The sequence below is a fragment of the Pinus tabuliformis genome, chromosome 8 (assembly GCF_031772625.1).
Source record: "Pinus tabuliformis cultivar Carrire ecotype Pingquan chromosome 8, CPIR1, whole genome shotgun sequence".
Classification (NCBI taxonomy): domain Eukaryota; kingdom Viridiplantae; phylum Streptophyta; class Pinopsida; order Pinales; family Pinaceae; genus Pinus; species Pinus tabuliformis.
This window is the reverse complement of record NC_142294.1, coordinates 752439844-752511932: the sequence shown is the minus strand read 5'-3', so window position 1 is coordinate 752511932 and position 72089 is coordinate 752439844. Positions and strand designations below refer to the sequence as shown.

Sequence of the window (72089 nt, the reverse complement as noted above, 5' to 3'; positions counted from 1 at the left end):
TTCCTTCCATTGATGAATTATTAAATTAATTGTTTGGATTAATTTTATTTACTAAGTTGGATTTTTAAGGCAATATTATCAAATCAGAATGAGGTCAAAAGACATTCCCAAAATAGCCTATTGAACACATAAAGGTCAATATTAGTTCTAGGTTATGCCATTTGGACTTACCAATGCACCTTCAACATTTCAAAGCTTAATAAATTTTAATTTTAAACCCTTCCTTAGAAATTTTCTGTTAGTTTTTTTTTTTTATGAAAACTAATCTATATAAAATATTAGGAAGAACATGTACAACTTGTTGACAAAGACTTAAAACTATTGGAAAAACAAAAATTATATGCAAAGTCTTCCAAGCGTACCTTTAGGGTTCAAGAAGTGGACTAGGCCATATTGTTTCTCATGAAGGTTTCAAAGTGGAACCTAACAAAATTAAGTCTATGATGGAATGGAAAATCCCAAAAATGTTGAAGAAACTTAAGGAATTCTTAGGATTGATAGTTTACGACCACAAGTTTGTGAAGAATTGCGGTCCCAGACCTGGTTGCATTTTGCATATGTTAATAAGAGCTTCTTCTCTTTGGTATTTCACGTGTAAATGTACTTGTTCATATGTGGTTTTTATGGTTGTTCTATCCTTGTTATTTCTATTGGTTATATGTTGGCTATGAGTATGTTTTATGACAAAGTTGATGTATGTCCCTTATAATGTTTTGATTAGCAAATGAATGAACAATTAATATATGACCTAATAGATGATAATGTAGTTGTTGTGATGAGGCGTCAATGATTCCTTAAGAATATGAGATAAGTATGAGACCCCTTTGCTCAAATTTGTTGTTATGAGGTGGCAGATTGCATATTTTTGACATGTTTTATGAAATGCTTGTCATGGCTAGTAGGGGTCAGATCAAGTACTTGTACCAATGATTGCATTAGTAAACTTATTTAATTGTTGTTTATCATTTCTTAAAGCTTCATGAAGTTCTAGGAAGTTGCCTGATACCTAGCCCTGAAAAAGTGGCTTAGAATCTGGGGTCACTGGCTCAGAACTGCCTAAAAAAGTCCACAATTGCTAGCATGCCTTGCTGTGGGAGCGATTGGAAGGCCTTAGTTGCATGCATGGCTTGTTATGGAAGCAACTAAGGGTCCAAATCAACAAAATGATAAGTTGGTTGCCACCTAAAGGGTATGAAGCTCTTAAGGAAGGTCAGATTGGTTTGGTTTTGTCGGTTCCACTTCCTTAACTATGCATGGGGAGTTGATTCACATCATAGTAGCCTCTCATTACATGTTTACCCAAACAGACCGATTAACTTGGCTAAATTTGGGAGGAGGGTGTTACAGAGTGGTATCAAAGCATGGTTTCATTCTCCCAAGAGGGTGTTACGTAGGTTTGTTTATATTTTGGTTTAGCTGACATGATATACCTTGCAGGAAGAGAAGATCAAAGATGACTAACAAGATGGTAGACTACAACTCACAAGATTCTCCCTATAGATTAGATGAGCAACATGGTGAGGGATATTCTCCTGACATAATAGACACTCTGAGAAGTTTGAAGGCAGAAATAAGGAGTTGCAAAGAAGATAATGACTGAATCATTCAATCACAAGAGAGACTTGCTAGGGCACAAGAGAAACAAGCAGAAGTCAATGCAATGATTCTTCAGAGCTTGTCAGACTTGCAAAGACAAGGATCGCTTAGAATCAGTCATGGATAGGAGGATAGGACTAATGGAGCATATGGTAGTAGGTCACATGGTGGGCACAAGTTGGATAGAGATGACACGGTCAAAGATGGCATATTCTTGGATACACCTGATAGATGAGGTAGTGGACATGGGCTTTACTCTAGTTCTAGTTCAGACATGTATCATGGTCATCATCATTATCATCCTTATAGGAGGAGTGATAGGGGATATTTGTTGGATGAGTTCAAGAAAGCAAAGAAACCTACATTTGATGGGGAAATGAAGAAGTCACAAGATGTCAAAGCATGGTCGCTTGGGATGAATAAGTTCTTGAGGTTGCATGATTACTCAGTGAACATGAAGGCCATAATAGCTACATTCAATCCTAAAGGCAAAGCAAATATCTGGAGGGAAGATGTAAAGAATGCCACAGGAATTCGGGAAGAGGAGTTGACTTGGAGTGAGTTTGACAAACTATTCAGGAAGCAATATCTATCAGAGAGATACTATAATGACCGGGAAAAAGAATTCTATGAGCTGAAGATGGGATCTATGATTGATGGGAAGTACACTAGAAGATTCTTAGAGCTATTGAGATATGTGCCTTACCTCAAGGAGGAGAAGGACAAGATTAAGAGATTCATCAATGATTTTCTGGTAACATTCAAGGGCATGATTGAGTTTGATGAGCCTAGGTCATTGGAGGAGGCCCCCTGAAAGCTAAAGCATTGTTATGAGCAATTAAAGCGTAGATCTAAGACTAAGAAGGACTGGAAAGGCAATGATAAGAATAAAGGGAAATGGGATAAGAAGTGATCAAGACCTCAGGACACGGATAACAAAGAGAATGCAACACTGCTTAAGAAGTTCAATGCAACTGATAGAGGATAGGGATTTCAGTCTGAGGAGCAGATTAAGGGTGATGACAGGAAACCTTTACAATGTTGGACTTATGGTGGAGATTATCGTATGAGATATTTTCCACAACATAAGGGTGGTAGACCACAAATCTACAGTGCACTCGAAGCGCAGATAGTGGGGGATGTTGGACAAAGTATTCCATGTATCTATGCAACATTGGAGAACAAGTAGGCATATCACTAGACATTTATTATCGAGATGGACGATAAGCTTTGTGACCAAGTTGTTTCTATTTTGATTGAACCTCGATCTAATTATAGTTATGTTAGTCTTGACCTGGTGGATAAGTGTGGTTTGAATAAAGAAGTGCACGCAAAATCCTTATTAATGCAATTGGCTACAGGTATAAAGAAGAGAGTGTATCATTGGGTAAGAGCTTGTGCATTCAAGTTGAATGGTATGCCTACCTCAACACATTTGAATGTATTGTCATTGGGATCATATAGTATGCTTTTGGGTATGGACTGGTTGTATCTTCACATGACTAAGGTGGAATATTATGACAAAGCTATTAAGTGTTTGGATGAAAATGGAGAACAAAGGATTTCACAGGGTAAGAAGAAGGCAACATCAGTTAGAATGGTGACAGCTATGCAGGCAAAGCGCAGTCGTAGAAAATGGTGTGTGTTATTTATAGTGATAAAGGTAAGGAAGTTGAGGATGCAAATGCCTTGAGGAGGTACCCATCTTTACAACAATTTTAGGATGTGTTTTCGACAAAGATTTCAAAGTTGTCGCCTCACATGGAAGTAGAATTTTCTATTCAGTTGGTACCAGGGGCAACACCAACATCAAAGGAACCATACATGATGAGTTTGTTGTAGTTACTTTTAGTTCAACTAATGCTCCAACTACTTTTATGTGCTTGATGAATAGTGTATTCTGTCCCTATATGGACAAGTTTGTTATTGTATTCATTGATGATTTCTAAGAATAAGGAAGAACATGTTGAACATTTAACAACAATATTGAGATTGTTTTGAGAGCGTCAGTTGTATGCTAAGCTCAATAAATGTAGTTTCTTTCAGACAAAGGTACATTACTTGGGACATGTTGTTTCCAAGGAAGGTATAATAGTGGATCTAGAGAAGATACATGCTATCATGGAGTGGGCAGCTCCTAGGAATGTGGATGAGGTAGGATCATTTATGGGGCTAGGAGGTTATTATCGGAGGTTCGTCAAGAAATTCTCATAGATTGATTATCCTATTACATCGTTACAAAGGACATGTAAGAAATTTGAATGGACAAAGGAATGTGCAACCAATTTTGAGCAGTCGAAGCAGTTGTTGACAAATGCTCCAGTTCTAAAGGTTGCAAACTCGGACAAAGAGTTTGTGGTATGTATAAATGCTTGGAAGAGAGGACTTGGTGGAGTCCTTATGCAGGAAGGACAAGTACTATTCTATGAATCAAGGAAACTTAATGAGAATAAGCAGAATTATCTGACACATGAGCTTGAGTTGGCAACGATCATCCATGCTTAGAATATGTGGAGACACTATCTTCCTAGTAGGTGGTTCATCTTGATGAGTGATCACAGTAAATTGAGGTATCTATTTGACCAACCGAATCTAAATTCCAGGAAAGCTAGATGGTCGGCCATGATTAATGAGTTCAACTTTGAGATCAAGTACATCAAGGGGAAAGAGAACAATGTTGCAGATGCTCTTAGCAGGAGAGTACAAGTAAATCACATAACAACTATGAGCTCCTATGGGATAGATTTACAGGATTAGATCTTGCACATAGGACGACAGGATGGAAGGTATAGGAGCTTATGCACATGTTATAGTAGGGTACAGGTGATCAGATGTGGACTATCATCTCACAACAGATGGTTTGGTCAGATTTAGGGACATGATATATGTACTAGAAACAATGAGCTCAAAAATCTTATCTCAAGGGAATTTCATACTAAGCCATATTCATGTCACCCATGATATCAAAAGACATTGATAACAGTGAAGAGGTTTTATTATTGGCCGAATTTGAAGAAGGAAGTGGAAGAGTTTGTGGCTAGGTGCTTGGATTGTCAATAGATAAAGGCATAATGTAAGCATCCAGGTGGTCTACTACAACCCATTCTGATTCCAGAGTGGAAATGGGAGGTCATTTCCATGGATTTCATTACAGGTCTGCCGAGGACATCCAGACAACATGATTCTATCATGGTTGTCGTTGACAGGTTGACTAAGGTAGCACACTTTATTCCAATGAAGTCTACATATTCAGTTAATGATGTAGCACAAGTTTTCATAAGAGATGTAGTGAGGATGCATGTTGTCCCAAGGAAGATTGTGTCAGAAAGGATGCTAAGTTCACTTATAGATTTTGGAAAGTGTTATTTGTAGGTTTGGGTACAAAGTTGGAATTCAATACAACTTATCAACCGCAGACAGTTGGACAGAGGGAGAGGGTCAACAGGATATTGGAGGACATGTTGAGGATGTATGTGATGCATCAACAATGAAAGTGGGAAGATTATCTTCCACTGGTTGAGTTTGCTTATAACAATGTGTATCAGGAGTCTTTAAGGATGAGTCCATTCAAGGCACTCTATGGGTGGAGTTGTAATACTCCCATAAGTTGGAGTGATCTAGTTAACAGGGTGTTGATAGGACCAAACATGTTGGCAGAGATGGAACATGAAATGCAGGTAATCATGAAGAATTTGAAGGCAATACATGATAGACAAAAAAGTTATGCAGAACAGAACATGATATTTAATGAGTTTTAAGTCGGGGAATAAGTGTACTTGCGCATTAAGCCCAAGAAGAGCTCCTTGATGATTGGATCATGTGCCAAGCTGGAACCTCAGTTTTGTGGACCTTTCAAGATTCTTGAAAGGATTGGACTAGTAGCCTATCAACTTGCACTGCCTCCAACAGTGAAAGTCCATGATGTTTTCCATGTGTCATTGCTTAAGAAGTATGTTAAAGATGTTGATTATGAGATTTACTGGTCTGTATTGTAGGTGGAACCAGAAGGAGAATTCCAACTGGAAATTCAGTGCATTTTGCATAGAAATATGGTCATGCTCCGAAACCGAGCAATTGAGTAGGTTAAAGTGCAATGGAAGCACTTTGGGCCCAATGAAGCTACACGGGAGATGGCTGATTAGATGCGGGCTATGTATCCTTCTCTATTAGTTGGTTGAGCGAATGTTTTGGCATATGTTTTGGTGTGATATTTTGGTACATGTGTATATATGCATATGGATGTAAATATCACGATGAGTTGTGTTATAAAGCTCCAATAGGCGGTATGGTTGTCATATTGTTATGTTGGTTTGCTTTCCAGCAGGTTGTTCATTGTAAATACTGCAATGAGCTAAGTTATAAAGCTCCATGGGCAGTGCGTTTTTCTTTTCAACAGTCTTGTTAGTTGTAGGTGTCATTGAACACCAATGGCAGTGTTCCCCCAAGGGGGAGGGTTCTGTAACAACCCTGGTTAAAAATCCATGTAATAAAGTTAATAAAGGCAAAAATAAGACCAAGGTCATGGGACACGTATTTGAAGTTGAATGTTGGGCAAAAACATAGTGATGGGGATCACTGGTGATTAATTAATGGCTAAGGAAATTGGAAAATGGCAAGGGATTTGGAAAGGCATGAGACATTTATTGGCATTTTATTTATGAAAATAATGGAAAATAGGAGAAAAGGGAGGTGAAAGGTCACAGGTTGCATGTGAGGAGGAAAATGAAGGAAAATAATGGAAAATTGAAGAAAATAAAGGCCTCATTAATAAAAAGGTTTCTGAGGATCAGTTTGTAGCTTTTTGTTAGTTTAGTTTTGGAGCTCTCATTTTCTATTCTCTCTCTCACACTCTGGCACACTTAGAGTTTCTTGGAGCACTCTTGGAGGATTTTGAGGATACTTGGGAATTGGAGCAAAAACACATAGGAAGAGTAGGAAAGCGCAAGAGGACATCAGGATTAGCAACTACAACGGTTTTTCTTGTAGGTACCGAGTTGCATGTATGATTTCCTTGCTAGTTTTGGCATGCATGACACATGCATGTGGTTTCTTGGTTATGATTTGTCATTGGCATGGATGATTGTCTAGATTACAGTGGTTTTTCCTAGCCTTGCCATTTCCTTGATAGTCATGTTGTTGTGGGCTTCTTTCCTTTTGTTTTCTGGTTGGTTCTCATGTTCCTTATGGCTGTTGGTTGAGTTACTAGTTCCTAGAGCCTTCGTTGGACAAACGCTCTGGAAGCCCTGTAATAACTTGCATTAAGTTACTAGTACTGGAAGCCTTGGTTGGACAAACGCTCTGTAGCACTTGGTAGGTTGGGTTACTAGTCCTGGAAGCCCTAGTTGGACAAACGCTCTGGGTCCCGACACCAACTGTGGGTTGAATTACTAGTCTTGGAAGCCTTGGTTGGAACAAACGGTCTGGAGCTTTGGATAACTTTGGTAGAGACTGATCTGGTGATGGTTAGTGATGTTTGACTGTGAGGTGGAATCACTGGTTGAGGTGGTTTAGCCTCTAGAATCCTTGGTTTGGTTTTGTTTGATTTGTTTCATGAGATCCCACATTCATGCTTGGAATATGGCGCGGGGGTGATTGACTGAAAGAGAGATTTGGTTCAGCCCAATCTATGGTCGAGTGGTACATGGAAGTCCCAAACCTGGTTGCATTTTGCATAGGTTAATAATATATTCTTCTCCTTGGTATTTCATGTGTAAATGTACTTGTTCATATGTGTTTTTTATGGTTGTTATATCCTTGTTATTTTTGTTCGTTATATGCTGGCTATGAGTATGTTTTATGACAAACTTGATGTATGGATCTTATCATCTTTTGATTAGCAAATGAATGAACAATGAATATATGACCTAATAGATGATAATAAAGCTGTTGTGATGAGGCATCAGTGCTTCCTTACAATTATGAGATAAGTATGCGACCCCTTTGCTGAGATCTATTGTTATGACCTGTAGATTGCATATTTGTGACATGTTTGACGAAATGTCTGTCATGGCTAGTAGGAGACAAATCAAGTACTTGTACCAATGATTACATTAGTAACCTTATTTCATTTTTTTTTTATCATTTCTGAAAGTCTCATGAAGTTCTAGGCAGTGGCCTAAGACCTAGCCTTGAAAAAGTGGCTTAGAATTCAAGTTCATTGGCTTAGAACTACTTGAAAAAGTCTACAGTCGCGAGCATGCCTTGCTGTTGGAGCGACTGGAAGGCCTCAGTCACATGCATGGCTTGTTATGGGAGTAGCTGGGGGTCCAAATAAGCAAAATGACAAGTTGTCTCAAGGGTTAAGCACCTAGAAGGGTTGGTTGCCACCTAAAGGGTCTGTAGCTCTTAAGGAAGGTCAAATTGGTTTGGTTTTGTCGGTTCCACTTCCTTAACTATACATGGGGAGTTATGAAACCTAGATTTTTTTGTTTGTTTAGTTGTTTTATTTGTTTTTTTTTTCTTGAGAAAGATAGCCTCTCACTTGCTTGCATATTGTGTTCCATAGGAGGATACTAATATCTTGTCAACAATCCATTGATTTTCCCATTTCCTTTGGTTTTCTAGATGGAGGAAAGTAGTAACCATTGATGAGTAACCTCAAGGAACTTAATGAGATTTGATCCCAAGGCCACTAGAACTTTCACACAGGAGCATGTACTAATTGAACTAACCCTTGGGGTTTATTATGAAATCCATGTCACATTAACATGGTAGCAATTACATCTTATTAGTGTTATTGCTTGAAGATTACCTTTATGGAGTTTTAACATGGATCACTCTAGAGAGAATTCATAATGTTTACTAATTCACTTTACCCATGTATTCAAACTCTCGACGGGACATTTGGTTCCTTGTGATAAGGTAGAATCCCCCTAGGAGTGGGACCCCCCCAAGGCAGGTGTGTATCTCAACGTCTCAACATTTGCTAAATCATATATTATTTATGTATCTAGTTTGTAGATTGTTTGAAATACTCTTGGATTATGGTGATAATGAATTGGTTTGATCCCCATTTTAACAATATTAATCTCAAAAGAAGTACATAAGAATATTTTTTATAAAAAAAGACATCATACATTCAAAACTATTTTCAATATTTAATTCTTGTCAACCCATACATTGAAAATAGAGTTCACTTATTTGCTAAACTTATCAACTAAACACATTTATAATACCAAGCCAATTCATCCATGACACACAAATAAAAGTTGAGCATCTGACTAATTTGCTTGTGCTTTGTAAGGGGACAAACTTCTACTCCTATTTGATGCTTCTAAATCTTGGACTATTAACCTATTATTTTTTCACATATGAGGAAAACAAATTGTTAACCAATCAAACATAAATTTAATCAAACTCCAAAATTAAATATATAATTTAATCTAAATAATTAAAAAAACAAGTTTTTTAGGATGATAATCACCAATACCACCTTCAATAAATTCATATATTTTATATAATATTATTCACTTCCTTCTATTAAAGTCATTTTTTTTTTTTTTCCTTCTTGAAAGACAAGTTGCTATGGCAAGGACAAATATACCAAGCATGGAGGGTGGGTAAGTTTAACAAGGAGAGAGCCAGGCCCATAAAAGTCATTATGCCTAGCTCACGTGATAAATATATTATTCTAAGCAAGAAGCATCTCTTGAGGGGTTCTCGTTTTTTCCTAGAAGAAGATTTAACTGTAAAACAACAGGAGGAAAGAAGAGAGGAAATTTTAAAGGTTAGGGCAGCAAGAGATGAAGGAAAAAGAGCATGGATTTATAAAGGCAAAGCTGTGATAGCGCAATTTGGACCTCCTTCCAAAACAGAGCAGCAAGTTGGTAATAAAGAAGAGGCAACAAACTCTTCAACAGGAAATCAGAAAGCAAGGTCAGTATGGGAAAACAGGGACAAAGACTCAAATGTGAGTCTTGCACGTCAAAATAAATAGCAATCAAGTCATACCCAGGTTTCCTTGAGATTAGTTTGTTGGAACTGCAGAGGTTACCCATGGAGACGAGGACCTGGGTTAGGGCCTATTGCGGAAAATAGAGACATAATTTGCCTCATAGAAACACATGAGCATGAAGGGTGCAAGACACCTTTGTTTGAAGGATACTGGAAGATGGCAGTGTGGAACAAGGCAGCAGGGAATGGCAAAGGGCACGGGGGTATCATGGTTTTAGTAAGGGAGAAAGAAGGTCGTCTCATTCAGTTAGAAAAAGAAGACTCAAATAAGCAATTCATTTGGTTCAAAATATCAGAAAATGGAAACCACATCAGAATTGCAGCATGCTATTTTGCGCCACAGGTCTCAAAAATCTACAAAGGCAGAGGGCTTGACCACAAAGATCCATTTGCAGCTTTAAAAGCGGATATTGCAACATATTCTCAGCTAGGTGAAGTCCTTATAGTGGGTGATTTCAATGCTAGGACTGCAAGTGAGCAAGCTAGCATTCTTTGTTGTAAAGATGATTGTGACCCTATTTGGCTTACAGAAGAAAGCAATCATCAGTGGGAAAGAATTTCAGAGGACAAGGGCTGCAATCTCTTTGGTGAACAATTGCTTACTCTATGTGGGGCCTTTGATTTAGTCATTTGTAATGGCTTGACTAGATGGGCAAAGTCCGGTAATTTCACGTGCAATACTTATAATGGAGCAAGTGTGGTAGATTATGTAATTTGCTCGCATGGTTTGTGTGAGAAAATGGACGAAGTTCTGGTTGGAGATCAGCTGTGGGATTTGAAATCAGATCACAAGCCAATTTATTTATGTTTCTCTTGGATTGGAAAGAAACAATTAGAGTCAAAAATTCAGCGTGTCCAACAAAATCTTCCACAGGGCAGAATTCTTTTGACCCCAGAAAATTGTAATACCTTCAAAATGACGTTAGAGAGGCTCTTTGAGAAGGAGAAAATTACAATTCACAACCTTCATAGTCATGAATTAACACATTTAATTCAATGCGCACTTGCAAAGTGCAAAAGAACAAAAATTAAGAAGTCTGAAACAAATTGCTTTCCGGTTAATGCTTGGTTTGACGAGGAATGCAAAAAGGCAAGGAGAATCTGGAAAGAGTCAAACAAGGACAACATAACGCTCAAATCTTACAAGCATTTATTAAGCAAGAAAAAGGCTGATTTCATGGTTTCAAGGAGGGAAGAACTAATCTTCCTAGGGAAAAATAATCCCAAATTATTTTGGAAAGAGCTCCAACCGAAAAAGATACAAATTGGAAATAATATTTCAGCTTCTAGATGGTTTGACTATGCAAGACAACTCTATGAGCAGGTTCCCAAGGTTGACCCTCCCCCCTTGGTCAACACGGATACTAAACTCTTCACGGTACAAGAGGTAGAGATGGGTATCAAGAAGTTGGGTGTTGGAAAAGCAAAAGACTTAGCTGAACTCCAAGCAGAATATCTAAAGTGGGGCTCAAAGATCCTTGCACCTCACATTACAAAAATCTTCAACAACATCATACAACAAGGGCTCCCCACAGATTGGACAACTAGTCTGGCAATACCTCTTTTCAAGAGCGGTGACATCAATAATCCCTCCAATTATAGGACCATCATGATAAACCCTTTGTTTGCAAAGCTATTTGGAAGCATGCTAGAAAACAAAATTAGCAAGTGGGCAGAAGAAAGAAATAAGCGTGCTAAAGGGCAAGCAGGTTTTAGACCTAAGCATTCAACAGTTGATCATTGCATAACTCTAAGGCACATCATTGAAAAAGTTTGGGAGAATAAGGAAGAAGTCTTTTGTTGCTTTGTTGATTTCAGAAAAGCGTTTGACTCGGTTCCTAGGGATAAACTTTGGCAAAGAATGGAGGAACTTGGGGTTCCTAAACATTTGAGAGCAGCTGTGCATAGACTGTATGAAGAGGTGAAAGTCAAAATTAGAACTTCAGCAGGCATTTCTGAAAGTTTTAGAAGCGATATCGGGGTCAAGCAAGGTTGCCCACTGTCTCCGACCCTTTTTGGTTTATATATCGACAAGCTTGAGGAGTGGTTAAATTCGCAAGGAGGTGATGGTATCTATTTGTGCAAGTTTGTTATAAGGCTTCTTTTGTATGCAGATGACCTTATTCTGATTGCTAAATCGGCGCTTGGTTTGCAAGAGCACTTACTATCCCTTGAGCATTTTTGTAGAAGTGTGGGGATGCAAGTCAATATCAGCAAAACGAAAGTAGTGGTCTTCTCTAAGAAAAGAAAACATAATCAACATAAGTTCTACTTTGAAGGCAACATTCTGGAAGAAGTTGCGGAATACAAATACCTCGGAGTTGACTTCAACAAAAATCTAAGCTGGAATGGTTGTAGAAAGAAAAGAACTTTGGGGGGTTGGAAAGCATTTTATGCTTTTCAAAATAGGTGTAGAGAGGCAGAGTTATGGGACTGGAAGACCACTCAAACTCTTTTTGGGCTTCTAGTGATTCCAGTGATTCTATATGGTTGTGAACTGTGGGCTAGTAGTACTTCCGACATGCAGTGGAGACAAATTGAGAAAATTCAGAAGCGTTTGATTACAAACAAATTTAAGATCAAAAGTGCAGTGCCTTATGATATCTTGTTAAGTGAAACAGGGGCTGCTCCTATTGAAGCAATTGCTATGGTGCGAGTCATAAGTTATTTAAAAAAAATTGAGCAAATGGAAGATGGTAGATGGCCTAAGGTTGTCTTTAATGATAGATTGTGCAAGAGCAAAAAAACTTGGATGCAACAAAATAACAAATGGTTTAGTAAATGGGATATTTGCTTGAACGCGTGCCCCATAAACAACAAAGAGATAAAAGCTTTTGTTATGGAAAAGTTCCACAAACGTACTTGGGAGAAGGAGCTAGGAAGAAAGAAAAATTACTATATTGAAGTGTTTAATCCCACTCATAATCATCAACCAAAAGCATACATAGAGGCCAATATCTCTTGGAAAGCCAAAATTCTTATTGCTCAGTTAAGGACTAATTCTCATCAACTCCGTTGTGAAACAGGGCGCTGGAAAAGGCCAAAGGAAGTGTGGGAGGAAAGGGTATGCATTTTTTGTTCTTCCGGAAAAGTGGAAACAGAAAAACATTTTATTTTAGAATGTGAGGCCTTCAAAGACAACAGGGAAAGTTACGCAGATACGCTGGCAGCTAACTCTTGGGATAATCTATTTAACGAGGGGTTTGTCGAGAAGACGGGAGCATTTATTGTGAAGCTTCACAAAAAAAGGGCCGAATACATCAAGCAGATGAAAAAGCAATCTGTCCCATAGGCTATCTTTAGCCTCGTGGACGTTAAAATAATTTCTTCTTCTTCTTCTTCTTCCTAACTTGAATCTAATCTAAGATAAATTGGATAGAAAAACACTTCAAAATACTATCACCATAATTATGCAAATTTAGTCCACCACTCATTTGACTTCCCCTCTCAACTTCTTTTATAAAAATTTAAATAAATAACTCAACTTAACACGAGTCAACTAATTTATTAAAATTTAAAATTATTAAAAAATATTGATTCATAAAATCCCTAAAAACACAACACTTCCACCTTTTTTTCATCTTTCTTTGTTTCTGTTTTAAGTAAATGAGAGAAGCGACGGAAACTTCAAATTTTCGGAGCGACAGACGAAAAGGGACAAGGCTGAACGCATTGATTGCCCCCGGAATCATTTAGGCGGTGGGAGGTTTCAGAGATGGAGAGACAGCGAGGCTCTACGTCCTCTTCGCTGAAGTACAGCATATTGATCCCCACTTACAACGAGCGTCTCAATATTGCTCTGGTGACCTACCTCATCTTTAAACACCTCAGGTATTTATGCATGGCTCTATCTTTTCCACACCCATCAACAGATCAGAGAAGTAAGAATTCTGTTTTATTTTTCTGCATGTTTCCATCATATGACCCAAATATATAGGATCCCCGCAGAACATGGAGCACTTTCAAAATGATAGGTCTGGTTACGAGACTACTATTTCATCATCGAAATACAATGGAAACCTCATATTCTCAAATCAAAATACCTAGACAAATCTAATTTGATTATATGTCTTTTCCACATTCGATTTCCATGAACTCAATGGTCAATAACCATTAAACGGAACAAGAGAGTGTTGACTTTACATGTTTCCGGGCATATATGACTAATAGATCACTTGAAACTGTGGATAACCGGATCCCAATTATACCCAGATAAGCATGAAGTTACCTTTTGAGTACTGAGTTCTGCCGGTACAATATAAAAAATATAAACCCTGGGCTATAGATCAGTCTCTGCCTATATCTGCTTGCTACGAATGCTGATGCCTTTCCTGTATCAACTGCTGTTTCAAAACTGCCCTTATTCAAATATTTTGCAAACCCTAAGGAAATGCACACCTCAACTGTCAAATCACAAATCTGATTAGGCTACACCACCGGAAATTCAAGGATCATTCAAACATGCGTCAGATTGGAATCAAAAGATGCCACTATAGATGATACTTCTTCTCTGACATAGTACAGGACAATTATTGCAGTAGATTACAGTCTTCTTTAACTTAGAAACCCTTGTTTATTCATGACATATATCAGTGTGATCAACCTTTGAGGATATCTTGCTCAGAATCATCAAAACTTGTTGCACAGGGGCACTTAGTTTATCACCTAAGGACTGTAATTATAGATCCACTGTCAACTTCAAACCTTGCACAAACATGCCAAAAGATATACCAGATTTTCAATAGGACGGTTGTTCACACATTCACAGTATTAGCAATGCTTCCAAGGTGCTCATAAATTCATCATTAGATTAATGCCAGGAGAGATCTCAAAGTTACAGGTTCATGACCATTGCCAGTCCTTATGACCTTCAAACACAGTCATTGTCTTTTCAAGTGAAAGAGCCACAAACAATTGTCATCAAGACTTCCACAGATGTTTAACAAATTTTGCCACAGGTTAAGCTTGAACTGTGTGCAGAGATATGACTGTATTGGCCAGCGAATACCCTGTGGACAAAGCTAATGAGATTTGCAACAGATCCAAGCAGACGAAACAAAGCTTCTTCCTCAAGAATTAGGGTTGCCACAACGAGTAGTCATGATTGTTTAAAGACTGCAAGAGTGATCAAGTTACTTCAGGATCAGCTTCAGTATACCGAATTTAGCCCTTCAAACATGGTGCGAAGTCCACCTGCAAAGCTTGAACTGTGCACACAAAATTAACTTAGATCTTAGGTTAGTTGAAGGCTTAGACAATGCCAAGTTTTGTCATAGAAACTGCCTCAGACCTGGTCTTCAAAAGGGCCGAAAGCTCATGAAATGCCCAACGACTATTGCAGACAATGCTTCTAGTGAGCTGCTTCAAATCAATGTTTTAAAACTCCGACTCGGGTTCGGAACTGGCCGAGGGTCAACTCCAACTCCGACTTTGACTCCGTATCGACTCGGCCGCTTTGATTTCAATGACTTGGTCGTTGTAAAAAATACATTAACTATTAATTCTATTTTGAAAAAACATAATTTTAAAGATTTTCATTCATGTTTCCAAACACAAAGCATTAGAATATAGAGAGAAGACAACATATGATCAAAGTAGGCTCATGAATATATCCATTATATCAAAATGACACCTAGTGCACTGTCCAATACATACATGATATAGAGATCAAAACAAAAACACATAACCAAGGAGGCTCTAAATGGCCTCTACAACAAAAGTAAACTGTGAAACATCACTAGTCACTAGTACTATTGGCTACTGCTAGAGAAGCCAACATCATCTGGCTCAGACTCTAAATCATAGTCAGGCAGTGAAACCCATGGCTCCTCCTCCTCCTCATCACCATCTCCAACTGCAACTGTAGAAGTAGTAGCACTAGCAGGTGCAACAACTGCACGTTGAGATAGACGAGATATGTGCTTCTGTCGTCGTTGAGTAGAGGATGTGCTTGCAACTGGAGGACTTGGGGCTGGGCTTGGTACAAGTGAATCTGCATTCAACTGAACATTATGTTCAACTAATGCCTTCGTTTGTAAATCCAAATCAATACCAATATCCTCATCAGAATCAAACTCTACTGGATGACTCTCCACTACCCAATCTGATGTTGGATCAATATCTTCCAACACAGTGGGATCTGTATTAGTTCTTTTGTTCAGCAATTGGTTGCGTCTTATCCGAAGGCTGTATTGGACATAGGTTAGATCATTTAACTGTTTTTGTTCCAAACAGTTTCTCTTCTTCGTCTGAATCCTCTCAAAGACAGACCAATTTCGCTCACACCCAGTAGCATTTCAAGTTTGACTCAAAATACGGATTGTAAACTTCTGTAATTCAGGACAATGGCTACCAAATACCTCCCACCATTGTGCTACAAAAAACATAGTTGTGTAATGAGTTAGCTCAATAAACTATATCCAACTTTCAAATTATAACAATTTAACAAAATAAGAATTTGAAAATTGAAATTGTTTGTTTACTTCACTCATCTGCTTCCCTTGCAATCCTTGCTAGGTTTTTGCCAAAGGTACATGTGGCTCTACTGAAACAAGTGATTTGTCGGTGTACCTCCTGTTAGTGTCAGCCTTCTCATACTTCGATCAGGGATCAAAATTTTCTCTTTTGCATTTTCATAGTAGGAGTCCCATAATGTAAATTTTTCATCACTCCATTAGGTCATGATATATGGATCTACTGATGGTTGTTTTCTCTTCAGCTCCTCCCTCATAGACCATACTTGTTAATTCCCCTTCATATTGCCTTCAGTCTTGGTTCATAAACAATCTGCGGTCCATTTCATTAGGTCCTAGGGTTTGATTTCATTAGGTCCAGGGTTTCATTACCAAGGTCAAGAAACTGATTTTCAAATGTAAATAAAGGTCAGCAAGGGTATGAGGATGATAAATAAATCAAGCATGATAGCTTGAAAGTCATAGCTACTGAAATTTTTATTTTTGTAACCTAATGTAATTTTCACCTCAAAAACATGTTTTTGAGATGAAAACAAAGTATTTTGAATTTATTGTATTTCTTATGTAATTTTAAGTTTCTATATGTAATAATGGATCTCAATTGCATCAGAAGAGTTCTCCTTGCTGCAAGACACATCAACACTGCAAAAAATCAAGTTAAGTTGAGCATATTTGTCCACCTGCAAAAGCACAAAGAAGAAATAGCATCAAAACATAGTTTAAAAGGGTAAAAGTGAAAAAGGCAAAAAACATTAGAAAAAGGGGTTTGAGGAGCTAAAGATTAAATTCAAGGGCCTATAAATATCTTCTTGCCCTCATTTTATGTTTATTTACCTCCTACCACGCATTGAGCAAACTACAACAGCGTTTTAGGCGATTTCAAGGCAAAATTGGTGAAAACAGAGCAGGCGTTGCACGTTCGCTTCAGGCGCTGCGCGTTCCCTTAAGGCATTACGCACTCCATGCATTGCGCACTTGACCAGTTTTGCACTCCTTAAGTCTTCAAGCTTTCAAAAGATCTCCTAAGCCCTAAATCAAGTAAGTATTGCCATTCCCCTTTCATTAAGCTTATTTCCCTCATGTTTAAAGAATGAAAATCACATGGTCTTAGTTTTTAACTTCAAACCCTAGCCTTTATCCTAAACCCTAGTTTTCACAAGCAAATTCTCCATTTCCCCCAAAAACACCTAATCTACACCCTACATTCTCCCTCAGAAGTTTCTATCCCTACCCCATCAGATCTTCATTTACTCCCATCTGCCCTTTCCTTTTTCTTCCCCCCCTACACTCTTACATTCCCATATCATCTACCTAGGGTTTCATTTCAAAACACCATGGCTGAGGAGGAATATAGACCACAGAGTGAGGAAGAAGGATCAGACAGAGAGGGAAACATTGAGTAGAGAAGACCACATAAAGGAGGAAATATTCACAGATTTGAGCCCATAGACCTCAAAGAGCTTCTAGCCTCTCCCATGACAGTCACATCCTTCAAATGGTTAGGGTGTTTTGAGTTTTGTGAACAGGTCCATGCAGTCCACTACCACCCTGAGTTGACCAGACTTTTCATCACTGGGCTTCAAGACAATCAGGTCACTCTTGTAGGCATAACCTTCACATTGTCTGCTGCCACCATATCAGCTACCACCGGTATTCCAGAAGCTGGGGAAAAATGGTTCAAATAGGGAGAAATTGAAGCACATTTCTATGAGCCATACATCAAACCAAGATACAGACATGAAAGAAAGGGCTATTTTCCTTTCTCCTACCTTCTTGACAGATATGCACCGATGATGAAGATCATAATGAAATATTTTTCATGTGAGGGAAGATTTTCTAGGGTCTATTCCTATCACATCAGATTGCTCATGCATTTCACTAGGGTCAAAATGCTTAACATACCCTATTATCTTTTCAGGAGTGTGGAGAAAATGTCTTACATTGCCCAAAAGAGAGAACCCAAAGATCAAATGAAAAGCCTATTTCATCATGCCCTCATAAAGATCATAGTTCTTTATCACCTTAAAGAAATTAACATTGCATGGAGTACATTCATTGCCAACCCCATTTTCGTTCATGCTTCAACTCAGAATGTTCAAAACATGCCATCATCATCACATCCACCCTCACCTCCACCCTCACCTTCACATGCACTTTTTCCTTCACCTAACAGGAAACAAGACAATGGCATAGAAAATCAAGGTAATTTGGGCTAAAGCAGCAAGTTTGGAAAGACCAGTACAGGTGCCATGATGCATACTTATCAGAGAGGACATAGGCAAGTGTTTGCCCCACATATTGTGGGAGGGCCCTTGCCTGTATCAACAACAAAGCAGGTACACAAAGGGAAGGAAAAGATGGTTGAAACAGAGATGCAACAACAGAAAGAACACCTCCAGGAAACTGAGCAAGATTTTAACCTAGTGGACTGAGATGAGGAGGGTGAATAGACAAATACTAGAACGCTCATCAAAGAGCACAAGGCGCGGATAGGTGAGTTGCAGGTGAACCTGCAAAGAGCCAAATGGATCATCTCTTATTACAAACAGGAAAACAGGCAGTTGGAGACTAAGCATGAGCTTATGGCAGTTCAGCTCATCAAGGCCAAAAGAGAGGCAGAAAAGGCTAAGGTGCAACTTGAGGAAGCTTATGGTGAATATGGTGAGCCCATGGAGGAAGATATGCCCAGGAGAAGGCCTAGGACTAGAGGCCTAAAGAGAGCTTTGGAGCTTGAGAAGGAAAAAGAAGCCCAACTTGCAAATCAGCTTACCTTGAATGAACAACTTGTCCAGATGATAAATGAGAACTGGGAATATTGGCTTGAGATGGTTAATACTCACTTGGAGGGCTTGTTGGCCAAAGTCACTAGAGATGTGGAGGTGCAAAGGAGGATGGCCAAACACTATGCCATGAGAGACAAGATTGCTAGAGCCAAACTCAAAAGGGCTCAAGCAAGAATTGAAACCCTAACTCACCAAAAAGAGAAGGACAAGCTTGACCTACTAGTGGAGGCTTCGCTGCAGGCTTAGTCACCCTTAGCATCAGCCATCATAACCATTTTTGAGGGTCCTTGACTCAGTTTTGATTTTATAGCTGAGCTTGTTATTTTTAGGCAGATTTTCTATCAGTCCACTGGCCAAACGCGCAGCGCCCTACCTTTTTGGGGCACTTTTTGGAGAAATGGCCACCACCATTGGATTTAGAAGGCCATGTACATTCAGAAAAACCATGTTTCCAGGTGAGAAAGTTAGTTTTGCTAGGTGAAAAGGCCAAAAAACCACCAAAATTTCATGTTTCTGCCTGTTTTTGGAGCCTGGCGCTGCGCATTTGAGCAGTCTTGGGAGATTGCAATTTTGGAGGGGCAAATGAAGGTCAAATTGGAAACTAAGGGCAGATTTGGAAAGTAGACAAGACAAGCTTTCCAATGAGCTATCATGAGCCAGATTTGGAGGTCAGGAAGGCAGTCAAAATTCAGCTGGAAGTTGGCGCTGCGCACTCCCTTCAGGCGCTGCGCGTTTGACACTGGCGCTGCGCACTTGACAGATTGCTCAATTTTTCACTGTTTCTTCTAGAATTTGCTTTCATCTTTGGGATTTTGATCTTTTTACTGATGTAATGTAAAATCATGTTGTAATTAATGTATATTTTGGTTATTTAGGATAGATACATCAGGTAAATGGCCAAGGTGGCATGTAATGAATCAGTTTCCTTCACCTTAGGGATGAGTCAGTTTGACCTCCCTAGTCTTTAGCTTTTAGTTCAGTTTGTTGTGTAACTGCTCCTCCTCTCATGGATTCGACCCCTGAGGCTAGGATGAGTGGTTTTGATGCCTATATTATGTATTTTCTTAGACATTTGTTGAGGTTGGACTCACTTGGATGCTCAAAGCTTGATTGTACATCATTGTAAGCAGTTTGGCAAGGAAATTAATAGGATTTGTAGTCATTTTTATGAGATCCTTGTGGTATGGAGTTTTAGCACAGTGTCTTCTTTTGTAATCATTTGTTTACATGTTTTATGTATGCCATCATCCATTTCATTGCTTCTTATTGAATGTTATCAAGTTTGATAGGTAGAATCCATTGTAACAGTGCTCTGCCTTGGGAAATCATTCAATATTTCATGTTTTCTACTGTTTGAGAAGGATCCATGATTGTCACATGTTCTCCTCAGCTCCTCATCAGTCTTAAACACCTCACACCATTAAGCCTAGAGTGCTAAAGCCTATGCCTACCTTGCCCCATAGAACACCCTGCATCTATGACTTAATTTCCTAGACCTAAACTGCCCAACTCCATTTGATTCAGCGAAACACCAACAAATTGAATCAAAACGTTTCAAGTTACTATACCTAGCCTAAAATCCTTTACCTGATCCAATCATCTTGACTGAGATCCTTATGGAGAGAGCCCTCTTCGGGCCTAGTAGGCTAGCTACTAGGCTAAGCTTGGTTTGTGGTTACCCTGGAATTGCCTCCCTTCAGCCTGAGGTCAATCTAGGTGATAACATAGTGGCGACCATACTGGGGAACGAAAGACTAATCACCCCGGTAATATCTTTCATATAAATTCTTGAACTTTGGATGATGAGTTTTAGAATTTGCTAGGCTGAAATAGAAAGTTGTAAAGCAATATAAAAACTTCGAAATTTGAGCACACTGGCTTCGAGAAAGTACACTAGGGCCAATCCTGATCCCAATCCCGCCCCAGTAGTGGATAACCCTAACTTGATTTCAAGAAAACTTAAAAGACAAGAAAGTTTAGTTAGCTTGACTCCTTCGATAAAAGTAGATTCTTGCCCAGATGAATGGTTGTTCTTAGAAGATCTCTCTTTTGATTTGTCGTTTGACCTTTCTCTGTTTAGGACCAAATCTGAAATTGCACTTGATGATATAGTTCTAGACCCGAAATTTGTTGCAGATCTCGAAATTCAAAAGGCAAACAGATCAATTGACGAGTATATCTTAAATTCCCCTCAATCATCCATCACTGCTGCTAATATCCCTGAGCTTTCAGAATCGGCATCCACTACCCTCAGTTCATCATTATTCCCATCAATCTCTGAAGTTTATTCCCAACTTCAGTTTATGCCTACCTTACCCCTTCAACCTATCATATCTTATCAAACACCTATCACCCCTACTTCTCCATCAACCACTCCATTAAACCCTAATGATCCAACCGTTGTTTCAAATCCGCCTCAAGTCATGGTTGCCTGGTATGCACCCCTGGTTTTACCTCAGAATCTTGATGATATGCCTGCTGATTACCAAAGTAAAATACCTCTTTTTGATGCCACTCAAAGCATTATAGCGCAACAACATGTTGACAGAATGAATGACTTCTTTGACCTTCATGAGGTAGAGGAAGAAAATGTGACTATGAGATTGTTTGTGCAAAGCTTTGGAGGTGAAGTTCGAAAATGGTTCAGAGCTTTACCAACAACCTCTATCAACACTTTGCCGATTTTGCATAGACAATTCCTGGACAGGTGGGAGGTAAAGAAGAACCCACTCCAAATTTTGTCTGAGTATGAAAATATCAAAAGGAATGCTGGTGAAAGTGTGCAAGATTATTGTGTGAGGTTTAATGCAGTATATAATGCTATTCTGGCCAACATTAAACCACCAATGGGGTTAGCCTTGCTTAAGTTTCTAGACGGTTTCGATGCTGATATGGCATATCAGTTACGGGAACGTGATCCCACCACACTAGAAGACATGCAGAAGAACGATGTAAGTGTAAAAGCAAATTTGCTGGCCAAAAGAGCAAGGATGAGATCTGAAAAGAGTGACCATAAAAGAGGAAGCATCTTCTTCAGATGCTAAGATGGATACCTTGATCCGAACAGTGGAGAAGATGGTTGACCGAATGACCATTTCAGATAGACCTGAAACACCAATTAGGAATCCAAATTTTAGAGGACAGCAGCAATCCCAATTCCGGATTAAGCAGAGAGAACAAAGGCCCCGGAACAACAAGCACAACAGTTGCAGATCAGAACTCCTTTACAGCAGAATTATGTTCAGGGAATGGAAGAAGAAGATGACGATGATCCGGTAGTTGAAGCAAACCATTTTTTCACTGCTGATGGTATGCCCATTTTTCTGACGGAAGATGAAGAATATGCAGAGGTTCCAGACATCCAAAGAGATGAAGATTACATATTAGCAAATGATGCAGTTTTGGAGGCTGACTCTGATGATTATCAGCGAGGTTATATGAACGCTTTGATAGCACAATGGAAGCAGTATTCTTTGAGGAGCAGAGATGTGCCAATCAATCCCATTCAGAAAATAAAAGAGCTGCAAACAAAGAATGACTCCTCAAACATTCAGAAGAAAGGGAAAGAGCCTGCTGATCCAACTTCCAGCAAAGTACCATCAACAAATAACATTGCAAACAAGAAGAATAATCAGCAAAGTGCAACGAAAGAGCAAGTAGAAAAGAAGAACCTTACTGTCAAAGAGGTAGAAAAAGTTTCATCTTTTAATATAGAAAATGGAATTGCTAAATTAAAAGTGTCCATTCCTTTGACCGAGCTGGTAAAGAATAGCAATTATAAACACCAGGTGTCTAGAGTTTTGCAAATAGACCCTTTGTCAGATATGGTAAATGTTGAAGATGATCATCCTGAATTCATTTTTGGTCCAGCCATAGAAGGTTAGTCTGAAGATAGTGAAGTTCCTCCCTTTTATCTGAGTCTTAGATTGCATGAGTACATTCTCCATAATGCCATGTTTGATTCTGGAGCTTCTCATAATTTGATGCCTAAAGCCATTATGGAGAAGTTGGGCCTGGATATTACCCGAAAATACCATGATTTGTACTCCTTTGACTTCGGTAGAGTTCGTTGCATTGATCTTATCAAAGATTTAGTAGTATCTTTAGATCAGATCCCAGCCAAAAATGTTTTGATGGATGTAGTTGTTGCTGATATTCCACCACAATTTAGTATGCTCTTGTCTAGATCGTGGGGTGCTAAACTCAAGGGCACTATACAACTTGACATCTCTTATGCTACCATTCTCGTTTTTGGTCAATTGAGAAATTTATATCAGGAGAAGAAAATGAAATACATGATCACCAGCAAAGAGAAGCCACTCAATCATCCAATAAACGCTGTTCATACTGATTTAGAATAATTTGTTTTGTACTCTGATAGCAGATTAAATGATGTAGATATTCAGATTGTAGAATTAGATAGTGTGCCAGAAATTTCAGAGAATTTTAAGGATGTCCTTAATAAGGAAAAAGAAAAAATAGCAAGTTCTTCTGAGCAGTCCACATACCAGCAACAAAAAGGTCAGTGAAGAGCAGAAAAATGAAGTGATTAGTCAAAGTAAGGTAGAGAGGGAAGCAGAATTTCAGCATTTATAAGACAAAGAAGGCCTTTGGAGCATGGATTTTGATGGTGCCGTGGGTAAGGACAGTGCCGATATAGGAATTTGGATTCGTAGCCCTGCTTTTCAGCCCTCCAAAGTCCCAAGTAATGTTAGAGTATGTTCTTACAAGTTGGCTTTTGATTGCTCTAACAATGAAGCGGAGTACGAGGCTTTGATTACAGGTCTTAAAATTTTGAAGAAATTGACTGCAAAAAGGATTTGTCTATGGTGATTCAGAGTTGGTAATCAAACAGGTAAAGGGAGAGTATCAAGCAAAGCATCCGCGGATGAGAGCTTATAGAAATGCAGTTCTAGATATTTTGAGAATGTTTCCTAAATATACCTTGACGGCGGTACCCCAGACTCAAAACATTATTGCAGATTCACTTGCCATTGCTGCAAGCAATTTGAAGATCCCAATGAACTCTAGCAACAAGTTTGAAATTCATGTCAAACACCGGCCTGCTGTTTCGGATAATTTAAGGTATTGGCAAGTGTTTTGGGATGATAATGAAATCAATGCCTTTTTGCAGAATGAAGGAAAGTTCAAGGATGCTTCCATTGATGATGATTGTGATACCGATGAACAAGAGATTGAGGTGAATCAGATGGAGGTATTACAGCTGAAGGATAACATTATTCCTAGAGGTCTCATACCTTTAGAGGAGCTTTTTGATCAAGATGATGTTGCAAGAAAGCCGAGCTTGGTGCCTACCGATAAAGGAGTTGAGGATGTCAATCTTGGAACAGCTGACAAGCCCAAGCTTGTAAAGTTATCAAAAGCATTGTCTCCTGAGGTAAAGGCCCAGTATGTTAAATTACTTTCTGAATTTTCTGATGTGTTTGCGTGGGATTATTCAGATTTGAAGGTGTATGACAAAGATATAATTCAGCATACTATTCCTATCAAGCCGGATCAGAAGCCTTTCAGACAGAAGTTGAGAAGGATCAATCCAAAGCTGCTTCCATCCATCGAAAAAGAGGTAAATAGATTGTTCAAAGCTGGCATCATTGTTCCAATCAGATTTTCTGATTGGATTTCGAATTTGGTCCCGGTACGAAAGAAGACTGGAGAAATAAGGTTGTGCATAGATTTCCGGAACCTCAACAAAGTATCCTTAAAGGATAACTATCCACTTCCAAAGATGGACCATATTCTGCAAAGAGTAGTTGGAGCATCGCGGATGTCACTACTTGATGGTTACTCGGGCTATAATCAGATCTTGGTGCATGAAAAAGACCAAGACAAAACTGCTTTCACAACACCTTGGGGAACTTTTCAGTACGCCAAAATGCCATTCGGATTGAAGAATGCTGGAGCCACTTTTTAGTTTTGCTAATGAGAAGGATGTTTTCTTAGTTGTTTATTTAGATGATTTGACGGTATTTTCTGGTTCTGATGATGAACACTTGCACCACTTGAGGATTGTCTTTCAGAGATGTAGAAAGTTCGGGATTTCTCTCAACCTGAAGAAGAGTCTTTTGCCATGGATGAGGGCAAGCTCCTTGGTCATATCATTTCTAAAGACGGTATCCGCATTGATCCTTCAAGGGTGGAGGCAATTCAACATATAGATTTTCCGCGCAACAAAAAAGAGATCCAGGCTTTCAATGGTAAGATGAATTTCTTACACAAATTTATACCCAATTTGGCGGAACATTTACGAGAAATGACTAATATGTTGAAAAAGGACAGCACTGTAAAATGGACCGAGGATGCCATGAAGTCATTCAATTTGGTAAAGTTTGCTTTGACCACAGCTCCAGTCTTAATTAGTCCTGATTACACTCAAGATTTCATTATATTTTCATTTGCATCCGAGCATACCATGGTTGCGGTATTGATGCAAAAGAGAGATCAGATTGAGCAACCCATTGCTTTTTTCAGTAGGACTATTCAAGATGCTGCCTTGCGGTATAATATCATTGAAAAACAAGCATTGGTTCTCATAAAAGCATTGAAGGATTTCAGAGTGTACATTCTGCATTCACATACCATAACATATATTCCTAATGCAACAGTAAAGGATATTTTGATGCAACCTGACCTAGAGGGAAGAAGAGGTAAGTGGATAGCAACAATGTTGGAATATGATTTGGAGATTAAACCCACAAAGCGAAAGAGCAGTGTTTTGGGCGATTTTAAGGCAAAATTGGTGAAAATAGAGCAGGCGCTGTGTGTTCCCTCTTGGCACTGCACGTTCGCTTCAGGTGCTGCGCGTTTGCTTCAGGCGCTGCGCGTTCGCTTCAGGCGCTGCACTTTCCCTTAAGGTGTTGCGCACTCCCTTCATGCGCTGCGCACTTGACCAGTTTTGCACTCCTTAAGTCTTCAAGCTTTCAAAAGATCTCCTAAACCCTAAATCAAGTAAGTATTGCCATTCCCCTCTCATTAAGCTTATTTCCCTCATGTTTAAAGAATGAAAATCACATGGTCTTAGTTTTTCACTTCAAACCCTATGCCTTTATTGAAAATCACATGGTCTTAGTTTTTCACTTCAAACCCTATGCCTTTATCCTAAACCCTAGTTTTCACAAGCAAATTCCCCATTTCCCCCAAAAACACCTAATCTACACCCTACATTCTCCCTCAGAAGTTTCTATCCCTACACCATCAGATCTTCATTTACTCCCATCTGCCTTTTCCTTTTTCTTCCCCCCCTACACTCTTACGTTGCCATATCATCTACCTAGGGTTTCATTTCAAAACACCATGGCTGAGGAGGAATATAGACCACAGAGTGAGGAAGAAGGATCAGACAGAGAGGAAAACATTGAGCAGAGAAGGCCACATAAAGGAGGCAATATTCACAGATTTGAGTCCATAGACCTCAAAGAGCTTCTAGCCTCTCCCATGACAGTCACATCCTTCAAATGGTTAGGGTGTTTTGAGTTTTGTGAACAGGTCCATGCAGTCCACTACCACCTTGAGTTGACCAGACTTTTCATCACCGGGCTTCAAGACAATCAGGTCACTCTTGTAGGCATAACCTTCACATTGTCTGCTGCCACCATATCAGTTGCCACCGGTATTCCAGAAGCTGGGGAAAAATGGTTCAAATAGGGAGAAATTGAAGCACATTTCTATGAGCCATACATCAAACCAAGATACAGACATGAAAGAAAGGGCTATTTTCCTTTCTCTTACCTTCTTGACAGATATGCACCGATGATGAAGATCATAATGAAATATTTTTCATGTGAGGGAAGATTTTCTAGGGTCTATTCCTATCACATCAGATTGCTCATGCATTTCCCTAGGGTCAAAATGCTTAACAGACCCTATTATCTTTTCAGGAGTGTGGAGAAAATGTCTTACATTGCCCAAAAGAGAGAACCCAAAGATCAAATGAAAAGCCTATTTCATCATGCCCTCATAAAGATCATAGTTCTTTATCACCTTAAAGAAATTAACATTGCATGGAGTACATTCATTGCCAACCCCATTTTCGTTCATGCTTCAACTCAGAATGTTCAAAACATGCCATCATCATCACATCCACCCTCACCTCCACCCTCACCTTCACCTGCACTTTTTCCTTCACCTGACAGGAAACAAGACAGTGGCATAGAAAATCAAGGTAATTTGGGCTAAAGCAGCAAGTTTGGAAAGACCAGTACAGGTGCCATGATGCATACTTATCAGAGAGGACATAGGCAAGTGTTTGCCCCACATATTGTGGGAGGGGCCTTGCCTTCATCATCAACAAAGCAGGTACACAAAGGGAAGGAAAAGATGGTTGAAACAGAGATGCAACAACAGAAAGAACACCTCCATGAAACTGAGCAAGATTTTAACCTAGTGGACTTAGATGATGAGGGTGAACAGACAAATACTAGAAGCTCATCAAAGAGCATGAGGCGCGGATAGGTGAGTTGCAGATGAACCTGCAAAGAGCCAAATGGATCATCTCTTATTACAAATAGGAAAACAGGTAGTTGGAGACAAAGCATGAGCTTATGGCAGTTCAACTCATCAAGGCCAAAAGAGAGGCAAAAAAGGCTAAGGTGCAGCGTGAGGAAGCTTATGGTGAATATGGTGAGCCCATGGAGGAAGATATGCCTAGGAGAAGGCCTAGGAATAGAGGCCTAAAGAGAGCTTTGGAGCTTGAGAAGGAAAAAGAAGCCCAACTTGCAAATCAACTTACCTTGAATGAACAACTTGGCCAGATGATAAATGAGAACCAGGAATATTGGCTTGAGAGGGTTAATACTCACTTGGAGGGCTTGTTGGCCAAAGCCACTAGAGATGTGGAGGTGCAAAGGAGGATGGCCAAACACTATGCCATGAGAGACAAGATTGCTAGACCCAAAGTCAAAAGGGCTCAAGCAAGAATTCAAACCCTAACTCACCAAAAAGAGAAGGACAAGCTTGACCTACTGGTTGAGGCTTCACTGCAGGCTTAGTCACCCTTAGCATCAGACATCACAACCATTTTTGAGGGTCCTTGACTCAGTTTTGATTTTATAGCTGTGCCTGTTATTTTTAGGTAGATTTTCTATCAGTCCACTGGCCAAACGTGCAACGCCTAGGGCGCTGTGCACTTTTTGGGGAAATGGCAACCACCATTAGATTCAGAAGGTCATGTACATTTCGAAAAACCATGTTTCCAGGTGAGAAAGTCAGTGTTTCTAGGTGAAAATGCCAAAAAACCACCAAAATTTCATGTTTCTACCTGTTTTTGGAGCCTGGCGCTGCATGTTTGAGCGATCTTGGCATATTGCAATTTTGGAGGGCAAATGAAGGTCAAGTTGGAAACTCAGGCAGATTTGGAAAGTAGACATGACAAGCTTTCCAATGAGCTATCATGAGCCAGATTTGGAGGTCAGGAAGGCAATCAAAATTCAGCTAGAAGTTGGCGCTGCACACTCCCTTCAGGCGCTACGCGTTTGACACTGGCGCTGTGCACTTGATAGATTGCTCAATTTTCACTATTTCTTCCAGAATTTGCTTTCATCTTTGGGATTTTGATCTTTTTACTGATGTAATGTAAAATCATGTTGTAATTAATGTATATTTTGGTTATTTAGGATAGATACATCAGGGAAATGGCCAAGGTGGCATGTAATGAACCAGTTTCCTTCACCTTAGGGATGAGTCAGTTTGACCTCCCTAGTCTTTAGCTTTCAGTTTAGTTTGTTGTGCAACTACTCCTCTCATGGATTCGACCCCTGAGGCTAGGGTGAGTGGTTTTGATGCCTATATTATGTATTTTATTAGACATTTGTTGAGGTTGGACTCACTTGGATGCTCAAAGCTTGATTATACATCATTGTAAGCAGTTTGGCAAGGAAATTAATAGGATTTGCAGCTATTTTTATGGGATCCCCGTGGTATGGAGTTTTAGCACAGTTTTTTCTTTTGTAATCATTTGTTTACATGTTTTATGTATGCCATCATCCATTTCATTGCTTCTTATTGAATGTTATCAAGTTTGATAGGTAGAATCCATTGTAACAGTGCTCTGCCTTGGGAAATTATTTAATATTTCATGTTTTCTACTGTTTGAGAAGGATCCATGATTGTCACATGCCCTCCTCAGCTCCTCATCAGTCTTAAACACCTCACACCATTAAGCCTAGAGTGCTAAAGCTTATGCCTACCTTGCTCCATAGAACACCCTGCATTTCTGACCTAATTTCCTAGACCTAAACTGCCCAACTCCATCTAATTCAGCAAAACACCAACAAATTGAATCAAAACCTTTCGAGCTACTATACCTAGCCTAAAATCCTTTACCTGATCCAGTCATCTTGACTGAGATCCTTACGGAGAGAGCCCTCTCTCGGCCTAATAGGGCTAGCTACTAGGCTAAGCTTGGTTTGTGGTTACGCTGGAATTGACTCCTGTTGTCGCACAGATTGTCACGACAACGCTCAGACCGGGGGCTGTCACCCTGATCCCCTATCCCTCCGTTTAAGCCTGTCTCCCGCGGCTAAGGGGGGTAGACCCTACAGGAAAATGGGTGACCAACTGTCAACCAGTTGGGTTGGGAGACACGAAAGGAAACCAGCACTAAATAGATTTTATTAGATTAACAGACCAGTGCCTTATGAAGTTAATGTTTAAATGATTACTCACTAAATGTTGCAGAGGTGTAAACCATGTAGAGCAATCATTTATCATCAAATAACTCGAACGATGCAAGATATCCAGTAAATTCACAATGCTTTAACGATGATCTAGCAATTTAAAACTTCGAAAGATAAAGCTTGATACACAACCACGTAATTTTAAATGCTAACCAGATATTACATTCATGATCATTCAAGCATGCCAAATCACATAAAAGATGATAAACATTAATCCCACATCAAAATTTTAGCCTCAGCAGGAAAAAATAAAACGTGATAAATCCCCGAGCTAAGACTGCATCTGGCAAAAGATTCCAATTTTTTTTTTTTTAATATTTTTTCAGACAAAAATTTAAAACAAAAATTAAAACTAAATGAAACTAAAAAAAATCTAAATCTACACTAAAATTTTAGTTCTAAAAAATTAACCAAAACCCTAACTAAAGGGACTTTTTATATTTTTAAATTATTTTTATGATTTTAATTTTTTTTTGTTTTTGTTTTTATTTTTAAATTAATAAAATCTAAAAAAAATGAAACTATTTAAAATAAAACTAAAATTTAACAAGTAAATAAAATTTAAACTATTTAACTAAAAAAAATTAATTCCTAAATTAAAATCTAATGTTAATGTCTATTCTAAATCTAAAGCTAAACTAAAAAAAAAAAACTAAAAGGTGAAAATGTCAAAGAAAATAATGAAAATGAAAATTTAATATAAATCAAAAAATCTACAGCATATAGAATTTCTTTTTTAGATTTTTATAAAATGAAAACGCATCATAGAAAGGGACTTACGTTGTTCAAATAAGAAAAAAAAAAAAAAAAAAAACAAAAAAAACTGAAACTATGATGAAAGCTTAAGTAAAAAAAGGAAACCGGAACCACGCTGAAATCACCGAAGTATTGCTGGCTGGAACGATTTGATTGAGACCGGATTTCTTACCTGAAGAGAAACAGTTCACGCCGGCAAGCTTCAGGAAGTGCGTTTCTTATCTGGCATCACACTCAGTCATGCCCACGTATAGAAAGATGAAGATCGATGCCTGAGATAACCTCACGTCAAATGCGTGAAGAGAAAGTCTGCGTGACGGGATGGGCTTGATGGCGGACTGAGAAAAACCCGATTATCCGTGTGAAATGTTGCAGTTACCTCATGTTAAACTCCTGATCAACGTCAAAGCCCTGAGCGTGCACATGAAATTCAACCAGTATCTGCGTCCCTGAAACCGTCATATGATTTTCGATCAGCCAGCGATTTCGACGTTCCAGTGTGAATGAAAATTTGAAACGTGCTCTTGCAGGTTTATGATGGCGGGATGAACTTAAATGAGAGGCGGACTGAGAGGATGCGGATGGGCGAACAATGCATAGGCAGTAATGAATTTGCTGCAGAACAAAGAGATTATGCAGCCGCACGGAGGGGAGACAGAGATCTTGACAACAACGATAAAAATCAATTACCGAAAGGAAGGATTTGCAGACGTGACCAGAAGCAAAACGAAATCCCTTAGTTACGTAGAGCCTGTTGAACTGCTCTTGCAAACAACGATTTGTTTCACTGCGTCTTCCCTTGTAGATTGGTGTAATTATTGGGCGGAGGAAATCGACAGAACTGTTTACCGCTGGCTGAGCTGGAGAAAGAGAGGAGGCCTGAAGGAGCTTTTGAGAAGAGGGTAGCAGGATGAGAGTAAAAGAGGGAACAGCCCTGAGGCTCTTTCTTAAAACCCTGTGCCTGCAACTTGAAATGAAAATCACCCAAAAAAGATATGTGCATAAAACAAAAACTGAAAACCCTAAACCCAGCAAAAAATTTACAGTATTTACAAACTGAAAGCTCTTAAGAAGCCAGATTTATCAATAATCACAGTAATATTATTAGAATTTAATTTTAATGTAAAACGCTTCAGAAAACCCTGCATGCATTCATAAAAAATATTTCGAATGATAAGCCCGGGATCAAGAACTGGCTGGGCTCTTTCAGAAAACACAACCCGGGAGTTGGCTGGTTCAGCCGAGAACTTCCCCTAATGCCCGGTAATCTGAAAAAAGGGATTTCCTGCACAACTTAAAATCAACCATCAACATAGAAGGAGAAAACAATAGTGAAACCCCGATCAAATGGAGATACCTGCCAATATATTTCAGAATCTAAACTATCATTCAAACCCCAAAGATTAGACAAGATACCTGTGCCTAGATCAATCTTCATTAAGCTATCATTAATGGCTGAAAATAAAATTATGCAGAACAAATAGAACAATCTTACAGCATTTTCAGAAGAGTAACACCAGCAAGATTTTTAACCCCAAAGTCTTCTTTATTGCACAAAAAATGACTACAAGAGAGCTTTCTTTAGCACCAGACTCTCAGATCCCATCTTCTCAAATGACCCCCTAGGACCCTATTTAAAGGAAAAAATCCCAACGGCTAGTTCGAGTGATCCATGTTGAAATGATCTCGACCGTCGATGAGAATCAAGATATCTCTTAATCTCATCCATCAAATTAGTTAATGAAAATTTGCATTTACTCAAAAATATTATTATTTTATTATTTTTAGGGTTTTTGCTTTATTTTATTATTTTTATTTTTATTTATTTATTTATTTATTTTTTCAAATTTTTAATTTATTTTTAAATGGATCCTCGAACTTAGCCTTTGGAAAAATCACCTAGGACCTAGGACTTAGGACTTATGAGGGGATTAAAACATTTTCTAACCCTCAAGACACTTTAGATCATGACTTTTACAAATTTACATCTCAAGGGGGGAAAACCCATTTGACATAGACCCTCATAAACCACCCTGTTCTGCGACACAACTATAATCTAGCAGATTAACACACTAGGATTCTCCTAAAATTCTAATGACAAAATCCATTCCGGCTTTGGGGTTAGGTTGAAGGAAAACTCTGCCGATCCTGGATTGGTGAGACGAAAAACCTTCCGGAACGTAGATTATCACTTAGAAAATTAGGTCCACCTAGGCAATTTACAGACATGACTCATATCTGCTAAGATTATTTACAAATTATACATGCAGACTGTGTTTACAACATAAATTGATCAAGTTGTTGATGACTGCAGAATGGCACGGACACGTCAATCAAGCGCTATCCCTTTTTGCGAAGAAAAGGGGGTGTACTGCTATGGGCAGTTGATCGGTAGTGGTCAACATCTGGCTCTACTTGGGGACACGTTGCTGCACTGTAGGAATGCGAGAATCCAGAATCTGCACCCATGCAACACACAACAAAATATAAGTAGCGTCCATCCAAAAATCATCATATACATTAAGCACAGGAAAGATAAAAGCTCTTCATTTATTAACTATCTAGTAACATGAAAAGTAAATCTAATCCTAAAACAGAAATGAAAATGCTGAAAAAAAAAACAAGGAGTAGGGTTAGAAATACAGCGGATGCCCCTGGCATCAGATGTGTTCAATATAGTGTATACTGAGCATTTGCCTGCTTTCAGGCAAATCTGTCGGCTGCTTGTCGGATGTGCCATGTCCAATTCTGCATATGGTAGGACTTTTTGCTATCTGAAAATCAAGCTGCTCGCGGCCGTCTGATGCATCAAATCTTCTTCTCATTCTCTTTCTCTTGTGCTTTTTCTTTGTGGCAGGCTGTATTACTGATGACGTGGAACTTTCTGTTTCAAAGCTATCAGATGAAGTATGTAAGATATGCGTGACATGTCTTTCTTTATCCTGCATCTGATCTTTATCATTTTTAATTCTATCTGGATCACCTTCAATTAACCACCTTTCAATCGAATCAATGACCTCCTCATAATAAGATGGAACTTGTTGCAACAAATGAGAAGGCTCCTGATCTATTGATGTTTCCTGGTTTCTCTCATCCTCTGACCATTGTTGAAACTTTTGAACCTGTATTTTAATGGCATTTATCTGACTAGAGTGTTCAACCTTTATAGCACTGATTTGCCTGACATGGTCTTCTTCCATATCTTTTATTACTTTATCGTTCTTTTCCTTTATGTTCATCAAGCAATACTGCATAGAGTTTATTTCTTCTTTATGATTTGCTTGCATGGTAGCTAACTGATTATTATGATTGAACGTCATGATAGTCATTTCTTCATCCATAGTTAATAACTTGGTCTGCATAGAATTAATTTCCCTATCATAATCAACTTTCATGGTCGTCATATTTTCCTCTAAGCCTGACATCTTGCTTTGCATGAATCTAATTTCTGTGTCATGATTAATCTTCATGGCTTCAATTTCCTTACTATGTTGATTTTGCATGATCTCCATCTCCCTATTACGCTTTTCCAGGTGAGTGCATAAAGTTCTCACATCATTGGCGTAATTAGTTTGATTTATCTCTATGTTTCTTACCAGCAACAATAGATCTTGTATAATTTGCTTATGATCTTCCTTTTCATTGTCAACACTACTATGATCTGCAATGGTACAAGTGGATAACACATTCTGATATGAAGAATTGTCTTGGACAGCCGGACCTTTTACAAGATTACTTTCATTTTGTTGCACAACTCTAGGGGCACAAGGCAAGCTATCTGGATCACCATATCTATCTTTAAAAGCATTGACAATGTCTTGCAAAGAAATGAAGGAATCTTCAGGACAACTATTAAACCAGTTCAAAGCATCACCCTTTAAAGAATGGACAAATAGACGCATCTTGATATCTTCATGATTATATTGAGGAAGTCTACAATATATGATCATTACACAAGTAAACCTATTTAAATGCTGTCTAACAGTGACCGAATCACCACCTGAGAACTTAAATAATTTAGAAATGGCCTCTTTCGGAAAATCATGGAGATTATCAGTAAAATGACATGGTTTAAATGAATAATCCATGATGAATAATAAGGGATCAAATGGATGATAGAAAGAGATTTCTGCTCAAGAAAATTAAGAGATGAAAGAAGTGGAGTCGCCACTTGAACAATGAATCTAATTCTAGGATCCAAAAAATCAACCAACAAGCAGATATGAGGAAGGCTTCTTGCCTGGGAAAAAATAAAAGAAATGGAATGGAGTCGCCACCCAAACAAGAAATGAATCGAAGAGAAGTTGCTGATATGACGAAAGATAAGGTGATGAAAAGATCAAAACACGCCAAAGAATGTTGGCCGTTTGACAGGCTAATGAATGGCGTAAAAGATGAGATGACGCCGAAAAATGTTGAATCTGCCATCTCAAACGCGAGATGAGAAAGAATGATGAGAATGATGAAAAATGAGAAGATGAATGTCGTTGAAACGCCAGGGACAGAAAAACTCTGTCCCCGGCAACGGCGCCAAAAAATGTTGTCGCACAGATTGTCACGACAACGCTCAGACCGGGGGCTGTCACCCTGATCCCCGATCCCTCCGTTTAAGCCTGTCTCCCGCGGCTAAGGGGGGTAGACCCTACAGGAAAATGGGTGACCAACTGTCAACCAGTTAGGTTGGGAGACACGAAAGGAAACCAGCACTAAATAGATTTTATTAGATTAACAGACCAGTGCCTTATGAAGTTAATGTTTAAATGATTACTCACTAAACGTTGCAGAGGTGTAAACCATGTAGAGCAATCATTTATCATCAAATAAATCGAACGATGCAAGATATCCAGTAAATTCACAATGCTTTAACGATGATATAGCAATTTAAAACTTCGAAAGATAAAGCTTGATACACAACCACGTAATTTTAAATGCTAACCAGATATTACATTCATGATCATTCAAGCATGCCAAATCACATAAAAGATGATAAACATTTACCCCACATCAAAATTTTAGCCTCAGCAAGAAAAAATAAAACGTGATAAATCCCCGAGCTAAGACTGCATTTGGCAAAAGATTCCAATTTTTTTTTTTTTTGTTATTTTAATTTTTCAGACAAAAATTTAAAACAAAAATTAAAACTAAATGAAACTAAAAAAAATCTAAATCTACACTAAAATTTTAGTTCTAAAAAATTAACCAAAACCCTAACTAAAGGGACTTTTTATATTTTTAAATTATTTTTATGATTTTAATTTTTTTTTGTTTTTGTTTTTATTTTTAAATTAATAAAATCTAAAAAAAAATGAAACTATTTAAAATAAAACTAAAATTTAAAAAGTAAATAAAATTCAAACTATTTAACTAAAAAAAAATTAATTCCTAAATTAAAATCTAATGTTAATGTCTATTCTAAATCTAAAGCTAAACTAAAAGTTAAACTAAAAAAAAAAACTAAAAGGTGAAACGTATATATATACATGAAAATATAACCTAATGTCAAAGAAAATAATGAAAATGAAAATTTAATATAAATCAAAAAATCTACAGCATATAGAATTTCTTTTTTATTTTTTTATAAAATGAAAAGACATCATAGAAAGGGACTTATGCTGTTCAAATAAGAAAAAAAAAAAAACTGAAACTACGATGAAAGCCTAAGTAAAAAAAGGAAACCGGAACCACGCTAAAATCACCGTAGTATTGCTGGCTGGAACGATTTGATTGAGACCGGATTTCTTACCTGAAGAGAAACAGTTCACGCCGGTAAGCTTCAGGAAGTGCGTTTCTTAACTGGCATCACACTCAGTCATGCCCACGTATAGAAAGATGAAGATCGATGCCTGAGATAACCTCACGTCAAATGCGTGAAGAGAAAGTCTGCGTGACGGGATGGGCTTGATGGCGGACTGAGAAAAACCCGATTATCCGTGTGAAATGTTGCAGTTACCTCATGTTAAACTCCTGATCAACGTCAAGGCCCTGAGCGCGCACATGAAATTCAACCAGTATCTGCGTCCCTGAAACTGTCATATGATTTTCGATCAGCCAACGATTTCGACGTTCCAGTGTGAATGAAAATTTGAAACGTGCTCTTGCAGGTTTATGATGGCGGGATGAACTTAAATGAGAGGTAGATTGAGAGGATGCGGATGGGCGAACAATGCATAGGCAGTAATGAATTTGCTGCAGAACAAAGAGATTATGCAGCCGCACGGAGGGGAGACAGAGATCTTGACAGCGGCGATAAAAATCAATTACAGAAAGGAAGGATTTGCAGACATGACCAGAAGCAAAACGAAATCCCTTAGTTACGTAGAGCCTGTTGCGCTGCTCTTGCAAACAACGATTTGTTTCACTGAGTCTTCCCTTGTAGATTGGCGTAATTATTGGGCAGAGGAAATCGACAGAACTGTTTACTGCTGGCTGAGTTGGAGAAAGAGAGGAGGCCTGAAGGAGCTTTTGAGAAGAGGGTAGCAGGATGAGAGTAAAAGAGGGAACAACCCTGAGGCTCTTTCTTAAAACCCTGTGCCTGCAACCTGAAATGAAAATCACCCAAAAAAGATATGTGCATAAAACAAAAACTGAAAACCCTAAACCCAGCAAAAAGTTTACAGTATTTACAAACTGAAAGCTCTTAAGAAGCCAGATTTATCAATAATCACAGTAATATTATCAGAATTTAATTTTAATGTAAAACGCTTCAGAAAACCCTGCATGCATTCATAAAAAATATTTCGAATGGTAAGCCCGGGATCAAGAACTGGCTGGGCTCTTTCAGAAAACACAACCCGGGAGTTGGCTGGTTCAGCCGAGAACTTCCCCTAACGCCTGGTAATCTGAAAAAAGGGATTTCCTGCACAGCTTAAAATCAACCATCAACATAGAAAGAGAAAACAATAGTGAAACCCCGATCAAATGGAGATACCTGCCAATATATTTCAGAATCTAAACTATCATTCAAACCCCAAAGATCAGACAAGATACCTGTGCCTAGATCAATCTTCATTAAGCTATCATTAATGGCTGAAAATAAAATTATGCAGAACAAATAGAACAATCTTACAACATTTTCAGAAGAGTAACACCAGCAAGATTTTTAACCCCAAAGTCTTCTTTATTGCACAAAAAATGACTACAAGAGAGCTTTCTTTAGCACCAGACTCTCAGATCCCATCTTCTCAAATGACCCCCTAGGACCCTATTTAAAGGAAAAAATCCCAACGGCTAGTTCGAGTGATCCATGTTGAAATGATCTCGACCGTCGATGAGAATCAAGATATCTCTTAATCTCATCCGTCGAATTAGTTAATGAAAATTTGCATTTACTCAAAAATATTATTATTTTATTATTTTTATTTATTTATTTTTAAAATTTTTAATTTATTTTTAAATGGATCCTCGAACTTAGCCTTTGGAAAAATCACCTAGGACCTAGGACTTAGGACTTATGAGGGGATTAAAACATTTTCTAACCCTCAAGACACTTTAGATCATGACTTTTACAAATTTACATCTCAAGGGGGGAAAACCCATTTGACATAGACCCTCATAAACCACCCAGTTCTTCGACACAACTATAATCTAGTAGATTAACACACTAGGATTCTCCTAAAATTCTAATGACAAAATCCATTCCGGCTTTGGGGTTAGGCTGAAGGAAAACTCTGTCGATCCTGGATCGGTGAGACGAAAAACCTTCCGGAACGTAGATTATCACTTAGAAAATTAGGTCCACCTAGGCAATTTACAGACATGACTCATATCTGCTAAGATTATTTACAAATTATACATGCAGACTGGGTTTACAACATAAATTGATCACGCTGTTGATGACTGCAGAATGGCACGGACACGTCAATCAAGCGCTATCCATTTTTGCGAAGAAAAGGGGGTGTACTGCTATGGGCAGTTGACCGGTAGTGGTCAACACCTCCCTTCAGCCTGAGGTCAATCTAGGTGATAACACCTCTAGCTGATCACTCTCCTTAGGGACCATGCGGTCAATGCAGTCAATCAATATATCTCTAACCTCCCTCGTCAAAGCTTTTGCCTCCAGAGATTTATAATGATACCTTGGGTTTAGAAAAAACCCACTGCATGTATAGGGCAACGGAGTTGATTGTTCCATCTTTGATCAATTATTTCCTAAATGGGCCCATACTTAGCCACTCTATCCTTGTATGCTGCCTTTATTTGCTCCTTTGCTTGATCCATAGCCTCATAAATGAAGCCCATAACCAATCTTTCCCCATCCACCAACCGCAACACCTTAACTAGTGGCTTAGCAACCTTCACAATCTCTGTTGCCTTTTTCTAAATTTTTTTTTCATTAACTTTCTTTCTCACATATTTGCCCTCCTTTTTGTGAGACCATTGACATTCATTCCATTCATCACTGGAAAACACCCTTTGCAAGTTTCTATGTTGGGAAAACATAGATTGCAACGTCAAAAAATGAGTTGCAAATCTAGTGATGGCAGGCCTAATAATATCCCTGCCCTCTATATGTTTCCTCATCAGGTTCAAAATCCATGAGTGATTGTAGATATATTTTGTTATGCGTTTGGCATGCTCTACAGTGTTCTTGACCAATCTATTTTGCCAATATCCTCAAGCATGAGGTCTATGCAATGTTCAACACATGGGGTTCAAAAGATGGTTTTGGGTTTTTCCTCTAACATTTTACGAGCAAGATCATAGTTAGAGGCATTATCTGTGATGATTTGAACAACATTAGCCTCCCCCACCTCTTCAACAACCTCATCCAAAAGCTGAAACAACAAGTGTGCATATTTCACCCTATTAGATGCATCAATTGGTTTTAGAAACATGGTTCCCTGTGGGCAAAAGATAAGAGAGTTTATGATAGTACGGTACCTTTGATCAGTGCATCCATCTGACATGATGGTACATCCTGGTTTTGCCCGTGAGCTTTTGAAATCTTTCGAATATTCATCAATGGAAAAAACTTCTTTTTGCAAAAGGGATCCCCTTAACTCATGCAGAGTAGGGCCTTTGAAGCCCTTTCTAGCAGCAAATATGACATCAAACATAGGTTCATAATATGGTAAACGAGAAGCATTGAAGGGGATATCAACATCATACCACCATCTAGCTATGTAATCACAAACAATATCTCTCAATTCTTTCTACAAATGGTCATCTAAAGTGGGCTGCATTTGACCTCTATTAGCTTGAGGACCATGTGCACCTTTAGAGGGAGAGGAGGGTGTGAAATAACTTTTGGTATCACCCTTCTTTTTCATTTTACCCTTACCCTTTTCTTGAATAGACTCCAAAGAGGGAGGAACATAGCGAAAGGGGTTGGATACATCAGTGCAAGGGATAAATGAAGAGCCTTCGTAATCAAAATTAGGGTTGGCAACCATCATGTGTTTTATACTCCTCTTCCTCCTAATTTCAACTTCTATTTATTTTTGCCTACCTTTTTCTTCCTCAAACTTCTCAAATTTATCTAGCAACTCCTTCCTAATCTACCTAGTTTGTTCTATTGGTGCTTCACATGGAGTAATTTGGCCTCTAACACCAGCGAAGTGTTGTTTCAGCCTATGAATGCCCCTTCCATGTCCCTTAATTTTTCTATGACAAAATTTGCAATGCATTTGATTATCAATCATCTTGGCATATGCCCAAGCAACATCTTTCATTCTAGGAGCCATTTTCTTATATTTGGACTTGGAAATGAAAAAAAAACAACTCTTCAATGTTCATTTCTTTTACAAAAATTACTTTTCTTAATTTCCAGATTTGTAAAAAAAAAGAAGCAAAGGCAGATTTTAGAAGTGAAAAAAAATACCTCTAGGCTTTAGCCTCCTCAATGTTGCTCTAGCAAACCAACTCCTCAATGCTGCTACAACAAACCAACTCCTCAATGCTGCTCCAATAGTTGCCCAAGAAGCTCCTCACTGCTGCTCCAAAAACCAACTCCACACTCTTCACAAACTCCTCACAAATTCTCACACAAATGCAATGAGATAGTTGTAAGGAAATGTGAGGGGGTTTGGTAGCTTTTATAGGCTTGGGAAAAGTAGATGGGCTTCAAGAAAACCTAAAACCAAAAACTAATTGTGTTTGGGGTCTGAATTTCCCTCCAAAAAGCGTTGCTTGCGTTTTTGACCAGTTCGGCCGGTTTAATACGAACTTGGCCAAGTTGGCTGGTTTATTATCGAACTAGTTGATTTGGTGATCAGCTTGGCCGGTTTGGTACCAAACCGGCCAACGAACCGGTTTTTCTATCGAGCCAGATAGGCCAAGGATATGGCTTGGTCGGCTCGGCCGAATCTGAGTTGGTCCGACCGATTTTAAAAACACTGCTTCAAATCCCCCTGCAAATAATCATGAGAACCCAACAAAAACCCATTAAACAAAGACATAGCCCAAAACACCCTCAAAATTAGCCATCTCGTCAAGTTTTCAATGCTGATCAAGGTTGCAGGTGATTTTAGAACATACTTCTTTAGATCTGTGTTCAATTCATGTGTTGGAGAGCTAATGAATCTCCTTTTTTGTAGAGATCGTAGAGGATTTTAGGAAGGGAGCCGACCTTGAGACTTGAATTTTCATTTAATTTGAATTGGAGCCAAAACCCCTCACTCGCTTTTAATTTCAAAATAAATTTTGAAACCCTCCACAAACAACCTTTGGCCATAACATTAGTTGATTTAATTTTTAGTGAAGATCTTTGGCCAATGATAGACTGCCACATCATCCATTGTTTGGGGATTTTGACCACAAGGAGGGGCTTCATCTTTGAACAAGCACATCTCTCAAACTGTGAGGGCCCTTGTGACGTGCCACATACCATCATAATTGGCATGATGAGGAGAATCCAAAAAAGGTGATCTAGACTCGAGAAGCAATGATTTTCTAGGTCATTTTGATCAACAAAGGCAAGGCATCTTCAGGTGTTGCTTGGGTTGACATCAATGGCAACTATATTTCAACAAAAGAAAATATGTAGGGGTATTTATCCTCAATGATTGTTCCCACTGCCTTACGATTAGAAGAATTATTAGTGATGACTTGGAGACATTGTATGGTCCAATACTTTCAATTGTGTGTATTAATGGCTATGCAATGTTGATGGCAGTCTTGAACTTTTCTGAGTAATCATGTGATGAAAGGAAGACTGCACCATTAGCAGACACACCAAGAACATTTATCAATGGCTTGCCTTTTACATTTGTCTAGCCATAAGATACAATGGATACCCCGTATTCGTTCCAAGCATTTGTGAATTTACCCAAAACATTAGTTATTTTGGCTTTTTCATGATCGAGTCCCATGGTTTTAGCTTTGTCACACTCAGGGCTGTTGTATACTTTAGAGGCATCATTGAGGGCAGAAACCATATCATGGCAATAAGGTGAGCGAAGAACATTGAATGATATCCCACACGCAAAGATAAACCAATTTTTTTTTGCATCCACATCATCCCTACACCCTTGATCAAGGAATTCTAATATGGTTCTATGCCTTAAAGAGATTTCTATGACTATGCTTCCATATCCACTACCATGGGTGGATGCTAATGGAGTTATTACTCTATGTGATTGTGGGTTAGTGGTGTCATGTTCAAGTCACCCTTTGATCTTTTAGATTTGTATTGGGCTTCCTCCTCTTCCCTTATGTATTTGGCTCTTTGTTGTCCTGACACACTTCCACAAGTTTTGGTTCCCGTTTGCTTAGTTCCATCTCGTGCCATTTTCCCACAAAGATGCTTTTTGGCATGAGTATATGAACCAATGTAAGTGATTATGCAATGGGGGCATGTAAATTTAGTGGTTCCACCCCCTTTCCCTCCTGAAAGCGTAGAAACATATTTCCACAAGGGGGTTTGATCTACCTTAGTTTTCTTTCCATCATTACTTCCACTCTCATTATCCTCTTCCTCCTCTTCCTCTTGGTACTCCTCTTCTCCAGGGTTTCCTAATCCACCACTACCCACTTCTTCATCATCTTCATCACTTCTTCTTCTTTTGCTCCCCAACACCATCATAACAAAAAAAGGAACCAACAAGAGAAGGCCAAGCCATATACCCATCATGTTTGGTGGAGTTATAGTTTCTTGCCTGCAATAAAATGAAGGAGGAATGGGAATTGGGAAAGAGTAGGAGAAGAGAACATCTTTCATTCAACATATAAAAAACACAAATGCTACATGGAAAAAAAAAAGAATGGGATTAGACCCTACCTCTTTGGCTCTCCAATGGTGGTGCCTTCAATCTCCCAAGCTCTCTCAAACGACAACCTTCAATCTCCCAAGCTCTCTCAAACGACAACCTTCAATCTCCTGTGCAAGCTTCTCAAGCTCAAACACTCTCAATCTTCCTTTCTCTCAAGCTCCTCAAGCCCTCTCAATCTCTCTCAATCTCATGAAAATGATACATTGTGGGAGGGGAGGAGGCCTTTTATTCTTTTGGTCCCTCCCTTTTCTTCAAAAAAACCCGCACGCCTCTTTTTGTCTGCGGGAACACTTTTCTATTTTATTTTATTTTTCACATGGGATCGCTCTTGTATCGCTTCCCGACCTTAAAAGTTGCTCCCAGAGCGAATGAGAGCGATCACTCCCTCCATCGCTTCTGACAGGCAAGGGAGCACATATTTTTTTAAGGAGTGCATTGTGAATTTTGGGAGCATGCTCTCAGGGTTACTCCTGATGTGCTCCTGATCGGAGCGTGCTTCGGGAGCAGATTCAGGGGGGGCGCCCCCTTGCAGCCCAGGTGCTGAGTTCTATGCATTGTGGCTTCTTTTGAAAACAACAAACAAAGCTTTAAAAGTCTTGTAGGTATTTGGAGATTCCAAGATGTTGATGGACTGGGGAAATAATAATTGTAGAATTGAAAATATGTTGCTAGCTCTAATCATGAACCAAGTACTCGAGGTAAAGAGCAATTTTGATGATCTATGTTGTACTCATATCTATAGAGAATTCAACACAAGGGCAAATCAACTATCCAAGGAAGCTTTAATTACCGTAGGAGGGATTCCTATCTAAGCAAGAGCTGAAAGCAGGAACTCAAATTTCAAATTGTGAAAGATCTCTTTATTGATGGAGTTGCAAGAAACTTAAAATCATGACATCTACAAGGTTATTGTCTTGTTTTTTTAATAGAAGGGCTGTAAAGACTTTGGTGAAAGTTAAGATAAGATAATTCATTAATGTCTGACAAATGACCACAAAAGTAGGTCAGTGATACTGAAGAGGATAACCAATATGAATACAACGTGGGGTGCTAGCACAACTCCTAGAAAATGCCGAAAATAATACAAAGAAAGAAACCAACATAAGTATAACATCAAAACATATGTATAAATCTATGACAAAGTTACGGTGATACAAAACACTAAGTGAGTTTGTTCAAAATTGGAAAGGTGGAAAACCCAACCCAAGAACTTATCAAGAGAGAGAGAGAGAGAGAGAGATTAGATGATGAGGTTGATGATATCAAGGTTTCTTGTGTTTGATGGTCGAGGGCGAGGGGTGCAAATTGGGCATTGGCTTGTTGTTGGAGTCTTTTGGAACCATCGAGGAGCTTGGCTACACAACTTGACAGGGGATGTATGAGTGAGGGATGATCCTAATATCCAAGGTCAAAAGAAGTAAACTCCAAATGGATCTTTGGTTGCTCCTGTGGATTTAGGAGGTAGTTTGATGAGTGAGGTGTGGTGTTCTCCACTTTGGATCAATTTGGAGTTGATATTTCTAATGCTCTTAGGATGTACAACCTGATTTATGGATTGGCACACCCTAACCATTCTCAATAATACTGGGTGGTCTCCCAAAGGGGAAGGATGAAGAGAAGCTTGGGGTCTCACCATCTTGTTATCTGGTGCGCTATGGAACGTTGTTCGTCATTTGTTGCTTTGATTTGATGGATCAACAAGGAAATATGAGGTAATTGGCTTGGTCATCCCAGGGTGGGGCATGGTGTGTAGGAGATGAGATTTGTGGCTGAAAATCTTCTTAATGAAGAGGGCTAAGCATCTATAATCTTGGTACTAGAAGAAAGTAGAGAGGGAGCCTCCTGAGTCCTTAAAGAGGCAGTGATGATGTCCTTTGATGTCATAGTATAGGGGACATCGAAAATAAGGTGCATCTTCATCTTTGGTTCTCGAAGGTGGCATACTTAGTAGATCCTATTAGATTGTGGTATATGGTGATATTTTTCTCTATTCAGAGTTGATGGGAGTTGACTTGAAGTTGTGCTTAAGGGATCCTAAGTGAGCGCATCCAATGTTTGTGTGTATAAGGGGCGCAGATGATGTTGCCATCACGTAGCTCCAAAAAGTGCTTTAAGTAGAAAGACATCTTTGAGATTAGGCTCGTCAAAGGTAAGATCCAAGTGACATGAATGTACAATCTATGGATATCCTCTTTGATAGCCTAGTTCACTACTCATCTAGGCGATAAGAGATGGTGTGGTGCATCAAGGGAGAATCCGAATGGGGGAAGGCAATCTGGGGAGATAGTAATCGTCTGAAGACGCAGAGACGCCTTTAAGAACCAACCTCATATTTGCCCTGGGGAAGGATTTGAAGCCAGAGCCTTTGAGGAGTAAAGTGCAACATAGGGATACCTCTCTTGCTTAGGGGCAAGGTATTCAAGAGATTGAACTCTATTATAGAAAGAAATCAAGTAAAAAATGACCTCAAGGTGGAAAGCGGCTATGTCAAACTCTATCTAAATGGTGGTATGTGGAACCATTTGCTTACATCGGATGATGCACCTGAGAAGCAAGGTTTGTACTCTTTCCAATCTAGTCCAGTCTATCTGCAACAAACTCGGTTGCCAGATCTTGGAGCCATAGAGGACTGTGGGTGTGATCATTGCTTCCTTGAGCCAGAGTTTGATTGAGATGTCCTAGAATTGGCCCTAGAAGCACTATCTTTTGATGAGGGCCAGAGAGCCCTACCCTTTATTTAGATGAGGCTGGAGGGCTTGCCACAAACCAAAACGAGGCCTTGTGAATTCTAGTCCAAAGTAATTGTAAGCTGTGGTGATCTAAATCTTCGTCCTTTTGTAGTAGAAATGTAAATTTGTAAGAAAGGACTTTGATGCATTGAAGATAAAATCCTTGGTTTTATTCAGGTTGATTTTTAGTTGTTAGAGGTTACAAAAACTGGCCAGTGCATCAATTTGTCTTCGTAAGCCCCTTGGGAGTAGAGGCCAACAAGACCAAGGAGATCAACACCTGACTTAAAATACAACCATTGACTTCCTAGATATGCTCATGAAGGACTCTAGCTCGTCAATTGAGGAACACTGTTAGAGATAGTAATAGGATAGAGAAAAAGATTGTTTCAAGATGGTTTGAAGAGTATATATTTATTGAGACTTTTAAGGCAGTCAAATGTGTAATTTTTTTTCACCCATGACTATAATTTCTTTTTGTCTTGGAAAAGTATGATACCAGGTTCATCAGAAAAGTATATAGCAACAAAGAGTCAAAGTTCACAGCCTTCTAGTTCATCAACCAAGAGAAGAGTCTACAACTAATTCTATGTTCACACTAAAGATCTCCTATACACTATTCAGTATATATATTCGTATCTTCAATGGATGACTTTATATTACAATTATTTTGTATTACTTAACTAGTATATGAATTCTGTTTGTTACATTGGTAACAGAGCAAACGAACTTTGTTTGTTACATTTGATTTGATACAGGAAAGTTGCTCTAGAAATAGAGGGAGCTGAAAAGGGAAGTCATAACACTTGTGCTATGAGCCTTTCTTGGAAGATTTGATAGTCGCGGGGTTTGTAAACCCTAGATAAATCTTGAAGGATATAAATTAAGAAAGCCCTAGGGTTTGTGGATGAAGATTAAGTGAATAACTCTGATACCAATGAAGTGAATAACTTAAATTTAACATAAATTTATGTATAAATATATATTATTGTATAAAACCTAAATGATGAGTTTTACATAGAGGGCCCTTGGCTTCTATACGACCTTGGGTGCCTTTTCGTGAAAGGGCATGATATTCTGATCTTGCCTTTTCTCCTAATTTAACTATAATTAGAAGTTTACAAATTTTTACATAACAATATTCTTGGATTAATGGATCAAGGTTGATTTTGTTATCATATGACTTTTTTCTAACTAAAGCAGGGCTCATGTGATAGAGGGAGCAGTTAAGCCTTGCTTCAGCTTCAGAGGGAGTTAACCTCTAAGTTCAAGATGAAAGGCCGAGATTTGATGCACTACCTCCTTGGTCAAAGAAAGCACCCAGTGAGGGTGACTGGAAAGCAGCTGTGATGATGGCTCCAGTAAATGAATGATTTAACTAAGTCACGTGGCTCAACATGTGTTGAAGTAGTACTAGTGTGGTACAATTGGATATGGATTAAAATGATGAAGTGTAGTTGTTGGAATATATAGATTCAGATTGGGTAGAGTGCAGAAGACATATAAAGTACATTAGGATGTCGCTTTAGTTTAGGCTCCACTATGATTTCTTGGACGAGCAAGAGGCATACATCTATTGCACTCAGTACTACAGAGGCAAGTATATTGCAGCTTGGTTGGCAGGTTGTGAAGCAATATGGCTTCAAAAGATATTTGCAGGATTGCTTGATTAAGTGGAAGAGACGACCATGATGACAGGTCGAAGCACATTGAGATCTAGTACCGAGACATGGTACAAAAGGGAGCAGTGTGGCTCCAATACTATTCTACAGATGAGTAGGTTATTAGCAAAGCCTCTATCCCATGATGAAGTTTGTATACTTCGAGGACAAGCTTGGAGTGGTTGAGAATGCCTCTCTTAGTGAGAGGGAGTGTTGATGTTGCAGCATCAGGGACAAACATTCTCTCTAGGTCAAGAGTGTTGACTAGGTTGCCATGTAATGTGGTTAGTGAGAATGGTTCGAAGATTATTCAAGCCTAGAATTACTCCCTAGTAGGGTTGAGTGGGTACCTTTAGCATCATGCCCATAATTACTCCCCGGTAGGGTTCAGTGTTTCCTTTAGCATCAGGACCATAATTACTTCCCATAAGGGTTGAGTGGGAGCCTTTAGCATCTGGCCTAGATTACTCCCCAGATGGGTTGAGTGTGTGCCTAGGGTTTCACCATGGGTCAAAGGTACCGACCATGATTATGGTGAACTAAGACTAGTCTGTATACTATGTGTCAAAGGCGTTGATCATAATAGTGGTGACTAGTTGATGATGATGATGATGCTGATGCTGATGATGGACGTTGAGTTGTTTCAACCTTTGCTTAGAGAAGTTTTTCAACAAGAGAACATCTGAAGAAGTTATTATGAATACCTCCCTAATTAAGAGGGAGTGTTGAATTTTGTAGTTATGGTCGGTCTTCATAATTTGTCTAGCCCTCCAAAATATGAAAGAAACAATAAATAAAAATATGAATTCCAAGTCGGCTTCAAAAGAGGGAATTTCAATTTTTGAAAATTAAAATTATTTTTGCCTCTAAAAGTCAAGTTGGCCCTCTAAGACATACAAGTCGGCTCAATGTACAAACGCACCTTCTTGGGTTCATGATTTCACTATTTAAAGGCTACTCGTTCTCCACTTCAAAGCACCAATTTGGACCAATCTTTCATGTACATATTCTTCTGTTCATGCGAAGGAGAGAGAGATAACTGATTGAGTTTATGGGAAGATCTAGTTTATGGCTAGATCAAGTTTCTGAGGTAGACCGAATCTTTGAGGCAGATCAAATCCCTGAGGTAGACTGAATGTCTGAGGTAGACTGAATTTCTGAGGCAGACCAAATCTTTGAGGTAGACTGAATCTTTGAGGCAGACTGAAGTTTTGAGGCTACTTATCTCTATTTGACTAGGTTTGACCTAGGTTTTATTGTTGGTCAATTTGACCTTGTTTTGATTGGCAAAATATTAGATTGTATCTCTTTTTGAACTGAATAGTTTCTCTAAGAAAAAGGTCGCTAATAAGAACACAAGTTTGCAGGTTTTCCCTAGAGTTGGGGTTTCCTGGGTATTTCTAGTGTTCATGTTTTATGGTGTGTTTGTCTTCAGTCTTTTAATTTTCTGTTGTGCAGGATATGGTTAGAAGCTCGGTAGTGTTTACAGTTTAAATTTCAGTTCTGCAGTTTCAATATTGCATTTTTGGGTATAAAATATTAGTAAATTGTAAATCAGATTGTTGAGTTTAAAAGTCCAACATGGTATCAAAGCTCTGGCCTCTAATTAGAAGCCAAAACACCAATGTTTCCTCTCATAGAAGTAGGATCAACATTCAAGAGCAGAAAAGACCAAGTTGAGTTGACAACTAGGGTTTCAGAGAGCAATGGCGTACCAAGGGCTTCGTTTTGAAGACATACTTGAGGGTGCCTCAAACCACTGTCCATGGAGAGAACGAGTTGGTGCAGTTTTGGAGGAGTAGGGCGTAAGGGACTTTGTGGACAAGGTTTTGGCATTACCCACTGACCTTCAATTGTTGGTTGCTCATAACGAAAAGGAAGCTAAGGTGAGGAGGATTTTGCTTGAAGGGATCAAATACCGCATAATACCTCACCTGTTTCGGAAGAAGACAACCAAAGAAATGTGGACAACCATTGTGGGTTTATACCCTAGCAATAATGAGACTAGGATAATGATGCTCAAAGACAAGTTGAGGAGCATCAAGATGTCAAAGTCAGATTCCGTGGTGACTTACCTCACCAAATTTACCCAAGTGAGGGACGAGCTGGTAGGAGTGGGCGAGACTACCCCAAACCCTGAGTTGGTGCACTTAGCCTTGTTGGGCTTCACCAAACTCTGGGAGACTTTGGTCAAGGGGGTTGTGGCTAGGGAGAAGCCCCCAGATTGGGAGAGAAAGTGGAGTGATTTCGTTCAAGAGGAGATTCAGAGAGGGTCTTTGCTAGGGTCTCATGCCAAGATCGAAGATGAAGAAATTTCTTCCCTAGTTGGTGAAAAAGGAAAATCAAAGGCAAGAAGGGTGGTGAGTCAAGCTCCAAGGGAGAGAAGAAGAAGAAGGACCTCAGTGAAAATCAAATGTTTCTCATGCCATCAGCCGAGGCATTATGCTACTAAATGCCCTAATCAAAAGAAGGGTTCCAAGAAGGTCCAGGTCGCAGCCTATGTAGAGATTGACAAGTTCTCAACCAAATTTGAGAGGGAGTTTTCCCTCATTGCTTGTATGGTTATTTCTATTAGTACCAGTGTTTGGTACATTGATAGTGGAACATCCTGTCACATGATGGGAAACAAGGAGTTCTTGTGCAAACTAACAGAAGAAGACATGAAGTTTCACATTGAACTAGGAGATGATGGGAGGTATCAAGTTGAAGGGCTTGGTATAGTTAGATTCGAGAGGGAGTCGGGAAAATCCTTATATCTCAGAGATGTTCTTTATGTTCCAGGCCTCAAGAAAAACCTCATTTTAGTTTCAACACTTGAAGATAAGGGGTATGAAGTAACCTTCAGAGAGGGAAAAATGTTCATCCACTCCCAAAATTCAAAAGTTGCCAAGTAGATTGGGGTTAGACAAAACCTGTAGAGATTGCAGTCTGAGATAGTTGCAACGCTTATGAGCGGAGGTCGCAGTGACTCAAGGGGAGAGTTGGGTGAGTTATGGCATAAAGTTATGGAGGATTTGCACCATGGGCCACTGAAGGTGCTCAAGGAGATATCGAACGGGCTACCTGAATGCAACGTAAATCATCATGACGTGTGTAAGGTGTTCACACTTGGCAAGTATTCCAAAACCTCATTTCCCAGCAGTGACCACAGGGCCAACCTTGAACATTCAGATGTGTGTGGGCCCATGTCTTTTGTATCTCTTAATGGGTACAAGTGTTATGTCACCTTCATTGGCGATTTTTCTAGAAAGACCTAGATATTCTTCATGAAGAATAAGGACAAGGTCTTCTCAAAATTTTTGGAGTTTAGAGCCTTGTTGGAGAACCAGACCAGAAAGAAAATCAAAGTGCTGAGATCAAATAATGTAGGGGAGTACACCTCCAATGCCTTCAAAGACTTTTGTGCCAAGGAGGGCATCACGAGGGAGCTTACTACACCTTATAAGCCTCTCAGCAAAACGGGGTGGCAGAGTGCAAAAATAGGGCTATAGTTGGAGTGACCAAAGCCATGTTGCATGACCAGGAGTTGCCCATGTTTCTATGGGCAGAAGCATGCAACACTGCACTTTACCTGTAGAACAGGAGCCCACATTGGGTGTTGAGGTGAGTCGCACCAAAGGAGGCCTTCACAAGCAAAAGACCGGATGTATCTCAGTTCAGGATATTTGGCAGTGTGGTGTATTGTCATGTGCTAGCTAAGAAGAGGTTAAAATTGGAGCCCACTACAGAGAAGGGCATCTTCGTGGGCTACAATGAGAGTTATAAAGCATACAAACTATATGTACTAGCACTTAGGAAGACAATGATCCGTATATGCATGAAGTTTGAGCAGGAAAGGGCTATGAGGAAGTCCTTCAACAGTGAGCAGATTACAGGTGGAGCAACAGGCTCTTAAGCAGGAAGCTCAACCAGTTCCTCAGAAAACAGTAAAATAGGATGATGGGTAGGTCAAGAAGTATGAAGCCGAGTTGGACACACATGAGGAGGAGCGAGAGAAACCCTCTCACCCAATGACACCCAACACAGGGAGAAAGAGGAGGAGATGGGAAAATTAGGTGATCAGAGAGGTTCAAGAGCAAGTCGGAGCTCCCAAGACTTCAGTTTGAGAGAGTAGATTGCCATAATGGTACATAGGGTATATGGCCCTAATGTCAGAGTTGTTGGAGGTTGATCCTTCTAGCTACCAGGAGGCAGCTATGTAGCAGGTGTGGAGATATGCCATGGTGGAGTATGCCTCCATCATGAAGAATGATGTCTAGGAGGTGGTGCCGAGGCCAAAGAGAAAATTTGTGGTGGGCTCATGCTGGATCTATAAGATCAAGCATGGAGTTGATGGGAGCATTGAGAAATTCAAGGAAAGATTTGTTGCCAAGGGGTTCTCACAGAAGGATGGCATAGATTATGATGAAACATTCACTCTTATGGCTAGATACTCGTCCATCAGGGTAGTCATATTGATTGCAGCACAGATGGGGTGAAGGATCCCCCAGATGGATGTAAAGGCAACATTCCTCAACATAGTTGTTGAGGAGGAGATCTATAACGAGCAACTGGAGTGGTTTGAAGTACATAGTAGCGAGACATATGTGCAGGTTGAAGAGGGCTCTGTATGGGCTCAAGAAAGCTCCATGTGCGTGATATGCCCCCATTGATAGATATCTATAGTGATTGGGCTTCACAAAGAGTGATGTGGATTCTAACCTCTGCTACATCATTGTTGGAGGTGAACTATTCACTCTAGTACTATATGTTGATGATTAGTTCATGGTAGGGTCAAAGAAGCTCATCCAAGAGTGCAAGAGAGATCTTGCATGTGAGTTTGAGATGAAAGATCTAGGGCTTACGCACTATTTCCTTGGATTGGAGGTCTGGTAGGGGGATGGAGAGATCTTCCTAGGTTAGGGTTGGTACATCATTGAGATCCTGAGGAGATTTTGGATGCAGGACTGTAGGCCCATGTCCACGCCTCTAGTCACAAACTGGAGGAAAGTGGATACGTCCAAGTCAGAGCCAGTGAACCCCACACTTCACAGGGAATTGATTGAGTCACTTATGTACTTGGCGAACGCACAACTTGACATTTGTTTTGCAATAAACTCTCTTATTCAATTCATGATTGAGCCCAAGGGTTGCTGCAAAACATGTTTTGAGGGGCACCATTAAGTTTGCACTGTGGTATACACGAGTGGATGGAGTGAAGCTAGATGGCTTCACAGATGCAGATTGGGTAGGTAGCTCTAGAAATAAAAAGAGCACTTCGTGCTATGTCTTCAATGTTGGATCAACAACTGTTTCTTGGTTCAACAAAAAACAAAGATTAGCTACATTGAGCTCAGTAGAGGTTGAGTATATAGTTGTCAAGATGGCAACATGTGAGGCTATTTGGATAAGGAAGCTGCTTGTAGGATTATTTGGGCAGGAGCTAGAGCATATAATGATCCACTGTGACAACTAGAGTTGCATCAAGCTCTATAGGAATCTAGTGGTTCATCTGTTGATTTTTGTGTAGCATTGAAAGGTATTCTCGGATGCCAAGAAGGGCTCCTAAGTCGACCTAGAAGATTTATGAAAATAAAAACAAAAATTCAATTTTTTATTGGGCTTCATGCAGATTTCAATACAACAGGAGGAGCAACAGGCTCCTAAGCAACAAGCTCAACTAGTTCATCAGACAACAGCAAAATAGGATGATGGGCAGGTCAAGAAGTATGAAGCCAAGTTGGACACACATGAGGAGGAGCGAGAGGAACCCTTTCAACCTATGACACCCAACACAGGGAGGAGGAGGATGAGATGGGAAGATTAGGTGATCAAAGAGGCTTAGGGGCAAGTCAAAGCTCCTAAGACTTCAGTTTGAGAGAGCAGACCGCTACAAGGGTACACAAGGTATATGGCCTTAATGTCAGAGTTGGAGGTTGAGCCTTCCAGCTACTAGGAGGAAGCTATGCAACAGGCGTGGAGATATGCTATGGTGGAGTGTGCCTTCATCATGAAGAATGATGTCTAGGAGGTGGTGCTGAGGCTAGAGAGAAAATTTGTAGTGGGCTCACGCTGGATCTATAAGATAAAGCATGGAGCTGATGGGAGCTTTGAGAAATTCAAGGAAAGATTTGTGGCCAAGGGGTTCTCACAGAAGTAGGGCATAGATTAGGACGAGACATTCGCTCTTGTGGCCAGATACTCGTCCACTAGGGTAGTCATATTGATTGCAACACAGATGGGGTGGAGGATCCCCCAGATGGACGTAAAGACTACATTCCTCAACAAAGTTGTTGAGGAGGAGATCTATATCGAGCAATTGGAGGGGTTTGAGGTAGATAGTAGGAAGACACATGTGTAGGTTGAAGAGGGCTCTGTATGAGCTCAAGTAGGCTCTACGAGTGTGATATGCCTGCATTGATAGCTATCTACAGGGATTGGGCTTCACAAAGAGTGATGTGGATTCTAACCTCTACTACCTCATTGTTGGAGGTGAACTACTTATTCTAGTACTATATGTTGATGGTTAGTTCGTGATAGGGTCAGACAAGCTCATCCAAGAGTGTAAGAGACATCTTGTATGTGAGTTTGAGTTGAAAGATCTAGGGCTTATGTACTATTTCCTTGGATTGGAGGTCTAGTAGGGGATGGAGAGATCTTCCTAGGGTAGGGTAGGTACGTCATTGAGATCCCGAGGAGATTCTGGATGCAGGATTGTAGGCCCATGTCTATGTCTCTAGTCACAAATTGGAGGAAAGTGGATATGTCCAAGTCAGAGCCAGTGAACCCCACGCTTCACAGGCAATTGATTGGATCACTTATGTACTTGGTGAACATGCAACATGACATTTGTTTTGCAGTAAACTCTCTTAGTCAGTTCATGATTGAGCCCAAGAAAGTTCATTAGGTTGCTGCAAAACATGTTTTGAGTGGCACCATTAAGTTTGGACTGTGGTATACACAAGTGGATGCAGTAAAGCTAGATGGCTTCACAGATGCAGATTGGTTTGGTAGCTCCATAGACAAGAAGAGAACTTTGTGTTGTGTCTTCAATGTTGGATCAACAAATGTTTCCTGGTTTAGCAGGAAGCAAAGATTAGTTACATTGAGCTCAAAAGAGGCCGCGTATGTAGTTGCCAGTCTAGCAGCATGTGAGGCTATTTGGATAAGGAAGTTGCTTGTAGGATTATTTAGGCAGGAGCTAGAGCCTATAGTGTTTCATTTGTTGATTTTTGTGTAGCATCGAGAGGTATTCCCGCATGCCAAGAACGCCTCCTAAGTCGGCCTAAAATGTTTATGAAAAAATAATTCAATTTTTTATTGGGCTTCATGTAGGCTTAAAATTGACAAGTTGCCTCAACTCATGAAGGGACGCGTCCCTTGCGGTAAATGCACCCATTCGACATGTATATATACATGATGTGACACTTCATTTGACCACTCACTTATCATCATCTCTCTTCTGTAACAACCACACTTGGGAGAAGATAGGGGACGAATTTGACTGAATTTTGGACTTAGATTTTTGGCACAGATTTCTAGACAATTTGGAATTGTAAACGTTGTTGAAGAATAATTCCTCCTAGAAGAGTTGCTGGGTTTTTCTCTCAAGTTTGGGTTTCCCAAGGAAAATTTGTTGTCTCTATTGTGCATGAGTGTCTCTTTATGAGCTTATTGTTTTTGCTTCATTACTTTTGGGATTTTTTTGTGTATAATTGCTCAATGATATCAGTGACATAAAGATAAATTGTTAAACATCTTTAGGTAGTAATTATTAGATCAAAAAATTTGGTTTCTACTGTGCATCATTATAGAAAATTCAAAATGGTATCAGATCTTTGTTGAGAGAGAAACCACTAATGTTAAGTGTGAGAACAAATAGCCCTAAATAGCCGCAACCTTAGATTTTGGGATGTAGCCAAGAAGGAGACCATCCGAGGTTTGGACAAAGTTGAATAGGCCAGGCTGAGGGACATTTGAGGAAGCCGACATTGTCAGGAAAGGGCCAAGTTTAGGCCGTAGTTAGGGCACCAGAAAGGAGGCTACAGGGCCAAAGTTAGGGCCTCAGGTCTGAAGTTGCAGGAGGAGAGGTTCGAGACGTCATGAAGGAAAGCCAAGGTTGGTTTGAGGCCTAGACACTAGGCCACTCGCAGGTCTTTCTATGTGTAGGACAACCAAGTTGTGTTCATGGTAATTGTAGATTGAGACAGAACTAAGGAAGGACATACTGAGGATGGAGTAGAGTTTGTTCTGTGCATTAAAGAGAAGATCCGAGGGTCTCAGGGGTTGCAGTCGCTGGGACAAGTTCTATCTATTTTTGATGATGGCCAACTTCTGTGTTGAAGAGTTGGTTTAGAGGGCCAAAAGTATGCCTGCTTGAAGGTTGAAGGACCAAGCTTGATTGAGGGTTTGTAGGGCAACTGAGTGCAAGGAAGGCTAGCTATAGAGCTATCTCTTCTCTAGGAATAAGTCCGCTGTATGATCAGGTAGGCTGAAGGCCTCAGTCATCAAGGGCAAACCAGCAAAGGGTCTTTTGTGAGAGTCTGAGTGCCCTATAGCTAGTGGAAAGGCTGTTGTAGGTGTGAGTAGGACCTGTCGAGTTCACTGCAAGACAAGAAGACTGGAAGAAGGTTTTTGAGGGTTGCCGAGGTGAAGAGATTGGTTTGTGTTGGACAACAAAGGATTGCTAAGCCAAAGAAGTGCTGGTTGTGGAGAATGTTGAGTTGCTAGGTGGGAAAAAGTAAACAATGAGCCAAAGGAGTTGGTAGAGGTTGTGTAAGGGCTGACAAAATCCAAGAGAAGGCTATAAAAGCAAGGAGAATAGTGCTGGTATGGTACAAGTGGCTAAAGGAGAAGCCTACTTGTGAGCAACAAGTTGGCAGTGATAAAAAATCACTGATCTCTGTGTGTGCATTGGAGGCAAAAGACAACTTGGTACAAGAGTTAGAAATTCCTAAGCTTTTGCTGTGGCTAGATTGCTTGATGAATGGCTTGCTAAGCCTAATCTGTAGGATGAAGAAATAAAGGAATCTAAGTTTGATAAGGTTAAGAAGGAAAGGATCCAGAGGGAGTTGACAATTCCCTACAACACTTAACTATTTCTTCCTCAGTCAAGAGATAAGTACTTCATATATTTCTCCCTTGATTATTGTTTTTCTTCCTTGGTGAGCCTCTTGTCATTGCATTTTTTGCTTGGTTGTAATTATTTCTTCCATAGCATCCTGAATGAGGTTTGCAGGTACATTGTGAAGGTTGCCAAGACAATGATTTTGGTAGTAGATCGCAACATCGGGGTGAACGAAGCAGTGTTTGTGGCAAGAGGGTTCTCCCAGTGAGAGGGAGTACAAGGATATTTTTTTCTCTAGTCTCCGATGGATAAGTTGTTTTATGACCTAAGGGCTCGAGCATAAACTCAACAAGAGTGATTGATGTTTGAGAGAGAGAAATTGTACAGACATCTAGGACAGTGCCAGATGACTGGAAGAGCTTCCAGTACCAAGGGAGTAGATAGTCGGGTAGAGTGGAAAGAGCAGTCTTCCAAGAGGATGACATGATTGTCAGATTAAATGCTCATAGACGGGAGGTCTCTAGGCGTAGTATGCCTTCTTTGAGGAGACCATGTCAAATAGCAGAAGGACTTGCTTACGTGATAAAGGGAGTAGTAGTGGCAAAAGGACTTGCTTATGTGGCAGATAGGGACAGAAGGAATTGGTTACGTGATAGAGGGAGCAACACTGGCAGGAGGATTTACTTTTGTGAGAGAGGGAGCAGTCAAGATTACCATAGGAAGGCCGACTTCAGTGTCAGAGGGAGTTGGCCTCAGAGATTGAAATGAATGATTTTGGATAGATACACTATTTCTTAGGATTAGAGATTCAAATTTGGTGAATCTCACGATGTACAGGCAATTGATTGGGTCCTTGATGTACTTGGTTAACACTAGGCTAGATATCTGCTTTGCAATCAGCACCCTAGGCTAGTTTATGGTTGAGTCGAGGCATCTACATTGGTTGCAATGAAGCATGTGTTGAGGGACCTACGTGGTACACTAGATATGGTTTGAGATATGTCTTAGGTGGTGAAGTGAGGTTGCAGGATGTACAAATTTAAATTGGGCAGGGAGTGGAGGACAGAAAGAGCACATTAGGGTGTTGCTTCAACTTGGGATCGACTATACTATCTTGGTTTAGTAGGAATCAGACTTATGTCACACTCAATATAGCAGGATCAAAGTATATCACAACCTTTGTTGCAAGTCGTGAAGCAATGTGACTTCAGAAGCTTCTTGCAAGACCCCTTGATCAGGTCACTTCATCCAAGACATGGTGCAAAGAGGAGCTGTGGAGCTTCAATACATATACATAGATGAACATATTGCAGACATTCTCACCAAGACTTTGTCTAGAATGAAGTTTGTATACTTGAGAGACAAGATTGGAGCAATGCAAAATGTCTTCCTTGTCTAGAGGGAGGGTTGATGTCTTTGTAGGATCAGGGCAAAGCATCTCCTGAGGCCATAAAGGACTTTGGTTGGGTCATAAAGGACTTTGACCGGGGGAGATGGTTACATTCATGTGAGAAGCCAAAAGGACTTGGTTGGGTCATAAAGGACTTTGACTTGAGGAGATAGATGTAATTCACCTGAGAAGCCGTAAAGGATTTTGGCTGAAGATTCTCTTCTGAGAAGCCAGAAGGTCTTGGCTAGGTCATAAAGGACTTTGACCAGAGGAGATTGATACATTTACCTGAGGAGCCATAAAGGACTTTGGCTAGAGGTAAAAGGCCCTAGATACTCTCATTGCCCACTCTAGGTTGGAGTGATTTATAGACATGCATCAACATAGCAAGCTCATGAACTTTTCTTATGAAGGAGAAATTTTAGCTAAGGGGAAATCTGTTGCAGCAAAGGAGAATACCTCCTTGCTAAGAGGGAGTGTTGACTTTTTTGTAGCATTGGGAGGTATTCCTGCATGCCAAGAAGGCCTCCTAAGTTGGCCTAGAAGATTTGTGAAAATAAAATTAAAAATTCAATTTTTTAATGGGTTTCATGTATGCTCAAAATGGACAAGTCGGCCCAACTCATGAAATGACGTGTCCCTTGGGGTAAATGAACCCATTCGACTTGTATGTATACATGATGTGACACTTCCTTTGACCACTCACTTATCATCATCTCTGTTCTATAACAGCCACATGTGGGAGTAGATAGAGGATGAATTTGACTGAGGTTTGGACTTGGATTTTTGGCACAGATTTCTAGACAAATTTGGAACTGTAAACTTTGCTGAAGAATAATTTCTCTTAGAAGAAGAGTTGCTGGATTTTCTCCCAAGTTTGTGTTTCCTAGGGAAGATTTGTTGTCTCTATTGTGCATGGCTGCCTCTTTATGATCTTACTGTTTTCATTGCATTACTTTTGATAATTGCTGAATGACATCAGTGACATAAAGATAAATTGTTAAACATCATTAGGTAGTAATTATCAGATCAGAAAATTTGGTTTCTACTATGCATCACTGTAGAAAATTGAACATCATGATCGGTCAAAGCATATTGACATCCGGTTTCACCACATCAGAGACTAAGAGGTGCAATTAGACTCCAGTACATCCCCAACAGAAGAGCAGGTTGTAAACATTCTAACCAACGCATTGATGAAGGGGAAGTTTGCCTACTTCATATTCAGGTTGGGAGTAGTGCAGGACACCTTTCTCTCTAAGAGGAGTGTTGAATGGAGTAGAGTAGGAGGTGATTCTGCACTTGCCCAGGTGTTAGGGCATGCAAAAATCTCAGATCAGTTCACTCAGCAAGAATTAATTAAAAAATTAATTATTTCCTAATGTTAGACTTTGTAAAAATTAAAAAGTGCAAAGTCAACATAAGATTAGATCGTGGCCATTGATCTTCAAGGAGCAAGGGTAAATCTCAACCCTTGGATCCTTCTAGAAGGACAAAGTCACCCTATAAAGAGGAAATAAGGCTGAGTTGAAAATCAGATTGAGTGACACCACTTGTGTTCAAAGTGCTCAACAAGAGGAGGTCGATTCAGCAAGTCAACAATCAGTTGGAGTGTTTCAGTGTCTAAGAGGGCAAAGAGGAGGGTTGTACGCCCTAACTCTCAGCTATTCAGCAAGGCTGAGTCACTTTGAAAGGCACAGGAGGGAGGCCGAGTTCATCTCAGCCGCACTGTACGATCGGCACAACCAGCGGTATGCTGTACAGTCTCAGCTGTACAGGCCGCAGCCTCTCACGGTCAGGTTGAACTGAGTGAGGGCGCTGAACAGCAAGTAGAATTCACTGAAAGGGGTTTTACCCAGCTGTATTTTTATTTCAGAATTTGCTGAAGCTAATAAGAACACAAGTTTGCAGGTTTTCCCTGGAGTTGGGGTTTCCTGGGTATTTTTGGTGTTTATGTTATATGGTGTGTTTGTCTCAAGTCTTTTACTTTTCTGTTGTGCATGCTATGGCTAGAAACTCAGTAGTGTTTACAGTTTAAATTTCAGTTCTGCACTTCTGGGTATAAAAATTTAGTAAACTGTAAATCAGATTGCTGAGTTTTAAATGTCTAACACGCTCACTTTTTGATGTTGACTCGATGTATTTTCTAGCCCCATTGAAATATTCTTTGGCTATTCGTGGACATTAATGGAATTATATTTCTTATCCTATCTCTCTATGAGTATCAAGTGCTATTCAAAGGCCGTAGTTGAGGTCAAAGTAAGAATCTTCTCTGTTGACTACAATAAGGATATAACTATTTTAGTATAAAGTTTTTTAAAAGCACACTGTAAATTAGCAGTTATTAGATTTGCATTGAGGAGAACTTTAGATATTGTTTTGATCTAAAATTGTTAATTTTAGGTATTTTCTATGGTTAGAGCAATTTATTTCAATTTTCATAGTTAGCTCAATATCTTTTCCAGATTAGCAATCACATCAGCATTAAAGTAAACTGCAGATAGAACATAAACATAAATCGCAGAAGACAAGCCAAGACAAGAGGACACAAGATGTGGCGCTAGCCAGGGACAAACCCCAATGTGGGGAAACCCTTGATCAATTCTTCTTCTATGTTCTTCAATAGTTCAGCAGAGAGAGAGAGAGATAGTACATTTACAACAGAAGTCAACACTTCGACTTTCTATATCTACATGAGATCAGTTGAAGACATGTTGCTTCAACTGATTCTCCAAGGTGACTCCTTCACCTATCATTGTGCTGCATCTTGTCCACTTGCTGCACCTCACCGTGCTGCACCATGCTGCACTCATCATCACAGTGTTGGACCTAATGACCATGCTATGCACTTCATGTTGCTGCTCCTGTCACTGTGCTGCTCCAATCACTGAGCTGCTCTCATCACGGATCTGCACCCAATGTTGTACTCATCACTGATCTGCACTCAATGCTGCACCATCACTGATCTGTACTCAATGACTGCTATGCTGCACTTCACTGCTGTCTCTAATACCATGCTGCATCCAACTGCTGCATCTAACCAAGCTGTCTAACATGCTGACCACAGAAGCAGTCACATTAACCTTCAGTCCTTATCCTTGTGCAACCTATAACACAATATAAGCAAGGTTGTCATACAGTACCTGGCTATTACCCTTGAAAACAATGTCTATTAATTAGCCTTATTGCTATACAGTCATGCCCAGAACAGATCTCAAATATGTCACGCTGTCATCTACAGCAATGTGACTTAAATGCTGATTAAATACTTCCTTTTTCTGCGGCATAGGACCACTTGTAGGCCGCTGATTAGGGCCTCTTCTATTGCGGCTAAGAGCTGCGAATAAGGCCTTTTTCACGATGGCAAATAGAAGCTAGATGAGGGCTGCCAATTAGGTTGACAGTGTGTCTCCTCACTGCTGCTAGGGCTTCATTCTTCCACTAGACAGCATATAGAAGTCTTCTCAATACAGTGGCTAGAGTCCCCATTATGACAGCGAATTAGGTGCTTTAAGGATTGCGGATTAGGAGCCACTCAAACATCAGATCAAGGTTCTCTTTTGCTGCGTTTTGAGGATCACTTGTGACAGCAAATCACGACCTGCGGCTAGAGTATTTAGGACAGCGTATGAGGGCTTATCCTTCAGCTGTGTGTAGGCTTCTTTTTATTGCGGCTAGGGATCCCTCTAGTACTCCTTAGATCTGTGTTGAAGCCCCTTAGACTAGAGAGCCTTTTCTGTACAGCTTTGAGGGCTTATACTTTTCTTCCTCCCTTGACTGTGGCTAGGGCATGTATCCCTGCGGCTAGGGCACCTCCAATATTCCTCCTTTAGGGCTGCGTAGAAGGCACCTTCATGACAACGTATAGGATAGGGCATCCTCTAGGGCAGCATATCCTCTTTAGGTCTCTCCTTCCACTAACACCCAAAGACAAGTGGAGAGGAAGAGATCCCCAAGAAGATGAGTGTCTAAATGACTTGAAGTCCTCCTTTATTTATACTAAAACGTTGAGCACAAGTGGGGTTTATTTGGTTGTTGGCCGACCTTGACGAATTGTCCCATAACACAAATAAATTCATATCTCCATGATTATTTATCGAATTCGGATGATATTTAGATCAATCCTACACCTCTCGATGAGAGGGATCCAAGAAAAATACCAGTTTGCATTAATATGATGACCCACATGGAGTTTGGCCCTAGTTGCCAATTTTAACACTTCCTCTCAACTAGGAAGAACTCTATCCGCTGATCCATATGTCCAACTGTGCTATCTCTGCCATCAGTGCCCAACAATGCTCTACTCTGCTGAACCATGAAGAAGAAGAATTGATCGAGAATGTCTCATACCATTCTCTACTGACCCGAAGTCAGTTTCATCTTATTGATCCGAAGTCAGTTTTATTGATCCTAGATCAATATCACAAGAGTGTCTCAAATCACTCATACTGATCCCAGATCAGTTTCATTGATCCTAGATCAACGTTACAAGAGAGTGTCTCAAACGACTCATATTGATCCCAGATCAATGGAGGTCATCCTAGCATAGGGAGTACGGTAGATACAACGATGCGTCCATCGATAGTACTACTAATGGTTCCTAACCCCATTTCCCTCTCATTGATTAGATGAGACTCGAGAGGTACTTCCCATGAGTCCCAGACTGCATGGGTAGGATGCTTCGACAGGAGAACTAATCATCCTATCCACAGTAGAATGAATCATCCTGTCCCACATTCGCCACGGGAGAATTAATCATCCCGGTCCATAGGAGAACTAATCATCCTGTTCAATAGTTGCCACAGGAGAACTAATCATCCCGGCCCACAGGAGAACTAATCATCCTGTTCCACAGTTGCCATGGGAGAACTAATCATCCCGACCCACAGGAGAACTAATCATCTTGTTTCATAGTCACCACGAGGTATCACAGGGAAAGGTTGAACCTGTCACCTTGTACATAGCGCATCACCAGGGGAGGGTGAGTCGTCCTATGCTCGTATGTTGCTCCAGTAAGTACCCCAAGCCCCCCAAAGCTCCCAGAGCTCAATGCATGCAACATGCAGGACCCTTTTACAAAGGTCTCTCAACGACTCCAAGTCGTTCGGGAAAATCACAGATTTGATCTTTCCCCGGGGCTTTAACAAAGTGTCTGCAATTTGTACATCAGTCTCAATGCGATGGAGCCTCCTTGCTCATCGGCTTACCATATCCCAGATAAGGTAGTATTTGATGTCTATCTGCTGGAGCAATCATCGAATACGGGATTCCTCAATAATTGAATCTCCCCTGGTTGTCACAGAGGATCACGGTGGTATTCATCATATGTACAAATAGCTCACTGAAGAGCTTCCACAACCAGGGAGCTTCATACGAGATCATACTCGTAGCTATGTATTCGGTCTCGGCGGTGCTTATAGCAACCGACTTCTGCTTCCTGCTCATCCATGATATTGAAGCAGAACTCAAAGAGAACCAGCACTGAGAAGTGCTCTAGTGATCCTTCACACTGCCTGTTGAGTCAACATTCGAATAATCATGCAACTTCATATTTCCGACAGTGTATCTCAATCCATGAGAGATTGTGCCCTGAAGATACCTCAGAAGATTCTTGGCACCAATCCAGTGAGGCTCAACCAAATATGAGCTCACCATGCTAATTGCAAAACATATTTCTGGACGAAAGTTCACCAACAACATCAATGCAAATGAGTTTATGAAACTCAAAGGTATTTCCCAAATCTGGTCTAACATCATCACCATATAACTTCTGAAAGTTAAGATCCTTGAGGTAGTCAGGGGTTGCACTTTACCATTCCACATCCGGAATCCAATTCCCTCTTACTTCTGCAAGTGAGAGGGTCTACACCTGTCTGAAATAGGTCGTCCTTAGAAGGTGCCGGTATGAGAGGTCTATCATCCACAACCTTCAAACAATGGTTTGGATCGACTTCACTCTTAGTGAATCTCAACTTCATCTGACAACTATCAATCCTCTCATATCAAACCCGGGGTGATCTGCTTCAAGCCATAGAGGGCTTTCTTCCACCGGCACACATGAGATTCCTGATCATGAATCTCAAACCCCTCGGGTTGTTCCAAACCTGTGGACCTGCTACATGGGGGGAATGGTCCCCTTGTAAGATTTTCCCTTCGGTACATCTCAGACATGTACCTTCATGCTCCTTTTGAATTCAGGCATCCTTGTCATCATCTGACTTACAAACCTCCGGTGCTATGTGTCAACTGACATGGTCCCCAATGGACTTCCTGCCAACCCTGAACTTAAAGATAAAAACATCTTTGAAAATTCTATTTCCAAACACGTACCTTTCCATCGATGAATGCCACCCTGAAACCTTTTGACTTCCATTGCCGAAATGGACACCAAGTTCTTCTTGCAATTAGGTACATAAAAGAGATTCTTGTAAATGAATCGAGTTACCCTCATTCAATTGAGGGGTAACACCCTTTCCAGGATAGGTGGCATTGGCTCCAAGTATAATCCCACAAATGTTTCCATCTCTACCAAATTAGAGAGAGAGCACCCTTCTATTCGATGGAGTGCCTTGAAGCACTACAATCAATAAGCCAGATTCCCAAAGAATCTGAAGGAGAGGGCTAATACAAGATAACACTTCTATATCTTATCAGAAACAACATTTGATTCTTCATACCTGGGGTTCCTTGCTTTCTTGAAGGGTCAGCCATTACCTTGATGACCTGCACTGTCATTCCTCTGATCATTGAAGATGTACCTGGAATGATTGTTATCATCATCAAGTGATGTGTCCCTGCCGTTCGGACACTCCTTCGCATAATGGCCGAACTAGTTATCTGCCTTTCCTTCCACCTTGAGATCCGGTCTTCCCAATGAAGTGATCTTTAGGTAGGCCATATTCCGCTGCGCCATTTTGATAATATTCTCTGCTTCGATTTCACCCTCGGTGAATTTGAAGAGGGATGAGGAACCCATTGATCCTTTTGTCCTTTCCTAACTGTCTTCGGTGATTGCTCTTTCACTCTTGCTTGGGCATTGTCTTCACCTCAGCTCTGATACCATGTTAATTTTAGGTATGTTCTATGCTTAGAGCAATTTATTTCAATTTTCGCAGTTAGCTCAATATCTTTTCCAGATTAGCAATCACCTCAGCATTAAAGTAAACTGCAGATAGAACATAAACATAAATCGTAGAAGACAAGCCAAAACAAGAGGACACAAGATGTGGCGCTAGCCAGGGACAAACCCCAATGTGGGGAAACCCTTGATCAATTCTTCTTCTATGTTCTTCAATAGTTCAACAGAGAGAGAGAGAGATAGTACATTTACAATAGAAGTCAACACTTCGACTTTCTATATCTACATGAGATCAGTTGAAGATATGCTGCTTCAACTGATTCTCCAAGGTGACTCCTTCACCTATCATTGTGCTGCATCTCGTCCACTTGCTGCACTTCACCATGCTGCACTCATCATCACAGTGCTGGACGTAATGACCATGCTATGCACTTCTTGTTGCTGTTCCTGTCACTGTGCTGCTCCAATCATTGAGCTGCTCTCATCACGGATCTGCACCCAATGTTGTACTCATCACTGATCTGCACTCAATGCTGCACCATCACTGATCTGTACTCAATGACTTCACTGCTGTCTAATACCATGCTGCATCCAACTGCTGCATCTAACCAAGCTGTCTAACATGCTGACCACAAAAGCAGTCACATTAACCTTCAGTCCTTATCCTTGTGCAACCTATAACACAATATGCTGCTGGCTATGGCCTGCGGCCTAGCCCAGCAGCAAGCAAGGTTGTCATACAGTACCCAGCTATTACCCTTGAAAACAATGTCTATTAATCAGCCTTATTGCTGTACAGTCATGCCCAGAACAGATCTCAAATATGTCACGCTGTCATCTACAGCAATGTGACTTAAATGCTGATTAAATACTTCCTTTTGCTGCGGCATAGGACCACTTGTATGCCGCTGATTAGGGCCTCTTCTATTGCGGCTAAGAGCTGCGAATAAGGCCTTTTTCACGATGGCAAATAGAAGCTAGATGAGGGCTGCCAATTAGGTTGACAGTGTGTCTCCTCACTGCTGCTAGGGCTTCATTCTTCCACTAGACAGCATATAGAAGTCTTCTCAATACAGTGGCTAGAGTCCCCATTATGACAGTGAATTAGGTGCTTTAAGGATTGCGGATTAGGAGCCACTCAAACATCAGATCAAGGTTCTCTTTTGCTGCGTTTTGAGGATCACTTGTGACAGCAAATCATGACCTGCGGCTAGAGTATTTAGGACAGCGTATGAGGGCTTATCCTTCAGCTGTGTGTAGGCTTCTTTTTACTGCGGCTAGGGCTCCCTCTAGTACTCCTTAGATCTGCGTTGAAGCTCCTTAGACTAGAGAGCCTTTTCTGGACAGCGTTGAGGGCTTATACTTTTCTTCCTCCCTTGATTGTGGCTAGGGCATGTATCCCTGCGGCTAGGGCACCTCCAAGATTCCTCCTTTAGGGCTGCGTAGAAGGCACCTTCATGACAGCGTATAGGATAGGGCATCCTCTAGGGCAGCATATCCTCTTTAGGTCTCTCCTCCCACTAAAACCCAAAGACAAGTGGAGAGGAAGAGATCCCCAAGAAGATGAGTGTCTAAATGACTTGAAGTTCTCCTTTATTTATACTAAAACGTTGAGCACAAGTGGGGTTTATTTGGATGCTAGCTGACCTTGACGAATTGTCCCAAAACACAAATAAATTCATATCTCCATGAATACTTATCGGAATCGGATGATCTTTAGATCAATCCTACACCTCTCGATGAGAGGGATCCAAGAAAAATACCAGCTGCCATTAATAAGATGACCCACATGGAGTTTGGCCCTAGTTGCCAATTTTAACAAAAATGGAGATTACATTTAGGTACCACACACCTTCACCATTGTTGCAGATGACAAAAAATATCAGTAGTTAAGAAAGAACACAATGGTTGATAAAAATAAACAGGCTACTGGGTGCCTAATCATTGAATCATGGGCATGGATGAAATTCTCTGGATTAAAATTTAAATGTGAGCCATCGACAGCTGTGTTCACTGGCTTTTAAATGCTCAGTAATTGATAGGCTTTATAAAATCATCACTAGGTATTTTTGTAAGTTAATATTTTGTTCTTATGATTCATCCCAAACTATAATTAAGAAGGTACTTTCTTGTACTTGTTAGAATCATATATCTAACTCCTCGAGGGAATTCAGATCCTACATAGACAGATTCAAGAGGACAACCTCAAAATGCTTGGAATTATAGCAACCAACAGTTTAAAAGAAAAACAATCTGTGTTGTATGCCAGACATAAAAATATGCACATCATTACCAAAGTCTATTTATTTCTCAAATGAGAATATCAGAATAAATTGAAATAGAAACACATGAAAGAGGATGTTAATAGAAACACATACAGAGATGGACAATCTAGAAGGACAAGCACATAGCTGAATCCTATCATATCTAAACAAGGCAGTGAAGGAATGCAATACTATGTACTATATGGCAATAATTATCTCTTATAGCGTTAAGTGGTTTTCATAAAAGAATAAAGAGATTACCAAGTACCAAAGCTTGATCCAATTAATTCAAGGAATCAGATTATTTTACTGGATTGCAGGTGTGAGTGATTTCTTATTCCGTTTCAAGCAGTTTTCAGTGATTATGCCATCACAGAAACCTCTTTGATGAGATCTTAACATCAATCGGTATTATAAGTTGTTATCGTTGAATTACAGTTGCATATATGAAGACTGGAATTGACTGCCTATAAAACTGGTTTGTATCTTCAAATTCATAAGTTTGCTCTCTTTTAAGAAATATAAAAAACAATGATTTTTGATGTCTTCATCATTATACGAGAAGATTTATGTTGTCTCCTGGAAGGTGTAAATGATCCAAATATCAAAATGTTTGTTATATCTGAAATAGATGGGCAAACATGTTTAAAGTCAAGCATTCAAAAAATAATCTAGCCTGTTAATTTTAACCCAACAAGCTCTCAAATTACTCATGCACAAAAATGATATCCTATTAGGCATTCATAATCATCTTTCATGAAGAAGCTTCTTGTGGAATAAAATCAGCTTTTGTTTTCCCCATTTGGCATTTCAATATTTCAAAGTATTTTTGACTCTGAAAAACAATGCAGCATTGTATGGCATCAAACAAGAGCTTTTTAATTTGTTTGATGTTTCTAATTAATAACATATATATCTGCAGTAAAGTTCTATCGTTACATATGTTTTCATATTTGTCTCAAAGGCACACAATGGTTGGTTTATTTTCTTTTATTAAACATTTGAAATTTCAAATCTCTCCTATGTATGAAATAAACGAGGAAGAAAATTGGTGAGTTTAGTGCCTTTTTAATGTGAGCAGTACATCAACGAAAATTCATGTTTATGTCTGTTTTTTGTTCTAAAATGTCACATATAAATCTCAGTGTTCCATGGGGTCGCGTCCCCCCACATGGGAGTTGAGTTTCCTAGCTCCCTTGCGCTCCGGGAACTTGGGGATGAGAGGGGGTCATTTCCCCACGCTCCCAAAAAACAGGGTACGTGAGGAAAATTGAAAGGGGACGTTTCCCCTATTTTTGGGGTCGTTTCTTCCAATTGGGTCGTTTCCTAGGTGAAAGGGGTCTTAAGGGGTCTTGAGGGGTCGTTTCCCTAGAAAAAATTCGCAATTTTTTTTTGTGAAACAAAAAAATCGTAATTTTTAATATTTGTTGACCGACCAGGAAGGATTTACATTATGTTCATTTCACATTTCATTTTCTGTTTGCTCCTTCATTGAACTGAACACTGCTGCCATCGCCAAGCAGCCTTTTGTCTGCTCCTTCGTTGAACATAACACTGCCGCCATTTCCAAGCAGCCTTTTGTCTTCTCCTTTGTTGAACAGATTACCTTGAGCAATTATTCTCTTTTATCTTTTGATATGTTCTTATGTTATTTTGACTCTATAAAACAATTTTTTTTTCTTTATGTATCAGACTTGACTTTTATAATTTTATTTCAATATTCAGTATTCAATGTTCATAGTTGGAAGTGGAACATCAATATGGCTTAAAGTTTAAAAGTTTAAACATTTATAATTTTATAATTTATTTTCATTGTGCATTCTTAGTAAGTTAGTAGACTAGTAGTTACACTGTACAGTTACAAACTCATGTATGATGTACGATTATAAATTATAATTAATGATATCAATGATCATGCTTTTCATTTTAAATTTGTTTCAGTTATATGATTCATTGATTCATATTTTATATTTATAAGTTTTTAAGACCCCGACGTCCCCCCGGGCCCCACGTTTCATAAAAATTGGTGGGGAGCTTTTGCATAGGCCCTCTCTAACGTATCCCCGCTCCCTCACCTCCTCGTCCTGGAAAATTGGTGGAACATTGATAAATTTCCAAAATTATTCAGAAAACAACCAACTTGTATCTATTTTCATTGATTTATGGGTAACCATCATTGAATTAAGATTTATTATTTTAATATTTATCGTTTTTTGTCTTTGTTGCAGCGATATCAATTTCGAGATTATTGTCATTGATGATGCTAGTCCCGATAGAACTCAAGAAGTTGTGAAACAATTGCAGCGTGTTTATGGTGAAAGCCGCATAGTATGATGCTCACACTTGCATGTGCTTACCATTCTTTAATCTCACTGGCAGTTTGATATTCACATTGTCTGCCAATGTTTTTTAATATTACATCTAATGATTTTCCTTTTGTTTTTTTATGGTTGTATTTCATTACAGCTACTGAGACCAAGGCAAGGAAAACTTGGGCTAGGTCTGTATCATTAGCATTCTTATTTGTAGGGAATATGTACCCAGTATTTTGAAGTTGTTTCTGAATCAATGCTCGGAAATCTGGAAAATATATTTTTGAAGGGCTAATCTCTGCTAAAAGTCAATTTTTGCAATGCTTGATTTTCTTGCATTTTCATGTTAGAGTTGAATCTGAGTATACTTGCAGGAACTGCATATGTGCATGGCCTCAAGTATGCATCGGGAGATTTTGTCATCATTATGGATGCGGATCTCTCCCACCATGTATGTATTTTTAGCAGCTTTCAACATTTAAAAACATTGTATGTGTCCATAGTCTTGTGAGATCTTATTCTGCGGTTTAATATCCTTAACTATTCAAAATTTTGTCGTTTGCTGTGGCAGCCAAAGTATTTGCCAAGTTTCATAAGGTCAGTGTACATTGTTTCAAATGTCTTTTTAAATGCATTTCCAGTGCTTTTATTATTATTTTCAGTTGTGGAGTAATTATAAACTAAATACATTGCCTAAGGCTTCCCATCTCGGTTGCAGTAATAAGTATAGCTGTGTGGATTCAAGCTTATTTACTGACTTTAGTATTTCTCTGATTCTTATTCTGAGCTTTGTCATCTAATGTCAGTTAAGAAGTTCTTTTTAATGTGTTATGGATGCCTTGATTTTATTCTCTCTATTTCTGCATATTATTTAGTACTTATTTTCCTTATTCTGTTCATATGGTGAGAATATGTTGTTTCAGAAAGCAGATAGAGACAAGTGCTGATATTGTTACTGGGACACGCTATGTTAAAGGGGGAGGTGTACATGGTTGGAACCTTATGCGTAAACTCACGAGCCGGGGGGCAAATGTCCTTGCACAAACTCTACTGTGGCCTGGTGTTTCTGATTTAACTGGATCATTTCGGTAATTAATTTGCTTGACATTTGGTCTTGTACATGTGTGGAAGTTTTCTTTTGAAATGAGTTGTACGCGACATCAATAATAACCATTCTTACTCTACTGTTTACAGACTTTATAGGAAATCTGTACTCGAGGACCTTATTAAGGCCTGTGTAAGTAAAGGATATGTCTTTCAGATGGAGATGATTGTTCGGGCTTCTCGGAAACATTATCACATTGAAGAGGTATTATGTTCTCACATAAACATGTAAAGATGGAAGGAGTTTCCCAAATTAGTAGTGACTAAAATTCAACCATAAATTTGCCATGAAATCTGCAAAATAACTCATGGATGAGAACTAGCTTATTCTTCTGCATTTGCTAGCTGTTCTGCATGGCTTTTTGAAGAGAATCTTAGGTAGAATATCTTGACCATCAGCCTTGAAACATTGAAATACTAAGATTATCTGGAATGTTTGGATGCAGGTACCCATTACTTTTGTTGATAGAGTTTATGGCATCTCAAAGCTTGGAGGATCTGAAATAGTTCAGTATCTGAAAGGTCTTGTTTATCTGTTTCTAACGACGTGATGTGATTTTGTCTAGCTGTAAATGGGCACTTTTTAGGTTGAAGGATAGGCATGCATTTTTTGCGAACCCAGATTTTGTTCTTGGTTTCCTTAAATATGTCAGGCAAAAAGTTTTCTTTTAACTGGTCATTGTCAGAATGGAAAATGAGTACTAGAAACATGTGTACATTATGAAATATTGCTAGATCTGATTTAAAAGAAATGGCAAAGGCTATACATGATCCAGTGTGCCTAGTGCAAACAACAAAAATATCCTAATAGAATAAGCAAAGAGTCGCTGGACAATGTACAAAAGGAGAGCTTACTACAGAGGATGGAGCCAATATAGAATTCATTAAGAGGTTGGAAACAAACGAGGAAAATAATGCCTTTGTAGGGACTATCAATGAAGTATGCAATGGACTACAATATTTATTTATACTGTTTGGAAGAATTCTTTATCTTATTTGAACTTCCGTTGGGAGTTCAACTTCCAAAGTTATTTGCATTTGCACACAAGCCAGAATTTCCATCTAGGAATTGTATTAAAGGAATTCTAGCTGTATTTTTTTTGTTCCGAGTACTTTATTATGAGTTATATTTGTGCTAATCTGTTCTGTATTTGATTAATTTACATAGATATACCTCCTCTATTGGTTTTTCTTGTAAATGAAGATGTTCTTTGTTTGTTTTTTCATTATATATCTGGGTGGCTACATTCCTGTTTTATCCTCCCAATTTTATGGAGTGTCCTTGGAGAGTTACAAGTTTGTACCATTGTCATGTTTACCGAACATAGTTTCTGTCAACAATTTTTGAATATTTGGTTGTAAGTTTTATGAAAGCTGTGCTCCCAAATGTTTTACATTGTCTAGCAACTACAACTTAAGTTTATCGGCATTAATCATTAGAAGTCTTCATGTATCAAGATAAATTCAAGATTTCTAAGTTTCACTTCCTTTGGCATGCAGTCGACCTTGAGTGCTATGGGAATTTTTGGGACTAGAACGGTTATGCGAGCTTAGTTAGAAGCTTCTTACATTCCCCAAGATTGTGGAGTTGGGTCTTCTTACCAAGAAGCTTCTTCTTTATCTCTTCCTCAATCTGCACCTCGCTATAAGCGGTTGAAAGACTACTGCAGGTTGCAGATAACAGACATGTATGTAGGGAAAAGTTATGGAGAAATCGTGGATTAACAGTCTGGGTTTCGTGGACTTGATGGTTCATGGCAAGACCATTCAAGCTCTGGTGGACACAGGGGCCACTCATAACTTCATGACGACATGGTTGGCAAAAGAGGTTGCACTGATGATCTTCCCGTCGAATGTGGAAGTCAAGGCAGTGAACTCTAGAGCTAAAGTGGCGGGTTTGGCACACGAAGTGCCTGTGCAGATAAAAGACTAGAAGGGTCAGTTGGACTTCACAGTGATGGAGATGAATGACTTCGATATGATATTGGGGCAAGATTTCTTGAAGGGCAACAAGGCAATTGTTGTCCCCTTCTGTGATGAGGTG

At 39.6% G+C, this 72089-nt stretch overlaps 1 protein-coding gene across 1 annotated transcript; it reads left to right on the top strand.

Moving 5' to 3' along the window:
• Positions 1–13118: 13118 nt before the first annotated feature.
• DPMS1 (Nucleotide-diphospho-sugar transferases superfamily protein) lies at positions 13119–71035 on the top strand. Its single transcript, XM_089372794.1, has 8 exons — positions 13119–13380; positions 68858–68957; positions 69096–69129; positions 69316–69392; positions 69513–69538; positions 69865–70029; positions 70136–70250; positions 70492–71035. Exons 1-8 carry the CDS (start codon positions 13265–13267, stop codon positions 70594–70596), a joined length of 738 nt encoding a protein of 245 aa, XP_089228920.1. The 5' UTR covers positions 13119–13264; the 3' UTR covers positions 70597–71035.
• Positions 71036–72089: the final 1054 nt, after the last annotated feature.

Coding starts and splice junctions, on each gene's coding strand:
- DPMS1 (XM_089372794.1), top strand. CDS start 13,265: ATGGAGAGACAGCGAGGCTCTACGTCCTCTTCGCTGAAGTACAGCATA. Junction 13,381..68,857: donor CTCATCTTTAAACACCTCAG/GTATTTATGCAT, acceptor TCTTTGTTGCAG/CGATATCAATTTCGAGATTA. Junction 70,251..70,491: donor AACATTATCACATTGAAGAG/GTATTATGTTCT, acceptor GTTTGGATGCAG/GTACCCATTACTTTTGTTGA.